Genomic DNA, 72,089 nt, shown 5'->3' on the forward strand with positions numbered 1-72,089 from the left:
ACTGTATATAAGATTGTAGGCACAAGGATTTTGTCAACAGACCGAGGACACCGAAAGTCTTGTGATGATAGTAACAGCGACAACAGCAGAAAAAACATGCAATAACTGCAACTTGTGAAAAGCAAAATACAAAGCGGTAGCCCTTAAATGCGGCGGAAATGGTATATACCACTATGCCAATACCGCTCCACCGGATCACGACTGTAAATCTTGCCAGCGATATTACAGCCAGCGCCAAAACAGCTGGCTGTTATAGCGCCCGGCTGTAATAGTGCCACCAACCAAACCCGCAATTAGAGAGCTAACACAAGTACAGGTTGGCGTATGTAGCGCCGAAAACCAGTGCTAATACCACTGAAAATACCCCTTGCCAAATGCTGGAGGTAAAAGAACACATGAGACAGCAATAAGAGCCCATGTGGAAACAATGCACAGAAGAGGCCTACAAAAGACCCACCCATGGCCCACACACCCTCCCCAACACCATGTAGCCATTAGGAGCATGGAGGAGACAGCAATAAGGGCACAGGTGGAAACAATACACACAAGAGGCCTACAAAAGACCCACCCATCGTACACACACCCTCCCCAACAGCATGTTATCATTTGGACCCGGGAGACTTGATGTGGACATGTACATGCCTACTCCCTCATAGCCGTGGCAAATGCGCACAGGGATGGGGTGAGGGAGGGGAGGTTGGCCAGACAGGCGTTGACAATTTCTCCTGATCTGGTGGATGGATACATCACTTGTCGAATAAAGAGCACTTGAACACAATCATGGATGTCCAAGCTTTCTACGCAGTATGAATGGGATTGATTTTGCGTGGAAAAGAAACCCCCATCCCCCCGCCAACACCCCAAAACATATTCCCCCCCCTCCAACACACATTTCCCCCACGCCCCTCCAACACCCAAACACATATTCCCCCCTCCCCCTCCAACACCTCAACACACATCCCCTCTCCCCCGTCCAGCACACCAAAACATTGCATGTTGCATGTGAGTTCATGTGCCCGGGCCTCAGCCCAACTATGCAGTGTCCATCTATGAAGGATGTTGATGCTTCTCACATCTGGGTCCCTCTGGTGAGTGGTGTTGGGGATGGCACAAGGAACTTCGACTGAGCGAACCCTGCAGGGATCCTCTGTGGGTGTCGTGGAGGTTGATGGTATTGATCCTGCCAAATGCAGCTGCTGGCGGGGGAGATTGTAGGCCTCCCACATCTGCTCAGCATGATCAGATTACACCTCACAGAGCTCACAGACTCTGACCAAATCCAGTGAGAGATGCAGTACACCCCTCAACCCTCTATGGGTGCGGGCATTGTCCCGCGCCATGGTATTGGCTGTCCCCCCGAATAGCACGGCTAATCACCTTTATGTGGCAGCGGCGGGTCACTTACGCCCGAACATATTGGGTTCCTTTATTGCTCTTAGATATCACTTAAGCCATGACTCCTCAATTCAAGATATTAACATGTCATTTCAGATTTTTGGAATTTGGTGGATTGTTCCTGAGCCACATTTTGTGGTCCTTGCTCCCTTGGAGCATATGACATTGGGAGCCAGGTCAGTCTGGTCCCTAGACTTCTGTATTGGGTCTTTGGTGTTTTTGATTCCTCACATGGTGGTGGTGTAATTCCATCTGAGACACAGTGGTCTGAATTGGTTTAAGGCTTCACATACCTTCGTTTCAGACACTTTGGAACAACAGGGACACTTTGGGAGTTGCCACTACATGGTGTTTCTTGTGTATTTTAAACTTTAACTGATGATATAAACAATTGCATGTTGGTAGCTTAAGCCATCCAGTATAGGTAGTAGATTCCTTTATATAATTGGTTTGTCTTGGTTTTTTACAGTGGTAATATTATCAATTATTTCTCCTGATGAAGACGTTATTTCAATCACTTCATAAAACGTCAAAACCGGTAGAGAAGAACATCCGGGGATGGAATTTAATCATTTATTGTTGAACATACCCACTCGTGGAATAGAGCACATTCTCTGGTTAATGATTGTGCTGCTACACATTACATGTGGATAAAATGAAATATTAAAGACTCTGTGGGGCTAATTTATGAAATGCTACCACTTATGAATTGTACTAAATGTTTTCGTTCAAAAGTTTTTACTTTGAGTGAATGAGGCTGATTGATTTGTGTTGCAAATGATGGTGTGATTGTTGATGAATGATGGTGATGTTAGGATTTTATTATCTGGTGTCTTATGCTCTCCTGCAGTGGTAATGTAATTTCATATGTGTGCATTAATTAATGATTAATTCTTTTTTGTAAATGATGTATCTTAATAAATACATTTTTGATACCTTTAAAACTAAGAAACAACCTCTGGATAAATTTGTTCATTATACTGTGTTACATTAATACCCTGGTCCAGGGTGTGGGGTTTTCCTGCGGTTTTCAGAGTGCTTTCGCTGCTGTCGCCCATACAGCTCATCTTGATGGGCCATTACCTCCTCCACGAGTATAGTTAGTTCTTGGTCAGAGAACCTGGGTTTTCTGACCCTGTCCAAGGCAGACTTGCCCCTGGTGTGCTCCTGGGACATTTTGCAGGATTTGAAGTAGTGGATGACTTCCAGGGGCTGTGATTTTCGGCAGATTGTGATTTCCAAAACAGCTGCTGCTTTATTTCCCGTTTTGGTTGTGACACATTTCCTGTGACGCTAATAGTGTGCCCAAATAGCACTGTAACCCGATGGTAGCGCAATGCGCGCTGGATTTTCGGGTTCACGGCCACTGGCCACGGTCGTGTGCACGTGCACGCCAACTCTTGATCTGCCGTTGTTTACGCCACACATTGCAGCATTAATGCAAATAGCGCTCAGCGGATGTTACGCCGAGATACCGCCCAACTCGTAATGAGTCTCAAAGTTCGAAATGGATACTTATTCTATTCTAAATGCTTTTTGGAAGTTTTTGTCTGCATTGTGAATTAGAAGTGTTTAAGAAAAGAGAAGGGCCTCATTACGAGTTGAGCGCTAGCCCTTAAATCTGGTGGTAACGCTATTACCGCCGCATTTAAGGGCTGGTCTGATCACAAGCTGTGCACAAAATGGGCTGCTTTACCTCCAGCTTTTATCTGGAGGTGAAAATCCCATTCAGCACCCTGTTTTCAGCATACTTATAGCGGCTGTATTAGCGTGCAGTATTTGCGGTGAAAATTGGGGATTTACCGTTAGTGCCCAATCCGTAATCCGGCAGTAATACCGCCGGACTGGTTGGCACTAACGCTATTACAGTTGAGCCGTATTACACAGGATACTGCCCAACTCGTGATGAGGCCCTAAATCAGTGACTCACCCCCTGAATTGTGCCTGAAATAAAGCTTTAACGAGTCTAGCAATTATCATTTAGAATTCCAGAAAGACAAATTATTTATTATTCTTATTCTTTGTTATTTAGGGTCACTGCTCAAAGTGTTACACTTGTGGAACCCCGTTTAAGAGGCCTGAACCAAAAAGCCAGCCACTACAGAAACGAAGAGCCACATGGCACTGGCCACAGCCCAGGAGCTACCATTAAAAAATATATATTTTTTTTAGGGGTAGCAAGGGATACCTCAGGGGTCGCAGGTGTGACCCTCACTTGATGTCCCTGAAATATGAACACTGGCACTGGTCATCGGGCATAGCAGAGCACCCTGAGGGCTTGTATGAAGGTCACTATCCACCACCCTTACCTCCAATGCAGAGCTGAGATAGCTCAACACTCGTACCAAATGTCTACTGTGTTCCTAGTCCCATTACAATAACTGGGGACATTCATCCCTCCAACACACCAAACACTATGGGCCTCATTACACGGTAGGCGGTAGGGGATTACCGGTACCGGTAAGGGCACCAGTGCCGGTAATCCCCTACCGCCCTACTATGAGGACCCTCAGCGGGTCCTGTCCTTAACGTGTGGTGAGACCACACGTTAAAGAAGGGACCCGCTGAGGGACCTCAGAGCTAATAACGGTACCGCAAATTGCGGTACCGTTATTAGCTCCTTACCCATTCCCATTGAGCCCTATGGGGGCTCAAATGGGAATGGGTCCCGGAATGGGGACTTACCGGCCCCGCAAAGGTCGGAATAGACCAGTAAGTCCCTATTCCGGGAACCCGGACTCCAACGGCGGTAGGGGGTAGCCATGGCGCTAATAGCGCCATGGCTACCGCCTACTGTGTAATGAGGCCCTATGTGTTTTGGATTCAAACTCCGCATAATATATAACCAAATTAAAAAATGCTCTGCGTTTTACACGGTTTAGAGATAAAAACTTTGTAGACTTTGTTGAGACTAGAACCTACAGCTATGCATTCACATCTGCTACTGTAAACAGTTGCCAAGAAATGGCTGCAGCAGGGCACTTTTAAAGCCCTGGCTGATATAACTATTAAGAAAGCCGCTTTGGCGGCATAGGTAAGCAGCTTGTTATTCTGTGCCGTGACTCTGAGAGGAGAGGGTTGGCTGGAACCATTCATTTAACCAAGAGGGGCTGTTTCGAGCTAGTTAGTAGGCTGCATTTTGCACGTGAATTTGGAGCACTGGAAGCACAGGTCATATTTTCTCTGCAGGCTAGTCAGGCTGCCTGCTGTGCTCTTTCCAAGAGAACAGGCAATCCGCTCTTAATGTGCTCCTTATGCTCGCGAGCGGGACATCTCCCCCATTTACTCAGCCAAGGTGCACTTCATCAGTCCCTTGTAGGTGTGAGATGCATTGCATTGCCCTTTCACTAACTGAATGTGTGAGATAGAAAACACCGCCCTGGGATACCGAGGGGGGGGGAGATACGGGAAGAGCGCCGGCTACCTGCTGTTTAATGGCAGTTCAGCCTCTGATTGGTGCTTTTCTTGCATATTTTATCCCTCTGCTAAAGGAGGAATCAGTATGTGGTGTAAGCACTTAAGCCTACATTAGTGTACACAGTAAAGCTAAAGAAAACAGAACTGCACACAGAGAGACGTGTACAGCACGTACAAAACACGACCATGTTCTCTTTCTTGAAGGACGCACAGATGGACAGTGGAAGTCATGCACGTGAGCTCTGTCTCGGGACGATAGCATAGCTCTCAACCATTTGTGTTTCAAGGGCGGGTGAAATCACCCGATTTTGTTTTTGGCGGGTGAGACGCCCATTGGACTGAATGGGCGAGCAGGAGGCTTGGCGGGTGAGTCAGCTCTTTACAAGGCGGGTGACCCCCGCCAAAAGCGTGTGAGTTGAGAGCTATGGGATAGCTCAGGGGCGACACGCTTGGAAAGAAGACAACATGGAGCAATACAGGTTTGATACCTGGGTCCGCGCTTAGAAACCTCTGGGTATTAAGCACGTTATAAATAACCTATCATATCTATGTATTCCCAACTACCCCCCCCCCCCAATCCTCCACCATCACAAAAATTTGCGCGTTAATAGGAAGTTTGCCGAGTTAAGCGTTTAATGACAGATTCAAACGAGTTTGGTGATAAGGGAAGAGAGTTCGAGCAGGATAAACCCGGGCTGATCCGTACTTGAAAGAGGTTTTGATTTCATTTTCGAGAGAAGCATAAGGCTGCATTTGCATGTTTAGTTTTGGCTATTAGGTGGTGCTGTAAGTGCTGCATATAAACGAAAGTTATTGGCCTACGAAGTGAAGATAGAGGAAAGATGGTATGTGAGGTTGGAAATATGTCCTGACGGTGTAATTTGGCTTTTTACCCACACACTGACCGCCCAAGGCCATAGTAACCCTTATGGCAATTCTCACCTACTACTTTCTCCTCACTGTCCAAAACACACTCTGCTGGGATCACTTTGAGGTAGCCCTGAACTGTTAATTTATTTTAAAATGTTTTTATTGGCATTTATGCATAGGCAGTTGTACACATATCAGTTGCTTCTTCTTCATCAGTGCAGTGTGCTCGCATACACATTAATTGCATAGCCTTTAACAACAAGTTAACACAACAACAAACATAAACTTTCTTCATGTAGCAGGAAAAGTAATCCTTCTATCAACCCTTCGATCTTTGCAGATGGTGAGGGAGACCATATGAGGCATGTGTTGTCTTTTATCAGGGCAACCCACACTGAGCAATACCAGTGGGATACCATCTTATTTTAGCATCAGATTACAGTCGGCTCACAAGTTGCATATAAACAATCACAGGGGTTTGTCATCCGAGGGGTGGAACATGTCCCCAACCAGCGTTTTCCAAGCTTCATAGGAGACATTAGCATTCGCCTCTGATCTAGTAACCTCCCCACTCCTAACTCTGGTCTTTGCTTCTGCCCAGTGCTCAAATTCCATATGCCAGCGGGCGTATTGTGGGGCCCTCGCTGATTTCCAAACCATTATTCTGCATCTTTTGGCCAATATGCATGGCAAGTACATGACTTTTACAACATGTTTGAATTTGCTATCTCTAGGGTATGCCCCCATCAGGCATTGTTTCGGATTCCAATCATACCTAGTGATCCCCGCTCTTCTGCTGGCATGTTGGTACGATATAGCACACTCAACTGGATTAATCTGAAGCAGGAGTTCCTGGACACTTCCCAGGAGTGTGAGAGTATTCGTTCCCACTCCCTTTCTCCTATGCTTCCCCCCCAGATCTGCCTCCCAGCGTTCGTTCAACATTGTACTCTTAGGGTTGGGTCTATCCATCAGGAGACCATATATTCTAGATACCGGTTTCCAGCCAACCTCCTCCCTCTAGCCACTCTCCTAACTTTCTGGTACCACAGAAACTGCCCTTTGGGCAGACCTTCCTGCTCAAATAAGGATCAAACTCCCTGAACACAACGTCCACATACATATCCCCCCAGGTATAGATACACCATCTTTCCCATTCTCTTACCACCACCAAGTCTAGTCGGTCTCTGCAAACGTCCGCAGCCTTTGGACTCTCAGGTGAATAAGGGCGTTCAAGCTTCAAAAGTGTCAGGGTCCTACGCCAAACCTGCCGCCCCAGTGACACAATCATGAGCGTGTCATCCAGGCAGCTCAGCTGCAACCATAGTATTTCCTTCCAGGTGAGCCGGAGCTATCAATCGCTGCAGCCGCACTGATTCCGAGATAGCCTCATCTGAGAGGCACCTAGCTATATAGCTAAGCTACACAGCCAAGTAGTATCTTTCCAAGTCTGGCAGCTGTGTCCACCCTCCCTCCCTGTAAGGTAGACAAAGTGTGACAACTGCTAGTTTATATCCGGCCATACCCCATAGGAATTCCCGTAACAGTACTTCTAACAGGCGAAAAAGGGGGCCTTCATATAGTAATGGACATTGTTGAAGAAGTACAAAAATCACGGCAAGATTATCATTTTGGTTATAGGAATCCTGCCCATCAGAGATAACGGTGGCTTGGACTAGAATGTCATGGACTTTCTCAAACCCTTCACCACATTTGCTGTGTTACACTCATGCATTCCCTCACGTGTGTGCCTTACATTCACCCTCAGATATCAAAAGAATTCCGGCTGCCATGGGAGCCCCACTTCTGGTAGATCGCGCCCACTTTTCCCTCTCAGACCTGCTAGCGGGACTATACAGGACTTCTCCCTACAAAAGCAAATTCCAGATACCTTTGCATAATTGTCAAGCACCTCTAATATTAATGGTGTGTTGTGCTGTGGATCTCTTAGGTATAGTAATACATTGTCTGCGTAAAACAAAACCAGATGTCCAACTCCTCCTACCCATATACCCGCCTCCAGGAATTCCTTCCGGAGATAGATCGCTATTGGCTCTAGTGCTAGCACATCAAGCATGGTGCCAGCACCACCCCTGCCCTGAAATATTAAGGATATGCCATTGCTTTTGTAAGCCGTCATATGAATGGTAATGGGTTAATTGCAGTTGCAAATCAGATCCTGGTGCAATAAAACTATCTTCGCCAAATGTGTGTACACTTGACTTATAAATAATATGTGTGACATTGCACTGAATTGCTCTTAATAACAAGCATTGGCCCAGCCAAATCCTTTGGCTCTTTTATAGGCTTTGCCAGGTTAACTCACTTTGCCAGCTGTCGCCATCTTATGGGTAGATATTACCACAATAGCAGGGCAAAAAAATTCCAATCCAATGCCTGCACAGAAGCCAAAACAGTTGACTTTGACAATGCTTGTTTTGTTTAGGTGATCTTACCTTGTATTTATTTTTTCGTTAGGGATATATTAATCTGTTTGTAAAGCTAGGGAAAGCATACTTTTGGTCTCTACTTGAAAGGCCACACTGGTGGCAAGAGATTCTAGTTCATCTCCCCATGTAAACAAGAAGAATCTCTGCATTCATGTGACCTGCTCCAGACCCACACCCTTCATGCAAGCAAACATTCATCTGTATTTTATTTGTATTTTTTATTTTATATTTTTTTTATTTTAGATTTTATTTGTCATTCCTATGGCGCTTTACATCAGAACACTTATACTTACAGTATAACAAAAGTAAATTAACAAACTATACAAAATATCATTTTAAGATTGGAGAAGGTTTTTAAGAGAAGTGTGAAATGAGGAATACGAAATAATGGAGCGAAGAGATATTGATATTTGATTTTTATCATGCTCGTACACAAGTGTTTCAGAGCGCGACGAGGCAGGGGAGGGGAACAAGGGAGAACAAAACAACGATCTTACTAGTAGGCCCAGTGATATTGAGAATGTGCAAGTGCATGGGAGAGCGGACGAGAGGGCCAGTTCAAAACCACGACTGAGCACAAGGGGGTCAAGGAGCTGATAAGAATTGAGTCTGAGAACATAAAACACAAGAAGGAACATGAGAGGATACAAGCGATGAAAGATGTAGAGGCGCAAGCCCATAAAGAGCTTTAAATACAAAACAAAGTAAATTTAAGGTGTGAGTGAAAAGATTGCCATCCAGGAGATGATAGTGACAGTGAAATAGAATCATGAGGAGGTAGTAAATATAACAAACACACAGAAGCATTAAAGACAGACTTTAATGGAGCCAAACGAGAAATAGGGAGACCAAAGGGTAAGGTAGAGCAGTAGAATAAACGTGAGAAAATTAAGGAAGAAATCAGAAGGTTAGTGGCGTTAAATGTAAGAAAAGAACTAGATATCCGAATATTGAAAGGGTGATAACGACAGGAGCGAGATAGATATAGTCAAAATATGATTAGAAAAACTTAAATCAGTATCAATGTAGAGACCAAGATTACGAGCTGTGTCAGAAATAGAAAGAAAAGAAGGCAGGAAAGAAACAGAAGGAGGGGAGAAGGAGGAGGAAGAGTCTAAGCAGGGAAAAAGAGAACTTCAATTTTGGTAGTATTCACAATGAGAAAGTGATCAGACATCCATGTTTTTATGGCTGAAAGGCAAGAGGCAAGATTATCATGAATAGAAGACGTGAAAGAGGAGAAAGACAGAAAGAGTTGGGTATCATCTGTGTAAAAAAATTATTAGAGATACTGAAAGATGAAATAATATCTGCTAAAGGGGAAGTATAAAGCGCAAAGAGGAAAGGTCCAAGAACAGAGCCCTGGGGAACCCCATGAAGAAGATGTGAAATATTAGAAGAGGACCTCGCCCAAGTAATTGAGTATGTGTGATTAGATAGATAAGAAGGAAACCAAGATAAGACAGAACCAGAAAAGCCAAAGGAAGAGAGAGAAGTTAAAAGCAATAGGTGATGTTCACACGGACATATGTGCATAGCAGAGATCATCAATGATAGCTGTAATTGCAGAAATCTCAGGGATAGTGCAAAATATATAGGACAGATTTGTAAAATGTTCCTAATTGCATTGAATGCATTGGGCATGCCTGTTGCATGGGGTGCTTGACTGGCAGCACAAACATCATGGATGTGAACAAGGAGTTTCTGAACCTAATGGAGACGTCTGCACCAGCCTGCATATTGCTCTTAGTGTTAGCCATTAGAATCTATTCATGATATCTTTGTTCAGGAAATGCAGCTTACTCCAGGAAAAGTCCTCATTTGCTGCAATCAGAATGAGGGTGTCTGCTGTGTATTTTTGCTAAGAAAAGCTATTTTTTTTTTAATTTAGCAAGTAGAATATCCCATTTCATGTAATAAGACACACACAACAAAGCATCACTTAGAAGCTACCTCCAGATCAGAGTCACACAGCCTCACATCACGGGTACGCAAAATTGCATAAAAGTTTGTTTTTTATTCATTGCATAAAATTATCATTGTCTTATAGGGCAGTATTGTTGTATAAATACCTTTATCAACCCACGACTGGCAGCTCTTATGAAAGACAAAAACATCTGTCCTGGATCTCTGTATGGTCACATGAGAAATATCTGTTAATTTAATTTGTATAATCAACCTATGAATGAGTTAAGATGTTCTTTCCTCTTTTGGGTTGTTGGAAAGACCAACAGGCTGCTAACCTTTGCTCAGCCATTCTTCATTCATGAATTTGGCTTACACGTACGTCAGCCTCACTTTTCTCTTAGGCTTGCCTCTGCCTCTTATACCCTACTAGTAGGTGTATGATTCCCTATTCTCAGCATCTGTGACAAGTATACTAGGTATGAGACTCCAACAGACTCCAACAGACTCAAGGAGTACTTCAGCTTTGATCGAGTTATTGAGTTAGGAGTAAGTCTCCAGAAGTGCCAATAGCTCCATCAGATCTCTGCGGGGGGTGGGTGACACTTGAGACAACTCAATGGTTTCTTGAGATGTCTCAAGAAGTTGGAGTAGGTGTGAAATTTTGGCACTTTCAATAGTATCTTGATCTCCTTTTTAGGGGTGAGACTCAGCAGTGTCCAAGGGTCCTGTGAGCTTCTTCTCAAGCTTGTTTGCAGAGTGAGACTCAGCAGTTTCCTTAAAGCTCTGCATCTTCTCTGCAGGTTCCCTGACAGGTTTAGTAGTTCCAGCGTTCTCTCCAGTTGATTCTCAACCTCGAACCCATGAACAAACCTGCTGACTGCTTCTCTGTATTTTTATAGGCACGCATTTTCCCCTTCCCCTTTTTTCATGTTCTCTCATTGGTCTATTCCTAGCCTGTTTGTTCTGGTGCTCCCTTATAGGCTCTGTTACCCTCAAACTCTCCCTGCTAATTTCTAGGACTTCTGGATATGGCATCAATAAGGGAGTTGGGAAACCCTTTTTCACAATTATTGCTCTCACTTTCCCAATCAGCAACAGCAATCAGGCTTGTGGCTTCTCTCTTGCAGCAGAGTGTAGGGTGACTGCTTGCAAGATACCTCACCTCTCTCTGTCTCTCCGGGCTGGTGGTGAACACCATATTCTGGGTGAGTTATTAGAAAATGAGTATTTTATATTGCTCACCACAGCCTTACAATTTAAACAATGGTTTTTCTGCAGCCTCGCAGTGTATAGATATATTGCATAGCATGCATGGGTGCATATGATAAATCATTTAGGAGTGTTTCAGTTGTTGAGAGGAAGATGAATACATCATTCATAGCTTCTGCCTTTCCCCCAGTTCAATATTGCACAAGACTCACTAAGACAGTCATGCCGCCCTTATCCCAGGCAGCTAAAGCTGAATATGGCACAAGTAAACCAAACCAAGATTACAACAATACATGTCCATGCACTAGACGCAAAGCAAACATGCATTCATAATGAAGAACATGGCCATTAGGTAACACATGTATTTATACATGATAAATATTCACATAGCAACCATAAGACATGTAGAATACTAACATAAGCAACATATAAGCTGAATTCAACATGAACCACAAACAAATATAGTTCACTAACATAGAACAGCATTAGTAACAGGCAGCCATCTTTTCCTAAACGGAAGACACAACATGCTTCTAAAGTAAAGGAAAGGCCTCCAGGCTTCACAAGAGCTCAAAATACTAAAATAACAAAATACAGATTTGTGCAGAGCACAGATGGTAGCTAGCAAACCAAGCCACAGTTAGCATAAATAAGGAAGGATAGGAACGGAAAAGAAAAACGCACGAGATAACGATTCCTAAGACGCAAGCCTTATGTTCTCAGAATAATTAATAGTAAAACTAGCCTTTGTAAGCCAGGTGCAGGACAATAGAAGGCAAAACACTCTATGAAGAGTAACTCAAGAGTGTCCCTAGTGGTAAAAGAAACCATAACATTTGCAAAATATTAGCTAAAATCTTAACAAATGGGTGAAATCATTCCAAACACGGTCTTATCACATATGACCCATAATTGAACAACACTGTCTATTCATTAGCAACAAACACAGATCAGATAGATACCTGCCTTACTTCTTACACATATCCCCAGACATGAGGCAACACGCAAGGCCAAATACAAAGAGATCACCCTGACTCATGGCTTAGAAATGAGGGATGATATCTTCTTTAATTGAAAGAAAAGCAGTCCATAGACCACTCTCCCCCTACAACGGTCTGGCTCATTTCTTGATGACCTGTCAGTTGTCCAAGGTTGGTTAGTAAGAAGCCAACCAGTCAGAATCCTTATTGGAAGGCCGCCCATTATGTATCATACCAACCAATAGCTTATTGTAGACATTATGTCTTTTTTACCTTCATCAATTGGTCCCAGGTGGAGCCATCATATTGTTGTTACCTAATTAGAAATGTAACCTCTATATAATGTATGTAGTCACCACTATCATCTAATCCCTGTTCCCCATAGGGTTTGGTAACTGAAATTACAGTATGTTGTCAGTTATGACAAATTCTGAGTATATAACCTGTTGTTTTGATAAGCACTTCGAGCGTAATGACATTTTAATGCTCGTATTACGTGTGAAATTTTGGCACTTTCAATACTATCTTGATCTCCTTTTTAGGGGTGAGACTCAGCAGTGTCCAAGGGTCCTGTGAGCTTCTTCTCAAGCCTGTTTGCAGAGTGAGAGTCAGCAGTTTCCTTAAAGCTCTGCATCTTCTCTTCAGGTTCCCTGACAGGTTTAGTAGTTCCAGCGTTCTCTCCAGTTGATTCTCAACCTCGAACCCATGAACAAACCTGCTGACTGCTTCTCTGTATTTTTATAGGCACGCATTTTCCCTTTCCCCTTTTCTCATGTTCTCTCATTGGTCTATTCCTAGCCTGTTTGTTCTGGTGCTCCCTTATAGGCTCTGTTACCCTCAAACTCTCCCTGCTAATTTCTAGGACTTCTGGATATGGCATCAATAAGGGAGTTGGGAAACCCTTTTTCACAATTATTGCTCTCACTTTCCCAATCAGCAACAGCAATCAGGCTTGTGGCTTCTCTCTTGCAGCAGAGTGTAGGGTGACTGCTTGCAAGATACCTCACCTCTCTCTGTCTCTCTGGGCTGGTGGTGAACACCATATTCTGGGTGAGTTATTAGAAAATGAGTATTTTATATTGCTCACCACAGCCTTACAATTTAAACAATGGTTTTTCTGCAGCCTCACAGTGTATAGATATATTGCATAGCATGCATGGGTGCATATGATAAATCATTTAGGAGTGTTTCAGTTGTTGAGAGGAAGATGAATACATCATTCATAGCTTCTGCCTTTCCCCCAGTTCAATATTGCACAAGACTCACTAAGACAGTCGTGCCGCCCTTATCCCAGGCAGCTAAAGCTGAATATGGCACAAGTAAACCAAACCAAGATTACAACAATACATGTCCATGCACTAGACGCAAAGCAAACATGCATTCATAATGAAGAACATGGTCATTAGGTAGCACATGTATTTATACATGATAAATATTCACATAGCATCCATAAGACATGTAGAATACTAACATAAGCAATATATAAGCTGAATTCAACATGATCCACACACAAATATAGTTCACTAACATAGAAAAGCAATAGTAACGGGCAGCCATCTTTTCCTAAATGGAAGACACAACATGCTTCTAAAGTAAAGTAAAGGCCTCCAGGCTTCACAAGAGCTCAAAATACTAAAATAACAAAATACAGATTTGTGCAGAGCACAGATGGTAGCTAGCAAACCAAGCCACAGTAAGCATGAATAAGGAAGGATAGGAACGGAAAAGAAAAACGCACGAGATAATGATTCCTAAAACGCAAGCCTTATATTCTCAGAATAATTAATAGTAAAACTAGCCTTTGTAAGCCAGGTGCAGGACAATAGAAGGCAAAACACTCTATGAAGAGTAACCAAGAGTGTCTCCAGTGGTAAAAGAAACCATAACACTTGCAAAATATTAGCTAGAATCTTAACAAATGGGTGAAATCATTCCAAACACGGTCTTATCACATGTGACCCATAATTGAACAACACTGTCTATTCATTAGCAACAAACACAGATCAGATAGATACCTGCCTTACTTCTTTCACATATCCCCAGACATGAGGCAACACGCAAGGCCAAATACAAAGAGATCACCCTGGCTTAGAAATGAGGGATGATATCTTCTTTAATTGAAAGAAAAGCAGTCCATAGACCACACTCCACCTACAACGGTCTGGCTCATTTCTTGACGACCTGTCAGTTGTCCAAGGTTGGTTAGTAAGAAGCCAACCAGTCAGAATCCTTAATGGAAGGCCGCCCATTATGTACCATGCCAACCAATAGCTTATTGTAGAGATTATGTCTTTTTTACCTTCATCAATTGGTCCCAGGTGGAGCCATCATATTGTTGTTACCTAATTAGAAATGTAACCTCTATATAATGTATGTAGTCACCACTATCATCTAATCCCTGTTCCCCATAGGGTTTGGTAACTGAAATTCCAGTATGTTGTCAGTTATGACAAATTCTGAGTATATAACCTATTGTTTTGATAAGCACGTCGAGCGTAATGACATTTTAATGATCTTATGCTGTTTCTGCTTTATTTGAATGATAATAAAGCTGGATTTGCCTTGCACTTTGTCCATTTCCGTTATTGGGTCTGGTTTGATCTGGACCCAGAAGCTCTGTGTAATTTGGGGACTTCCCAGGCCCTCTTAACATAGGGTAGCAGAGGTGATGGTTTGCTAGAGTCGTCGGATTGTCAAGGGGTTCCTGCCGTGGCCTGAAGACTACAGAGGTAGCCTGTGGAGAGCTGGTTAACACGTAACAGAGGTTGACAGGAGCCCCCTTGGAGAAAGTCCTGTCCGGTCACTGCAGGATTCCCTGTAGGGCGAAGAGCAGCTGACTGTTAGAGGAGACTCGACACCAAAGACCCTCAGTGGATCCACAGATGTAAGTATGACATTGGCCTGGAAAAACGTTTGTATATTGGGATTGGGATGAAATAAAGAGATACATGATAAAAGAGATGTCTTCTGACAAGGGTTATAAAAGATCACATGGTACATCTCATGACAGGGTAATAATAAGAGAAGACTACCTCACCAGGAGTTGGGAAGATGGCTGTGGTGTGCTTATTTGTATGGTAATTGCTGGCACCATCCTCATGTTGTAAAACAGCTTATGATTTGTGAAAAGTGTACATTTTGTGTATAATGGTATATATTGTGGAGGACCTGGATTTTTGGTGTGGACCGAGGAGTGTGGTTCAGTGTGGGAACATTGAGGTGGGGATGATCAGAGTGTCAGCGACAGGTGTGGTGCTGCTCTGAAACATTTGGTGACACAGAATGCAGGGTCTCACAGAGAGATGCTGAAGTATTAAGTGCAAGAGAATTATTGTTGGGGAAGGGTGTGAAAGGGAGGTAAAAGGGGGTGAGTGAGAATTGAAATAAAACTTGGTAACTATTGGTAAGTTAAACTGTGAGATAGTACCATGGGGGACACTACCATTATTCACCTGTTCAAAGTGTTACCCCCGCTATAAGGGCAACATCCTTAAATATCACATGCAGTGGGTGTGGGACACTGCAGACAAAATGGTTATGCCTTGGCCACTGGAAGGCACTCATTTGAAGGCAGTACTGCAACACATGTAACCCTATTTACATGCTGCGCGCAAGGGGAAACAGTTACCAAATCGTCTAGCCATTCTGGAACTGTGGAAAATGTATAGGAAAGAAATAGAGGAGACACCCGCAAAAGAATGGATTCTTAATCAGCATGACAAAGGGGGCATAGCACCCATGGCTCCTCCTCCTCTCCAGAGCAGTGATCCATCTTTAGAAGCACAGGGATTATATCCATTATGAGCATTAAAAGCAGCATCGGGGTACACTAATCCCACATATGCGCCACCCATGTAAAGTAGTGAAGATATTACGAGTGGAGAAAAAATAAGTAAGCAAAGGTCGGTGTCCACACACGTGGAATATGAAAACTGCTGCGATCTACAGGCTGATAGAAGCCGAGGAGGAGGTCCAAACAGGGAAACAAGGATGAGACTGCTATTGTACCAAATGAATGGGTAGGAGGACAGATAATGCTCAAATTAGATGGAAAGGGCTTGGATGACTTTAAAGAAAGGGAAAGTGAAGTTAGAAGTACACAGGAGAAAGAGGAAGAGGAAAAGGAACAGGAGAAGAGAGAAATATAACGGAAAAGAGAGGAGACAGAGAAAGAAAGAAGGAATGAAGTAGGAGAAAGAGAAAATAAGTGAGAGACAGACAGAGAAAGGGAGAAGAAGTAAGGAAAGGGGAAACACAAAGAGATGCAGAAATGAAAGAGAAAGGCAAAAGGAAGAAGAGAGGGACAGAGAGAGACAGCAAGATATGGAAAGATGCAGGGAATGACGATGAAAAGAAGTTGATAATTTTATTAGGGGACGTATGCTTCCAGACAGAGAGAGAGACCGCAAACAAGTTTAGAGACAAAGAGAGAGGAGATTAGAGAGACGCTGCAAGGAAGTGGATGAGATTCTTAAAAAGCATACTATTCCAGATGAAGGAGAGGAAGGGGTCATATGAAAGAGGGTTGGCAATCTGCATATGAGCAAGAGGGACGGCACCAGCAGCATAAAGGGGAGTAGAGGAGGGTCTCCGTAAGGTGGAGGAAGAAATATATGGGAGGAGGTGATGAGTGGAACGTATGTTACGAGTCCCTTGGGGAGACTATATTTTGAAGACAGAGAAGACGAAGGTGATGACACTGTGTTAGAAGATGAAGTGAGAGAGGAAAGAGGTGAGAAGAAGGCTGCACAAGCCGCTTCTATGAACATGGGGTTAGGGAAAGAGATAGTGTGGTTAGATTTGGCAGAACCCGTGAGGAGGCCAGAGCCTATTGAATATCCCAGATTCTCAAAGATGCAATCAAACAGTTTAGGAGAGAGAGCACTGCACGTGAATAGGTTGAGGAATTTATCAGGATGAAGAAAATTAGTATTACAGACGTGGTGACAAAAACAGAGGGTGTGGCTGCACTCAGACAGGGTGCTGGGTTCACACAATCCCCCTTATTAGAGAAAGGGGGAGGACTGCTGCAATGTATCCCATGGCCTCAAATGGACAAACATCATTTAATTTGCAAATTACCATTGCTTACATCAGGGGTCGGTAAATAGATCTATGAATCAGAGACAATGACATCTGGGATAACTGCACAAAATACTAACCATGATGGAGCACCTTTTAATAACTGTTGAGCTAAAGTATGGTGAGCACTTAGGGTTCAATAGCCCGATTCGTCAGACATGAGCGCAAGTATGACTCAAAAAAATGACAGCAGACGAAGATCCGACGGCTTATATTCAGGATATCCAAGTAAAATTGCAGGATGAAACCAGAGAACCATGGGACAAAAACATCTCATTTTATGTCAGGGACTTCCCGAGGAAGTGCAAGGACAATTAAGGAAGATAGTGTGAATGGAAGCAAAGCGATGTGCGGACATACAACTGACGATTGTTCACCATTGTCGGTTAAGAAAACAGAAAGACAGAAATAAAGTTGAGAATAGGAAGATTGATGAAGCAAAACTGGCAAAGCTATCAGTGGAAGGAGCAGTATTGAGAAGTGGAGGAGAAATTACAGCAGGAACAGCCAGCAACTAACAGACATTTTGCAGGAAGGGGAGAGCATAACTATTTTCCACAATAGTTAGGGTTTCCACCCAGAGGCAGAGGGTTTGGATTTCAAGCTCCACAAGGAGAAGGGTTTAATGGGGGCAACCTAGATTTGGGGACAGCAACAGCAATGTTTGACATGCGGGAGGATGGGATGCTTTTCACGTGTATGCAGACACAGGGGAGGGATGCAACATAACTGGCAAGCAGCAGATCCAAGAGAGAGGACAGCATATCCCCAACCATGTAGTGCAGAGCCAGCTGAATATTATGCCCAGGATCACAAGCAGTATTAGGCACAAGCGCCAGCAATACAAGAGATGCAGAAAACAAGGGATGCCATCCCAAACACAGCAAGCACCAATGCAAATACAGCAAGCAACAATGCAGAGACAAACACTAGCACAACAGAATGTAGTGACACCCTGGAATGTAAACATATTGGCACCTAAAATAGGGTGTGTGACAGTAGTTGGAGGGAACCCATTAACTGGCACAGGCCTGGACATATATCCACAATAGGACAGCCTACAGAAAGTCTTGATGTGTTCCATCCTATCGATTACACCAGACCCATAAGAGGAACCGAAGGTCGGGGTGACAGTAGGCGAAAAAACACTCTCCTTCTTAGTCGATATGGGCGTGGCTCAATCCTGTGTTAAAGAAGGGAAGTTCCCAATGTCAGGCATTGCCATGAATGCACAAGGATTTTCTGGGGTAACATCTACCGTTCCTTTTACAGATGCTTTACCCATTACCATTGGGGAACACTACATATCTATGCCTTTCCCACAAAGACACCAGTTAACATATTGGGGAGAGATTTGATGAGCAAATTAAACATGACAATATCATTCACTGGAGAGGGGATACTATGTTCCACCTCATGGATTCATTATGTGAATGCACAAAAATTCAAAACAGCATTTTATGGTCAGGAAGCCATAACGTGACAGAGAGGAGTGCCAGTGAACCTGTAAGTGTTCATTTATGCAGCACACATATTGTTAGCATGGCTTCAAAGAATACCTGGACGCCTTACACACTTTTTTTAGAGAGCCACAGCTCCACCCTGCTGATGAGGTCCAACCAGACCGAAACACGTGTCTGGGGTTGCTGTTGGTACTCTTGTTCAGAGGAGAATTGCCTAGCATTACGGTGCTGGACTGCCCAGAGCAGGACAAAGACTGATATGTTTTGGATATTTCTCCTCTGTGAAAGATAGTGAGCTAAAGACTAATGTCTGGCAGAGGTACTCCCAGGACCCCCCTTTTTATTTCCAAGAATACAAGACAGACTATTGCGGTTACCCACATAGTTTTTGTTTCAGCCGGATGTACCCATGTATGTGCAGCAATTGGTAGGGAAGAGTAATTTCACATGGCATTGATGAGGAATGGTCAAAATGCACAAAAGTGATATCTCTTTAATATAAGTCTTACATATCAGTTGAGAATTGAGCTACAATACAGCCACAATATTATGTAACATCCCATCCAAAGCTAGATACTTTACAGTGATTGATTTAAAGAATGCTTTATTTTCATCCCCTTGCATGAAGAGTCCTAGTATTTGACTTTGTTCACTAACTGCAGGATTAAACAAAAACATACTTGGTTCCCCAGGGGTATTGTGAATCCCGCTTGGTTTTCAACCGAGTGCTGTAGATGGACTTAGGAAATGTACAAGTTGACAGTACAGTAATACAATATGTAGATGACATTTTAGTGAGCAGCAACATGGAGGAAGAGTGCAGGAGAAACTCAATAAAATTAATGGCAGTACTGGCAGAGAAAGGGTACATGGTCGACAAAGAGAAAATGCAATTTAGCCAGGAAGAAGTCCTATATATAGGCCAGCTAGCATCAAAAGAAGGAAGGAAAGTGACAACTGAAAGAGCAGAAGCAATCATGAAGACACCCAAGCCATAGACTGTGAAAGGGTTCCAGTCATTTCTAGACCTTTGCAAATATTGCAGGGAGTGGGCTTTTGACTACAGCACATATAAGAGGCCACTTCTAAAAGGACCCATGACGGCACAGAGAGATAACAGTGATATAGCCTAGACAGGCGAGATGATAGATGCCTTTGATGGATTGAAGGTAACAATTAGCACAGCTCCTCTGTTAGGGATCACTGATTAGAATGAAGAATTTTCTTTATTCTCCGACTCAAATGGACTAGTGATGACGGCCGTCCTCACACATAAAACTTCCATGGGATGCAAACCATTAGCTTTCTGCAGTGGGATTAGAGGTCATCATCCTTGCAAGCACGCATTGGCGGCAGCAGCCTTTGTGATTGGAAAATCTGCCAGCATAACTATGGTATGCACAGTTACATTATATGTTGAGCATGGCATATTTGCTACACTTGAAAAGCCCAAAAGCAAATTGAGCACACAGAGAACCTTCCGATCTAAAGTAATTATGTCAAACCCATTGATTAAAGTTGTCAGGTGCAGAGTGGTAAATCCAGACAGATTCATAGCAGAACAATTAAAGGAAGGAGATACCGTGCATGATTGCACTAAGTACACTGAATACTATGATGAAATACCACATTCCAAGGACAATGCCCTAGGAGAAGAGATCATTCTCTCCATTGACGGGTAATCCTCAATAGACCAGACCACTGGCGAAAGGTACAGTGGCACAACAGTAGTGATGGCAAAAGAGAATGACAGCTTTGAGACAGTGACAAGTGTGAGATTGCCATTGTATTTCTCAGCACAACCAACAGAATTGGCAGCGCTGATTTTAGCACTAGAAACACATGAAGAAGAGGCGGTTATGGTGTACTCTGACTCTATGTGACGTCAACAGTACAGGCAAGGCTGTCAAATTGGAAGAGGTGTGGTTTCTTTCATGCAGACGGCACACTGTGCAGCATGCGCAGCTATTGGCCAGACTCAGATGCACTCCAACTTCCTTCAGCCATCGCCATGGTGAAGTGTGCAGCGCAAAGCAGAGGTGCAGATTTGATCTCTTGCAGCAACGTGGTTGTCAGACTTGAAGCAAAAAGAGCATACTTTTCCTAAATATCTGACATTGTGACTGCACCGAACAAATACACACGTGCACGCAACATGGTGATGAAGGAGTGCTTTAATACACTACCCATAGCACAAACCATTGAACCACCAGACAAGCAAGAGTTATGGAAAAGAATGAGGTGCTCATTGTCCCCCACAGACACAATGTGGTGAAAGTACAGCACCAGGAAACGAGTCATGCTTCTAGGCCTGCTTACAGTAACACTACACCAATTACACCACCCAGCACACACAACAAGAGACTTGAAGCAAAAAGAGCATACTTTTCCTAAATATCTGACATTGTGACTGCACCGAACAAATACACACGTGCACGCAACATGGTGATGAAGGAGTGCTTTAATACACTACCCATAGCACAAACCATTGAACCACCAGACGAGCAAGAGTTATGGAAAAGAAGGAGGTGCTCATTGTCCCCCACAGACACAATGTGGTGAAAGTACAGCACCAGGAAACGAGTCATGCTTCTAGGCCTGCTTACAGTAACACTACACCAATTACACCACCCAGCACAACAAGAGAGTGTTTTACAGTACTGCTTTCGGATGATTGGTTTGTGCCGAATTTGGTAGAACGTGTTGCTAATTTTGTTGTAAATTGTTTAATGTGACATAAGTTTACTGATGGAGATACTTTGCGAACAGCGAGAGGAGCAATACCCCATCCTACTGGACCATTTCAACATTTGCCCATCGGCTACGTAGATATGCTCAAAATTTGTAACGGCTACAGGTAAATGCGAAGTATCCGTCAGTGGCGGCTTGTGAATTTCTTAACTGGAGGGTCGTAAATATTTGTCCCAGATATGCCAGAGCAACCGAGCGCAGCCAGGGAGCTCGCACCACTGAAGGGAGGTTTCGGGGTGGTTCTCCCCCTGAGAAATGTTTTTTAAATGCAAGTCACAAACACTGCACAAGAGCATTTCTCCAACACATTTTCATGATGCCTTTTCCTAGAATATGTGCCAGTATAAAACATGTTCACACTGGCTGTGCTCATTCATTTCCATGCTGACTGCACCATTAAACCCTATTATGCTCACATAAGAACATACTCATGTTTGCTTTGTGCATAATGCCAGTAATTATACTATAAGAAGACATGTCCATGTTTGTTCTGCCAATATATGTCAGTATCCCTACTTAAGAACATATTCCAGTTGGCTTTAGCATTAAAAAAATGCATGCGTATGAAAACATGTCCAAACTGGCTGCATTAAAATGCCAGCCGAACTTCATAATAACACTTACCATGCTCGCAAAGATGCCCAATACAAAATATTGTGCCTCAGTAAGAAATGGCCAGACTAGCTGCATTTGGAATTGCAGTCTAGCTACATAATAACACGTATGCTTGTTTTTTTTATCAAACATTCCCAATACAAAATGTCATGCCTCAGTAAGAAATGGCTCGACTGGTTGCATAAAAAATGCCAGTCTTGCTTCATAATAACACTTATCATGCTTGCTTTACCAAAGATGTCCAATACAAAATGTCATGCCACAATGAGAAATGGCTAGACTAGCTGCATTGAAATGCCAGTCTAGCTGCATATTAACACGTATAATGCTTGTTTTATGAAAGATGCCCAATACAATATGTTATGCCAGAGAAAGAATAATACCACTGATAATGCTTGCATTATCAAAGCTGACCAATATAAAATGTCATACTACAAAAAGAAATGGCTAGACTGGCTGCATTCAAATGCAAGTCTGGCTACATAATAACATTTATCATCCTTGCTTTATCAACCATGTGAAGTAAACAATGCCATGCCTGCTCCAGGGTGTGCCAGAGTTTTGCAGTCAGACATAATCACCTTAATGATCAATGTGATTATGTGTGATTGCGAAGCGCTGGGAGGGACAGGGGGCAGTTGCGTGTCAGGAGCTGGGGTCCCGTACAGTCATGGCATTTTTTATTGGGCATAGATGCCAATGAAAACCTCCCATGACCTTCCCCCTGAGGGCCCGAGCACCTCACAGGCACACATTAATTGTGTGCATGCGAGGTGCTGGGGGGCCCAGTCATGGCAGTTTTTCACTTAGCATCTATCAGATGCCCATTAATAAATGTCATTCCATCCATCATTGCCCTACAGCACCTCACATGCACACATAATCAATTGTGTGTGCATGCGAGGGGCTTAGTGGTCAGGGCTGACATTGCATGTGAGGCGCTAGGAATCACAGCAGACGGGGCTAGCATTCTTTACTGGGCATACCCAGCTAAAAATGCCATGCCTGCCCCCTGGGCCCCAGTGCCTCACACACATGCGATCATGTGTATGTGAGGCGCTGGTGTGAACTGGGGTAAGGCATGCTTTTTTTTTTACTGCCCATCTATCATAGATGCCCAGGAAATAAAATGACACCGCTGACCCCTGGGTTTCGAGCTCCTAAAACATGCACACAATCAATGTGGTTATGAGTGTATGCCATGCACTGGGAGTCCAGGGGGCAGGGATGGTCTTTTTTACTGGACATCTACAATAGATATCCAGTAACAAAACACCATGCATTTCCGCTGTGCCCCACAGCACCTCAGACGGAGAACTGATTTTGGCCATTGGGGAGGGGGGTTGTGCAACAAAGGCATTTTTAAAATGTATTTGTTGTCCAAACCTCCTACCCCCACTTGTCAAAATCATCTCGGACCAGCACAAACATTTATACAGCATACACACAGCAAGCACTTGCTGTCTCAACAGTCACGAGCACCCATCATGCACTCACTCATACCACAAGAATACATGCATCCATACACATATTTAAATAATAAATAAATGAACATACAGACACACACATTTACACAACATACACACAGCAATCACTCACTGTCTCATTCACAGTCACAAGCACCCGTCATGCACTCACTCATAACACAAGCCTACATGCATCCATACAAATATTTAAATAATAAACAAATGAATATACAAACACACACATTTACACAACATGCACACAGCAATCACGCTCTAATGCACACCAGCATCCATCATCATACATTAATTTACCCAACAACACAAGCATACACGCATCCATACACATAATTTAAATTTAAAAAACAGAACATAAACAAACTTACCTTCTGCTGCAGGTCTTTCCTCACCAGCGTTCAGGTACCTGCTAGCATCAACAGGAATCAGGAAACTTCCTGGTGTCTGCTCATGCGTAGAGGTGCCTGAGAATGGGTGATGAGATGCCCCACTCCAGCCTGCTCTGTCTGTATGTTCGAGGATGTGCAGGGGTGCCCCCCTGCACATACAGACATTCAGCTCCCCACCAGCATTTCCAATGAGCCAATCAAGGCTGGGGAAGCAAATACCCCCAGCATTGCATGGCTCATTGAACGTGCACAACTAGGGAACATTAACTGTTAAAGTGAAATGGTGTTTCCCTTTGACAGTTAAGAGCACTCCCTCAGCTGAAAGAAACAGCTGAGGGAGTGCTCATATTTCACTGGGCTGGCTCCTCAATAATGCGTGAGAGGGGGCTAAGACCTGGCTGGTCAACGCCCCCTCACCCATTATGGATGAGCCGCCCCTGATAGTTGTATGTCCCTTTTCTTGATGGATCGAAGCAGGTCCATGCACACATCCAGATGCCAAATGTGCTGCGTACTTCCTCATATGTGAGTTATTTCCAAAGTGGGTAGTGTGCGAAGTGTTCTGGTCTGACAATGGATCCCATTCTGTAACTTAGGTATTTGAGAACATCACTATCCTGTTGGGCATTAAGCATAAATTCTCAACCGCTGACCACCCACAAGCTAACAGAATTTGCAAGTGCCTCAATGGCCTCCTGAAGGAGCAAATTGCCAAACTAAAAAAGACACTGAAAAAGTTTGTCTTCATTGCCTTCCTTCAGCCCAGCTCTGACCATCACCTGTCTCTACATGAGCTGATGATGGGGCACTGAATGCACACAATAATTGCTCCTCCCACTCAAGCTCAAACTGATGCAGAAAGTGCTGCTTCTGTGTTAGCGAGAGAAATGCATGATTATTTGACAGCTATGATGGAATCTCTTAAATATATGTCTCAACAGGTATGAATGCGGCAGAGGGGTTTGAAGAAAACTGATGTAGCCAATGAACAAGTTGATACAGAAATACTACTGAGACCACTAGTACTGTTTCCAGGGGACAACGCCTTGTGTAGAAATTGTATGTGACAGTGGCACAAGCCTTATTTCGAGGGTCCATCTATAATGGAGGTGTTACACAGACTGCAGTGAAAGTCTAAGGGGCTTGGTTGCCCCTTGGTGATGTCAAACTCTACAAAGAAATGACCCTCCTGCCTATCAGCATTGAGCATGAAGAGGAGGTGAGAAAAGTTCAAAATAGGTCTATGACGAGGATCAATCAGCAGTAAGAATACAAACATTGTTTTTTTCTATAAATACACAGACACGTCAGCCCAACATCCTTTCAACAATGCTTACTTAAAATAAAGAATGACACTTCTACAGTAAAAGAACACTGATCCTTTTCTAGGAGCCTGCAACGTCTGTTTGGCCATAGTATTATTTAACTTAAAAGTTTATATTGTTCTAGAAAGAAATGTTCTCTATATCGTAACAAGATTTTTCTTGTGAACACTAGCTTCTAAGGATCCTAAAGAAACACTTCTCCTGATATATGAATGTATATGAATGTATATGTTGAATAATATAATACAAGATATTCTCTCTTAGAACCTAGAATATTTTATCACAGAAATTTGCAGTAAGTAGATACCCTGGCAACTATGATAATAGCAATGTTTCTTACATTTTGTAGTCTTTATATAATATTTTTTATTGCAGCAAGAGACATGATCATTTATAATACTGCTAGACCAGTAAACATAAGTATACGCACTTTAACAATAATGAACATAATAACATCAGAAGAATTCCCTGCATTATACACACAGATGATAAGACTAAAAAGAAGTGTACTAGACGACTCAATGCACATAACCAAGTATATTGAAGTATATTGGCCCATGTTACCAATAATATGTGGTATAATCATGAGCAAAGTGAGGAGAGAGATGTGTGATGAGAGTTGTTTTGTGTGTTTCCTCATCCCCTACTCCATGACTGCCTCTAGAATGTTCATAGCCACAGAGGTACCCGTGAATACAGCACATTGCATCACAAACCTTGCAATATGTACGAGCCAAGGACAATTTCAAGGTCCGACAGCCCACATAGAGTGGGTGACAAAAGCAAATGCTCCACGGGAGGATAGTTTTATAAAAACAAAAGAACACCATGATAAAAGCTGATACACAACACAAAGTAGTAAAATACCTACCAGTGGCCATGAATGTGAGAGGGATTAAAATAGCATCAAATGCTGCAGTGTAATGATGCATATGGAAAATAAATACCTAGTTGTTGGAACAGAGGACATGTACAAATTAAAGGACACATACTTACAGTAGAAGGTTGGGGGACGAATAGGTTGCAAAGCATTAGCACTCCTAGAACAGCCTGAAGAAGTTGTGCAAAATGCTAATAAAATATGCCTCTAGGAATGGTCCATTAATATACCAAATTGCTTACCCGGGTTGAAGATGAAAGAGGACCAGTACTTTAATCCCGTGAAAGATGCCACACTTTGCTTCAGAAATAATGGCACAGTGTGTGTTGGAATGAACCCAATGTGTAAGCATATTTTAGATGTACCAGGCATGAAAGTAGGAACATCCAGGATAATGGACCACTATTGGGCTTGTGGCCCCAAATTGGGGAGCCTGTGCTCCCTGGTAATTATAAGTGTGCCTGCCTTGTTGGTCCCCAGAGTGAGGTGTAGATTGGTGATTTTTCCAAAATGAACACACCCATAAGACATAAGAGGTCCCGCATGCATGAAAAGGAGCAACTATTACTCAATGAAGATGGAAGAAATATATGACGCCATGCCAGATGAGCATAAATTGTTCGGCAGACTGAGATGTTTTCTACATCTCTCTTTACTGCTGGGTTGCAGGCTAACACAAATGCAAAATGGCTGAAGATAACCTGATGGGAGCTGATGCAGACAATAAACACAATGGTAAAATGTTTCAATGCCATAAGAGAAGGGCTGAGGGCAATAAGACTCATGACCCTCCAGAGCAGATACATTCTCGATTTGATAACAGCCATAGAGGGGCCTTGTATGCACAGAAATTGGGCCTTTTTGCTGCACATACAAACCCATCCACAATGAGGAGAATGCAACCCTCACAGAGGCCAAAGCCACCTTAACAGAAATACACACAAGAATGGTGGAGGAGGTAGACGATATTGCTGACAATGACTGGTTTAATTATCTGTTTGCATGGATCCCCTCCTAGTTGGCTAATGCATTCAAAATACTGGTGGCCATTTTAGTACTAGTATTATTTGGATTCTGTGTTCTAAGAATTGCAATAAGTCAATGCAAAAAGGCAGTCGGAATGAAAATAGTAATACACTTGGATACTCACATACACGAGTATACCCAAACAGATTACCTCCCCCATGCCCAAGCAATGGAAAGCCCGATTGCCCTTCCAGGATCAAAATGTATTTGTCCTCAGGACCTCACAATTACACTGAGCACAGGGTATATTGTGATTCCAATTGGGAATGCTGCTATATCACCTGGAGTGTGGACAAACATGTTAGACATACATGCTGATTGAGGGGGGTGAGGACTCGACCTGAGAGGGAAATGTTAAGAGGCAGATGAATATGTCATTCATAGCTTCTGCCCTTCCCCAGTTCAAGATTTAACAAGTGATAAACGTTACTCACTAAGAGAACCCTATCCCTCTTATCCCAGTCAGGTACTGCAGGAGATGGACACAATGGACAAACCAATGTTACAACAATACATGTGCATGCACTAGACATGAAGCAAATATGCATCCAACATGAAGAACCTGAATATTAGGTAACATATGCATTTATACATAAAACATATTAACATTGCATCCATAAGACATGAATAATACTAACATGAGCAGTATATATGCTGAATGCAACATGAACGACACACAAAAATATAGTTCACTAACACAGAAACACAATAGTAACGGGCAGCCATCTTTTCAAAATGGAAGCCACAACACACTTTTAAAGTAAACAAAAGGCCTAAAGGCTTCACGAGAACTCAAAATGCTGAATTAACAAAATACAGATGTGTGCAGACTCAGATCATAGCCAGCAAACCAAGCCAAGGTTACCATGAATAAGGGAGGGTAGGAACTGCAAAGAGAAAGCAGGAGATAACGATTCCCAAGACGCAAGCCATATATTCTCAGATTAATTAAGAGTACAACTAGCCTTTGTAAGCCAGATGCAGGACAATAGAAGCTAAAGGACTCTCTGAAGAGTAGCTCAATAGTGTCCCCAGTGGTAAGAGGAACCATAACACTCACACCAATATTAGCTAAAATACTAATAAATACAGGGTGAAATAATTCTGAACATGGTCTCATCGGACGTGACCAATTGAAGAACACTTTCTGTTCATTAGCAACAAACAGAGATAATATGCCTGCCTTTCTCGTTACACTTATCCCCAAATACGAGATGCCACACAAGGCCAAATACAAAGAGATCACGCTGGCTCATGGCCTAGAAATGAGGGACACTATCTTCTTTAGTTGAAAGGAAAGCAGTCCATGGACCTCTCTCCCCCTACTCCAGTCTGGCTCATGTCGTGATGACCTGTCAGTTGTCCAAGTTGGTTAATAAGAAGCCAACCAATCTGAATCCTTAATGTTAGGCCGACCATTATGTATTATGCCAGCCAATAGCTTATTGTCTTTTTTACCTATATCATTTTAGAGGTGGTCCCAGGTGGATCCATCAGCTTATTGTTACCCAATTAGAAATGTAACCTCTATAAAATGTATATGTAGTCACCACTAGTATCCAATCACCATTCCCCATAGTTTGTGGTAAGTTATTGTGAATATCGGGTATATAACCTGTTGCTTTGATAAGCACGTCGAAAACGAATTCCTATCCTGATCCCACTCAAGCAGATGGACCTGCAAATGGTTGGGCCATAGCACATCCGGCTCCACAGAAGAGCTGCATCCGGATTGGCGCTTGCACACGAAGGTCGGACACACATGCTAACCAGTGATAGACTTGGGAGGAGTTTGGAGAGAGTATACCCTGTGATGGAAGGATGAAAGGCAAAGAGCTGGGAATAGTGAACATGGTTACTCAGGAGGGTGTTAAGAAATTGGTTACATGTGGCAATATATCTGAAATGGTGGCCAACAGATATCTGATACTTCTCAACACATCCACCTCCCTATCCTGTCACCCTGAGCATAGTCATTTATATCTTTTTCACTTTCAAAACAAATCTACATCTCATTTGTGCTCCTCTTTGTTCTCTCTGAAAACATCCTTTACATTTTCAAGGGACATGTGAATATTTGCTGGTCATCAGAATTCCCGAATGTCACCACGAACGCAGGGTGGGATTCAGGATACAGAAACTTAGCTGGGAAGTAATGGACTGCTGTACATAGTGGGCACAACCAGGGGCTTCCAGGTAAGCTGTGGGGGCAGTAGAGGTCGATGGAATGGACAGCGTGAGAAAGGGAAGGACGGGCACTTCTGGAGGGGGAGACGTATGGTTTTGGGAAGAGCGATCCTCAATTTGCTAGTTGTTCTTTGAAATGTAGGCTCTCTGAGTCCTTCCTTAAGTTTACGATAGATAGAGAGGGCCAGTCCTATCTGCAATGGTAACTTATTCTAGAAACATGGTGTATAGCAAGGCACGTTTGCTATTTCTGTCCCTGTTGCATTTCTTTTTTTCAAGTTTTGCAAAGTCACGGCTTTGTGTGCTATGTTGGCCACCGCAGATGGTGAGTTTCGCGGCCAGGTAGCATAGGTCAAGACCACTAGCAATAGCATTGTTTCTATTTCAATTGTGGGGGCCCCCACACTCTAGATAACATATATATGATTTCTCGCCCTTGGGGGTGCATGCTAAAAATAGTATTTATTATATTTCTGGCAGAAGACCTGGCTGTCTTTGAAATGTAAAAAACTAAATATTTCTAGCTAGGGTGGGCATCACTATTGAAATAGAAAAAAATATATGTTATCTTTAGATCAAAGTTCTCCTCAGCTTGTTCATTCAAGAAAGTAATGTTTCTAGAGTGGGTTTTTACTGATGTGAAGACCCCCCTCCTCCCTGGAGATGGCCTGGCCATGTCCAGACAGGTGATTGGGGGATTGTTTTGAAGTAGTACCCAGAGGGCTCCCATGCTTATGAGGCTGAATCACTGATATCTTCCAGGATTTGAAAACTCTGAATCACCCACATTTTAGATGATTTAGAGTTTCACCAAATACATCTGAGTGGGACTACTCATTGACATATGATAGAAAGTTCAGCCCATGATCCAAATCATATTAATTAATGGAGTCATAGAGACATTAACACTGCAAGGGGCAGTGAGGATCCCTGCTGGACAATATATTCTGACACCCATGTGTTTGACTGGTGGATCTACATACCAACCTGAATTAGCTCTCTTAATTTCCCATAATGCTTTATGATAGGCTGCCATGGCTGTATTTATATTGTTTGCAAATTAATTCGAATTTGTTTATGTTTTAGTATATCTCACAGTATGTCTGTCTTTGATAATTGTCATGCACCAGCCGTTTTTTTGCATTCAATAGTTTTCTGTAATCTCACTTTGAATCCACTGCCACCATAAGTGAACATTCTTTTAACCAGATACACAAATGGAGCCTGGATCCAGAATTAGCTCCATGCAATGCTGCCATCAAGCCTTTTCATGTAGTCTTTCAATTTGCTAATTAAGATCTTCCAGTGACTTGTTTATTGTAAATCTACTTATCTTTCTCAACATCAAATGTAGTCCATTTGGCCTTCTCAACACCCAGGCTATCACATTGCCCCTCGTGCCACCTGACTGGCTAGGCATGTCCCGCCCCTCTCCTCCCTGCACCCGGTACAGCTGTACCCCTCCTCTGTGTCCTCTGCATCCTACCCCCGCTGTATATCTGTTCTGTCGTATACCTCTGTAAAGCGCTTGGTTATGTATCTGTATTGTTGTATACCTCTGTAAAGCGCTCTGTTGTGCTCAATAAATACAACAATAATAATAATAATAATAATAATAATAATAATAATAATGTGAGAAGAAGAAGAAGAAGAAGAAGAAGAAGAAGAAGATGAAGAAGAAGAAGAAGAAGAAGAAGAAGAAGAAGAAGGAGGAGGAGGAGGAGGAGAAGAAGAAGAAGAAGTAGAAGAAGAAGAAGAAGAAGAAGAAGAAGAAGATGAAGAAGAAGAAGAAGAAGTAGAAGAAGAAGAAGAAGAAGAAGAAGAAGAAGAAGATGAAGAAGAAGAAGAAGAAGAAGAAGAAGAAGAAGAAGAAGAAGTAGAAGAAGAAGAAGAAGAGGAAGAAGAGGAGGAAGAAGAAGAGGAGGAAGAAGAAGAATGCCTGGTGGTGCTTTCAGCCAATAATGTTCCAAGGAGCAGGGTGGGTTTGCTCCCGAACCATCTTATGTGGTGCTTTTTGAGTGACCACGTCCACATTTGTGGAAGGAAAGAGTCCTGGTTTTCACTAGGCCATGAGCTAACCGTTGGTTCCTCACAAAGGTGCCTTACCACTTGCATAGGAAGTTGGGCTTGCAGATATCTCTTTTTTCATGCAATACTGGGATGGTTGATAACTGGTGTTTATTTTTTAGGGAGTAGTAAAGAGTGCAAATTTGCCACATGGTACAGCAGCAAAGCAAGAGGCATTCGGTAGATACTATAGATACAGCCACTATTTTGGCATATCACATGTATGTATTCTTGTGTGTGTGGGAGTGAACAATTTTTGACAGATCCAAGTTTTAACTCCATGCAGGAGTAGCACAGCTGAACCATCATTCAGTGTGCTACCCCACACATTCAAATCCCAAACGAAAAGGCACGTTCTAGATTTGTGTGTGTGACAGGACCTAAATAATGCCTTTGCCTGTAAAGTCATCCTTGCAAGGTTGCCAATATCCTACAGTAGTGCAGGTTGTGGTGCTGTTGTTTAGCAGCACTGCAAAAATGAAAGGTGACATTTAGTGATAGCTTGGTGAGAGGTAATCAGGCACCTGCGCAGGTGGTCGCTGTAAAGGCTCCGCAAATAACTTAGAATGTGCCTAAGAACAAGTCAAAGATCTACAAACCAATGAGTGTTGACAGTGACAGCCATGTGGCCATGGTGCACGCATTATCATTAAGTCAAGCCTTAAATGTCCAGTCCGTGGGTACAACACAAGCTTCTAAGCCTGAGTTTCATTGGGGCTAACTTCCTTCCAATCATTTTTATTCTCGTTTCAGAAACACTATAAAAGGAGAAGGCAACTTTTTGCAGGTTTAGCAGATCTGTTTGTGGTATGATCGTGGTGGCATAATTGTGAGGGGAAATAGTTGTGGTTTCTTCTAATATTGCACCGTGATTGCCATGCCTGCTGCAATCTGCGTGCGGTAAACACTTAAACAACAGGCAAAAAGGTCCTTGAAAAAATGAGCCTGGAGCCTGTTGTCTGACTTCACCGAATAATGGCACTCAGACCATACACGGTGCAGAAGCACGTGGTAAAATTCACACACAACCTATTGTTTGTGATGGGGACGGCCTCGATGCAGCATCAGTGGTGGAGTCAAAAACCTCTCCTGTGTTTTCTCATGAGTTGCAGAGGAGCGTACTCCCTGTCATATACATCATCAAAAAGGGGAAGGATAGCTTAGGGGCAATGCTCTGGTCTTGTAAACAAGACTACTTTGATCAGCACAGGTTCGGTACCCAATCCCGTGGTTGGCGCACAGAGCCGCGGTTACTTCAAAAGGTACACGATTGCTCAGTTTGAGGAGTTCTGGGGAATATCGAAAGAAACAAGCATTCTGGGCGCAAGCTCAGAATCCTGACTGGGTGGACACCTGAACAGCCATAGCAGAGAGACTGTATGAGCTGACACAGAGATTGTCCTGCATGTTAGAGTGGAGAACAGAAGAAACCAAATGCCCTCCTAACACTGAGGCCTTACTAATGTCTGAGCCAAGTGAGCTGCGTGATGAGTCGCCCTGAGAAAGAGTAGTTTGTCATTGCTGCTGCTTTGGAAGGCCAGGAAAGAGGCTCCACAGAAGGAGAACCATAAGTGAGAGTCGGTGGAAGCAAGGAGGAGTGCCGTGTGGGCAAGCAATTGACAGTCTGACAAGCAGAAGAGCATGCGAGAGAGAGAATGAAATAGAAGAGCAGAGTCCAGCAAAGGCAATCCCAATAGTGCCTGTGACACTGAAGACATGCCAAACAGCGAGATCGACGAGAGTGATAGGGGAGTAGGTGAAAGGAAGAGGACAGAGGTGAGGAAGAACGAAAAAATCCATTGGGGGAACTTGGTGCTGCAAAGCAAGCGAGAGGTGTTCAGCCCAAAAGGTGTGATAGAGAAACAGAGATTCAACAATGAAGGGAAGGTGGTATTATTTTAGATGCATGCTGGTAGCTATGGTACTAATTACATGCAAAGGAGAAAAGGAATTCAAATACGAACAAAAAGGTTCAAAGCCTATTGTTGAGATGCTTTTTGATATACATTTAGATGACTTGAGCTGTACATCGTATCTGTGTACGACGCGTTTCGGGGCTAGGGTGCCCTTCATCAGGTATGGACTATTCAAGAGTTCAAAAAATTCCTACAAATTAAATACAGAATGTATAATGTCAGTCTGACTTTTAATTTTTCAGTTTACATTTGATCTGCAATTTTTATTCAGATTTTATTTTGGAACTAACTGACCTTATCGTGCTGGAGCTCTGGCCTGACTATTGACGTAAAGATTCACGTTGACTGCTATTTCAATCTCCTCTCTCATTGAGCGTTAGATCTGTGGAAAGATAAAGGGTATCCTCCATGAGGGTGATCATGCAGGAAGGGCTAGAACTGGGACAAGTCGCTGTATCATAGCGCTGTGTCCCAATTGTAGGCCCTATATTTAAATATTGCACCGTCGTTTTTTTTTACTTTGAAGTAACAGAGCTCCCCTCGTTGTGAATACACCTGGTGTGTCAGAGAAGTAATCTAGAGCAAGCTCAGGTTTTGTGCTGCTCACTGTAGTACGTCAAAGTTTTGGTTATCCTGAACAAGTGTGGTTGGACTTGATTGTATGGATCTACCTACGGTGGAATGATAACTCTGTTTTAGTTTGAATTTAACCTAACTGTGATGTTATAAACATTCGAGTTTAGGACAAAAGTAAAAATAGTACCTTTGTCTTCACATACAATGAAGCTTCTAATTTGTATGCGTTTTTTTTTGAGAATGCAACCTCGTGTTGTTTCCGTTCTGGTGCCTTAGGCAATCACTGAATCGCTTTACGTGGTATCTGTAATAAAAGGATCCCTTACTGTATCTCTTTATCTATCTCCAACCTATTTCTCAGGTGGAAACTGAATGGGACTTGTGGCAGATTAATGGCTTACCTCTCAGAAGTTTGCGGCGGTCTCGCACAGGTTAGTGTTCTGCTGATTCACAATACTCTCTGTTGTTTCTGGTTGCTACGGTAACTTGCTTGCTGACGCGCTGCCGGCGAAGCAATAGGAATTCGAAAAGGGACTAAGTGATGAGCGCTTGTGGGGGGCCATCTTTAAATGGTATTATGAGCACCGATGTTAGCTTGCGGTGACACGAAAGTGTCTTGATGTGTTGAATGCGGCAAGCAATTATGATCCATTATGGGTACTGTCGGATATAATGGTGGCTCCTTGCTAGACAGGATCAGAATGGTTTTGGATTCTTTGCCTAATAGATGATGATAGATTGCTCGAAGCAATCTGTTTCATCTATGGTTTGAGCATGTTGTGTATGCCGGTTTCAAAACCTATCACCTGATTTTGTTTGTGTTTATTAACACTGAAGGGGTTCACACCAGTGATTGTTTCACATTCCTTTGTAAACACTGGTTTGGATTCCTGGTATGCCTTATAGGTAACAACATAGATCCCACTCCATGTTCATCCAATTAGGGGAAATCGAGTTGAGGCGGTCAATCCAAAAACTTTCACGTTGGAGTAGTAGTCTGTTAAGAGTGCCCCCCCTTACTGGGTAAGCAATCTTGTTCTAAGATGATAAATTTGATTTGGGCAATGGTGTGCCTCTGTTCCAAAAAGTGCTGTGCTAAATATGATTTATGTGATGATGTTCGGATATTGGATTTATGTTCTGACCACCTGGTTTTTGCTTTCCTTGTGGTCAGGCCTGCATACTATAAATCACAAGGACATATTGTCCCATAGATAACATTCTTGGAGTCGCATGTGGAAGAATGATGCAAATTGATCTTGTATCCCTTGTGAGGATAGGTTATAAAATTCCCTTTGATCAGATTGTTGCAGTTGTTACATTTGTGACAAGGTGTGGTGCCATTATACTTCTGAGTGGTGTCCCTTTTGTATGATATGTCGGCTTTGAGTAGATCATCTCTTACTGATTTGCTTTTGTTATATGCAAATAACAGTGTTTCTGGGAATACTCTCCCCATCATGGGGTCTAATGTCAGTGTTTCCCAGTTCTTCTTGATTATTTATTTTATTTCCCTGCCCTGCTGGGAATATGTTGTCACATATACTAGCTTTTCATCTGATTCATGGATTTTGGGTTCTAATGCTTTGGGCCTACTGATATTACTTGCCTTCACTGTACCAGTGTTGATGACTTCCTGGTTGTATCCTCTTTTTCTCAAATTTCTACTTGAGTTCATCCGTTTTTGTAGTGTATTCATGCTGCTCCGAGATGATTTGCCTATACCTCAGAAATTGACGGAAAGGTATGCTCTCTATTGTTTTCCTGAGATGAATACTTTTGGCATGTAGAAAGCTGTTTTTACCAGTGGTTTTTGTGAATACCGTAGTTTCCAATCTTCCTGATTTGGTGTAAACTTCTACATCCAAGAATTCAATTGATGTTTTTCTGGTCTTTGAAGTGAATTTAATTGTGGTCATGTGATCAAAGAATTTTGATAGTTCCTCTTGGGAACCGTTCCAAATGCCGAATAGATCATAAATGAATCTTACAAAGAATTTGAGTTGATTTGTCCATTTGTTGTCTTTGAAGACATGGAGACATGAAGAAAAGCATGCACCAGGTATTCTGTAACTCCGCCACTATGCCTCCGGGCCGCTGGGCGCTTGATAAATCCAAATAAGTAAATAAATAAATGGTTTTCCTCCAGATACGCCAGGTAGGTATTTGCATAACTGGGAGCCATGGCAGCTCCCAGGGAGGTTCCAGATGTTTGTATAAAGTATTGTTCTTCAAACATGAAAAAATTGTTCTGTAGGACTATTTTGAGTAGTTTGAGTATGAATAGTTCATCTGCCTTGCATGTTTCATTGGAAGATAACAGTAGCCATTCTATAGCTTCTGAACCACCTTGATGGGTGATTTTCGTATATAAACTTGTCACATCCATGGTGAATAGAATTTCGTTGTCTTCATCTAAGTATATGTTCTGCAATTTGTTCAAAAAATAATTGGTGTGCTTGATGTATGTTTTAAAGTTATGGGTCAGCGGTTGTAATGCCCTATCTATATATTGTGGTAGAGGTTCTAGCAGGCTGTTGTTGGCTGAAATTATTGGTCTTCCCGGTGGATTCATGAGATTTTTGTGTACCTTTGATAGGGTATATATTATTAGCATAGCCGGATATAGGTTTGTGAGGAAACTTTTAGTGCAATGGCTTATGAGTTCATCTGCTTCCGCTTCGTATAGTACAGTTTTGATGATTTGTCGTACTTCATCTGTGGGATGTGTAAAAATGTCCAGGTACGTGTTTTGGTCTGCTAATTGATTTTCAATTTCCATTTTGTATTGTGTGGTGTTCATCAGCACAAGTGCGCCAACCTTGTCTGCAGGTTTTATAACCAGATTAGGATTCTTCCATAATCTGTCTAATGCTTGGTGTTCTCTAGATGTGAAGTTTGTTTTGGTTCTTTTTTTTAAATTACATTTTTCAGTCTTTTAACACCTGTTTTTGAAATACTTCCAAAAGGGGATTTTGAATGGGTGGCATGAATGTACTTTTGGGATCCATTTGCAGAAATTTATTTTCTCTTCTGGAGTTTCCCCATTCACATGTATCAAAAAATATTTTCAAACTCATTTTGCGTGTTAATTTGAAAAGAAAATAGCTTTTAACTATTTGCTACAGTGGTATGGAACAAATGATATCCCTTTTTGCAATGTGTTTTCTTCGAATTAAGTCAATTTGTAGCTAGAAATGTTCATCACTAAGTTTTCATTTGCAGGAAGTTCACCTTTCTTGATGTTTGCTTTCTCAGTGCTTCTTCTCGTTTTGGGCGCTCTAAAAAGGAAGTGATATTTTCAGTGGGCAGTTTGGTTGTTCTGGAAGATGATGCTAATTACCAGCAAACCTTCAAGGAGGACTGAAAAAGAGAAACGTGCCCCATACTGCAGGGTTACATAGGATGTCATAGTTACCAACCCAAAAACAAAGAGGTGATGGCTGGAAGGTTTACAATTAATCTTAAACCTCTGCCAATTGCTCTGGCAACCCTCCAGACCACTGCTCTCCGCATGCCAAGACATTACAGAAAGAGGAAAGACCATATGCAAATCAGGTTTGGTCCCACACCCACTGGGGCAGTTCCGCCCCAAACTACTAGGTCACATCCCTTCTGCATGAGTCCACAAGCATGTGTTTTGGTCTCATTGGGCATCATCAATGAGGAGTAACTTGGGTCTCTAGGCCCAGCAGGCACAGGACCCATGTCTGGGCATACTCGAACACTCAGAGTGATAAAGCAAAAACAAAGAGGTGATTGCTGGAAGATTTAGACTTAATCTTAAACCTCTGGCAATTGCTCTGGGCAACCCTCCAGACCACTGCTCTTCGCATGCCAAGACATTACAGAAAGAGGAAAGACCATGGGCCTCATTACACGGACGGCGGTAAGGGTTAACGGTCACTGTTAATGGCAACGGTGACCGTTAACCCTTACCGCCGTACTACGAGGTCCCTTTGCGGGTTGGAGGATCTAACGCCTGCTTTTTGCAGGTGTTAAAATCCAACCCGCTAAGGGACCTCGGAGCTAATTACGGCACTGCAAAATTGCGGTGGCGTAATTAGCGCCTTCCCCATTTCCATAGAGCCCTATGGGGAAGAAATGGGAATGGGGAAGGGCAATGGCGGAAAGGGGATTTACCGCCCCTCCAACCTTAAAATGGGGCGGTAAATTCCCTTTCCGCCAAGGCGGTGCCGGTATTTTACCGGCATGAGCCATGGCGCTAATAGCGCCATGGCCCACCGCCTACCGTGTAATGAGGCCCCATATGCAAATCAGGTTTGGTCCCACCCCCACAGGGGCAGTTCAGCCCCAAACTACTAGGTCATATCCCTTCCGCATGAGACCACAAGCATCTCCAGACATGTTTCGGCCTCATTGGGCATCATCAACGAGGAGTAACTTGGGTCTCTAGGCCCAGCAGACACAGGACCCACGTTTGGGCATACCCTCACACTTGCGGTGACAAAGCAAAAACAAAGAGGTGATGGCTGGAAGAATTAATCTTAAACCTCTGGTAATTGCTCTGTGCAACCCTTCAGACCATTGTTCTTCACATGTCAAGCTATTACAGAAAGGGGAAAGACCATATGCAAATCAGGCTTGGTCCCAACTCCCAAAGGGGCAGTCCGGCCTGAACTTCTAGGTCACATCCCTTCTGCATGAGACCACAATCATCCCCAGACATGTTTCGACCTCATAAACATAAACAGAATTAAAATAAAGAAACATAAACCATATTGCATGCTGGTAGATGTGGTCCTACTTAGTTATCTATTTTAATCCATTGGAGGACCAGCAGAGTACATGTAAGGGCTATGGCATTCCTTGAATATTTCTTCAAATCTTCATTGGTGCAAGTTGCTGAACTGTGGTATTACGGCCGGTCCTTTACAATTCATTTTTGGTTTACACAATTTAATATTCAGGTCAGACAAGACCATCAAGACTTCCTTTCAAGAAAGACCCTCATGCACACAGCTGTTAGACAGGGGTGCATGGTGGCCCCCTACCATTTTAATTTATATATCTGTGATGGGGTGAGAATCTGGAAAACGTGACCTTGCTTTCCTATGTCGATGATTTTCTTAATATTTGATTTGTCATCTATGGGCCTACAGAGATGTTCTGCTGGTGTTAAGAGGGAAGAATTCCAGGGGTGGAACGGTAATGAAAAACTGGAAAAGGTTGACGATTTCTTTTACCTGGGGTTTGCTGTATATGATAGGCCATGTGTAACCTGGACCAAAGACTGGTTACATTTAAAACCTGTTGGATTGGTTAACCAACGTTGAAAAATAAATGGCCAATTTGGAAGTTTTTCCATTTGCCCTGCCTTGAACTATAATGAAGGAAAGATAGTTTGAAAACTAGCCTATGACTCTGAATGATTAGGGTATTTTAACCAGTGTCTTGTATGGAAGCCGTAATTTAGAGAAGGATTTTAAAACTGTCTATTTCATTTCCACTGCCTGATATTATGTATGAACTAGGCATTTGCTCATTAAAATGTCATGCTTTGTGGAATTGTCTAAATATATTTAGTAAAATGTTAAATCTATAGCTAGTTCATTATATAAGATCTGTCAAGTATATTGAATGATAGAGTCGACAACCGTGTTTAAGATTTTGGTTCTCAGCGCAATTCTCCTTTGCCCAACAGAGGTTCTACTAGAGAAGATCTAATGGCAAAGGCCAGCTTATGTCAAAGGTTCACTATATAAGTTGGATTGGCGGATGACATTGGAAGATCTGCACAGTTACCGTTCCCTTAATCACTTACAACTTGATTTAATAAAATGGGGGTACTTGCACCATTTTTAGCTTGACACCGAATCAGTTTGTGAGGCACATGTTTTCGAGATTCAGGTGGCATCTACTACCCACAAGGCAAATCATGGTCAGATATGAGCAGTTTGAACTGGAACACGTTCAATGTAGGTTTTATGGGTGCTTGAGCGAAATTGAAACCATGAAACATCTTTTCATAATTCATCATGCTAATCGGATTACGTATTTTAGCCATTATGTTCATTCATTTGTTTATATTGATGTATCTGCCCTCTGGAAGAGATGCCTGACGTGTAAATTGACTTGTGATGTGATTGTGGTTGTGGGCTTTGTTAACATTTTTAATCTTGAAGAAAGTTACTCCTCTTAATTCTTTTTGAGCTATGTGTGACAATGGTGGTTTTTAAGAATTACATTTTATGTATAGGAGAGTTTTCTTTCCTTTTATCAATTTTTATTCAATGTTCTCGACTGTATGATATGAATTGTCCTTATGTTTAATTGCTGCTTTGATTTAACACTTGTATTTACTGCATATTTTAAAACAATTATTTTGCACGCATTTCTGAGCTGCATCTGTTCCAAAGCCTGGTTCACAGGGATGTTTTGGTGGGAACGCTCCCAATGACACATTTGGGCTTCTTGATGCTGCACTTACAGGATTCCTGCAAAACGGCCTCCCTCTATCTCTCATCCCTGCCATGCTTTCCTCTGGGCTACCTTTCCAGAGGTCTGATAATAATAGGGTGTCCGTCCATTCACCCATATTACTTTTTAAAGACCACCCTTCTCTTCCGCCCTCGTTGGGCACCTGATTTCCACCTTCTGTTCCCCTCACTTGCTTTCAGGATTCCTTCTGCTCTCCCCCACTCATTTCCTCCTTCTCTCCTCCCTTCCATTTGGCTAATGATCCCAGACTCCCTGGCGTCTACACCCATTCACACATCTCTAACTGCGAGGGACAATTTCTACTGCTTTACCCTTGAGGTGGTAGCAAGAAAACCCACATAAGAAGCACCACATTAAAATGTGGTCTTATTTCATTGCGTTGCATATAACATAGTGTTTGCATGTATGGGTTACGACAGTTATCTGGTCTATTCTGTTTAAAATAATGTATGTGTCTTGCTTCCTTTCTGATTTACAGATGCACTTTACGTTTAATAGAACAACACAGGCCCAATTTAACTAATGTCAATAGCACTAACTTTATGTTTCCGGATTGTCGCTATTCTGATTGAAGATGGAATGTAAACCAGCGTGTAAACGTAAAACAGCTGATTTTTCATAGGAGGTCCTCCTGCCGAGATAACTTCCGCAAAGCAGTTAAGTGTCTTCAATTAAAGCAAAGGTTTTAATGAAACATTATATTTGGGGCAATTCATCATAGTATGTTTTCCCTTCTTCAGGGTAACAGAAATGAACTACCACATGTGAAACTGTTTCATGTCCCATGAGTTTATACAATGATTTTCATACTATGTTGGAATTGTGCATCAGAATCACAAGTGGACACATATTGAATGTGTCTTTGACATGTCTGGCAAATGTGAAATGTATTTGCATGTTTTTTCCCGTTATGTATTGTGTGTGTATTTTGCATGTTAAGTATAGCAGAGCCCTCAACTGTAGACAGATGGCCTTGGTGTTTACAGGCTGATTTTAATAAGCTCCCCTCCACCTTCAATGCTATTCTCCACAGACTATGGCTGAGTCTCTTGGAAAATGGGGTCCCGCTATTGTATGGTCATGACAGAGCAATACACGTTTCGCCTGTACACCCTAGATACTATGACTATTATAATGCCAATGCACTAATCATTGCAGCTAATAGTTAAACAATTGATTAAAATTATAAATGGTTCTTTGCATGCTTTTTTCATGTATATTCAGGCTACAGTCTGTGGATGGACCAATAACCCCACAGCATTTCGCAGCTTTAGCAATGGAGGTACGGCAATATACAAATAGCAAGTAACATAACATATTCAACAAAATACTCAACCGTAGGAAATTGATTAGTGTTGAAAGTATACAGATGGGGAGCAGGTGCAAGTGGATCTAGGTCACCTGCCTAAACCCCGCCCACATGGTGCCTTCCAGTTTGCCGCTATTTTTCTCCACTTAGCAAACCCTGCCCACCTGGTGCCTTCCAGGTTGCTGCTCTTTTTCCCTACTTAAGGAGCCCTCCAGCCTCTTTTCCTTTGCAGATGGGGAGCAGGTACAAGTGGCTCTCGGTCACCTGGCCTAAGAACCACCCATCTTCTTGGACTGCCTCTTCCTTCCTGCTCTTAACTCTTAGATCAAGGGCGTCTCTTGCCTGGGCGTCCAAAGTGAAGAGCAGTTGAAGAAAAGGTCAATTCCTGTAGGACCCATGGCCCGAACCCCTGCTCAGACAACAAGTAAGCATGCACTAACATGTGTTTACTCCCTCTGCCCCCACAGGCCATCCCCGCCTCCTCTGGTCCCCCGTGATGTTCCCTTGTACCACCCACATTTCTTGCACACAGGTGTTGCCTGTTTTGTTTGATTCTTCTACCCTGCCCCCCCCCCCCAGCCTACTTCTGCAGGAGTCTGTCCTGATACATTCTGGTTTCACCATCACAGTCTTGTGGCCAATGCTGGATTTCATTGATTCACGGTGCGTCACCCTTTCTCAACTCTCAAACTGGACTTCCTTTGCATCTTGTACACATCGTGGCCCTGAATAATGCTGTTCCCATCTTCATCTTGTATCCTGGCTTGCAACATTATGTGTTACTACTGACTTCTGCAATTGTATTCTCTCTCCCCTCTTGCTTCTCCACTCTTTTTGACTGCTTAGTCTCTGTTCTCTCCTCCTCTCCCCCCTCCTCACCTTTCTTCTATGCACTTACTCTATCAGAATTGTCCCTGGACCTAGTATGATAGCAACCTCGTCTGTCTCCTCCCCTCCCCTTACTTGTCCTCTTCCCGACCCCCACTCCAGCACTATCTGAAATGTTGTCAGGCCTAGTACGAAAGTCACTTGTTTTGTTCCTCTCCCCCCTTTCTGCACCCCTCTTCCTCACCTTTTGTTTTTCTCCGGCTCTATCAGAAATGTTGTCAGGCCTAGCACAGTAGTCGCCTGCCTGTTTCCATTCATTCCCACTCTCCCCCTCCCTTCCTTATCTATGTCTTAGCTCTTGCACTATCTGAAATGTCGTCAGGCAGAGTACGATAGTTAATTTCACATCCTTACTGTTCATGGCCTGTAAGAATGTCATTGGGCCTCATTACAACTCTGGCTGTACCGCCGGAGTTGCATTTTTTCTGGCACCCGCGAATGGGCAAGAAACGGGTCATGCCGAGCTCGGCGGACCCGGTAATTACCCATCTGCGGGTGCCGGAATCAAGGGCCTCCCGATCCCCATTATGCCCCATACGGCTGAATGGTGATGGGGAGATCGGATGCACTGGCACATGCAGAGTTGTGCCGGTGCATCCGACATGCTCTGCTCGTGGGTGCTGTTACACCCGCCAGGAAAAACCTGGCAGGTGAAACGGCACCCGCAACCAGAGCATGTAGTATGGCGGTGTGGGAACTACGGTACCGGCATGCTTACCTAGTACCGTAGTTCCCGGACCGCCATGCTTGTAATGAGGTCCATTGTATTTTCCCTTGTTCCCTCCCTTGCCTTGAAGAGCTTTGAAACAATTGTGTATAGACCCTATACAAATAAACTATCATATCATACAGTTAGAATTGGGTATCACTATTGTCACCTGCAAAATTGAAACAGACATCTAATTTCTTTGGGTGAGTTTGTGAAATGCAAAGCCAGGAACCATGAAGGGATTTCTCTATGAGGATTTTAATATTAATGGAAGAAGAAAATGCTGAAAATAATTAAGAGTTTACAGTCCGTATATAATAATCCTGTCGGAATTGCCTCTGAAGTGTGTTGGAAGTTTGAATTGAAAGCTACCTTACCCAGGATTAGTAATGAGAAACATTTAAGTATTTATAAAGCCAAAAAATCATTGAATCACTTGGCTCATGATGAAGGCGGTCGTGGGGGGGGGGGCAGTAGGGGGTGTCACTTCCAAAGCTATGTTTGTGAATTGCTGAACGCAAGCATGAGATCTCCTTTTTACATTTGGTATTACTATATTACCATTATTATATTAAATAATGGAGGAACATTGCAAAGTATAAGAAAGCAACGACCGTTCTGTAAAAAGTTTAGAGACTCTGCTTAATATATTTATTTTGTGCCCGGAACGAAGTGAGGAATGAACATATTGGCTGGGCGTTATATTGGAATCTATTTTTAATAGCTCCCGTTAACAGAAAATGCTGTTTTTATGTAAAGGTAAAACTCATTTTATGTGTATAAACCTATGTAGTTGTGCTTAAGGTTGTTTTAGAAAAACTATCCAGTACATACGTCTGATATTATGTTTAAAAAAACGGAGATAACTTTAAGACAAAAACGTCATGTATTTCGGGTGGCCAAGCGGCCTTCTCCATGCCCAATGACACTTTCCTCCTTCCCACAAGGGTCCTGTACGCGATCAGGAGGGCTCAATGGGCCCTCTGGTAGTGCCCTGCCCTCTGGTAGTGCCCTACTGGAGCAGGAAGCACTGGTTCCTACTCCTTCACTTGGTTGATGATTCACCCAGTGCCCTTTCCCTTCAAGAGCCTGCCCAGTGTGCATCTACCAACCTGAGCATGTTTTCATATAGCAAGCGGAATGTCTAGACGCTGAACATCTTTGCTAGGCTGCGGGTTGGCAGTCTCATTCCAACAGTCTAGACGGCCGTCCTTGCTAAGATCCTTTGATGGATGGTGATTGGGCTTTGTTCAGGCAATGTTATGGGGGCAGAGGCCTGCAGTCTGTGTCTTGCTCTCCAATTTAGGTCTTCCATTTTTTGAAGCAGGATTTCAAAGAGTTTTGGAGGTCTGAATCCACAGAGTCCAGTGACTTCTGTCCATGCATTTCATGCTCCACAGGGAGGTGTGGGCCAGGCCTATTTGGATGGTCGACTTCCCTGCTCTTTTTCTTTCTCTCAATTGGTACCTTTCATTATCCCCTCTCTCTGGGCCTCTCCCTCATGTTAAGGAAGTTGTGGCCTCCCCCGTTTCAGGATCTGGAGTCGATGACTTCAGTGGCGTAACACAAAATGTGGGGGCCCCCCTGCAAGCCATGCTGAGGGCCCCCGCAACTCAGCAACAAATCACGTGTCGCGTCACACTCTGGGCCGGCCCAGATTGTAAAGCTTGTGCAATACACACAAACGTGCTCCTGAAGGGGTATGCCTGACACTGCACTAGGAGGAAGATATAAATATGCATTTTAATGCAATATAGAGCACACTTTCTGAGAAGAAGTGTCTATAAAGCCACAGTGTTTGCAATTGTTTTGTAGGGTAACACCAATCCAATACATGCAAGTCACCAAAAGTGCACAGGAACACGAGTGCTTTGCTATTAAAAAGGCCATGCCACAATGAAAACATGTCCAACTGGATGCACAATGTAGACCAATGTAGACACATAATAACATTACAGTAAAGCATGCCAGACCACATTTCGACATACCTAGACTAGTTGCACCAAAATGCCAATCATAGCAATAACACTCATCAAGAAGAGAGCACATTAAAGCCTGCGTCTCTGCGGCCTCTACTAACATGGGCTAACAATTTAAAATCTGCAAGGAACTGGTCAATCCTGTTGTGGTCTCTACCTCTCCTGTTCCCTCCTAGGCCCTGTGTACGGCTCTGGCCTCTCACTTCTCTGCTAAATCTCAGGACATCCTGTCCTCTATCTCCTCTTCTTCTCCCTCTTCCTCTCTCTGCCCCCTTTGGTCATCTCCACCTCTCCCCTTCCTTTTTCCTCTTTCTCTCTGACAACACATGACAAGGTTTCTAGACAAGTCCGATCTATGAAAGCGTCCTCCAAACAAGCGCTCCCATGCTCCTCCAGAGCCATCAAGGACCATATTGACACCTTCGCTCCAGCCTTGCCCGATTTCTGTAATCACTCTTCAGCCACTGGAAAGTTCCCTTCTTCCCCTTAAGCACTCCCTTGTGCACCCACTCCTCAAGAAGCTGTCTGCTGACCCTACATGCCTGGCAAACTATTGCCCAAACTCCATCACCCCGTTCTTGGGCAAACTCTTGAAAAAGCTTGCCATCTCCCAGCTAACCCACCCGCACTGAATCTGTTGGTTGTATCCGTGGCCATCAGTCTGGCTTCAGAGCTGCCAGATGCAGGGAAACTGCTCTCCTGAACACACGTGAAGATCTGCTCTCTAACTTTGATTCCAGCATTCCTTCTGCCCTCACCCTCCTTCTTTCCTATGCTTTCGACACGGTCAACCACGCCACCCTGATCAATGAACTCCGTGAGAACCTGGGCATCACGGATCAGGCCCTGGAGTGACTGACCTCCTTCCTCTTGGACCGCCCCCCCTCCCAGGTCTAACCTGGGCCCATTTTCTATGCCACTTCTCTCTACCACTGGCGTTCCCCAGAGCTCTATACTCTCACCCTGGTTTTTCAACCCCTAGTGGGCCCCTTCGGCCTACCTGATCTCTACCTTCTCCTCTAACTTTCAGTGTTATGCATGTGACTCAGCTTTCCTTCAAGCTCCCCTCAGCCTCATCTCCTCTCTCGCTCATTCCTGACTGTCTATCCGCGATTCAGGATTGGTGCGCCTCGAAGAATCTGTGCCTTAATGCCAGGAAGACAGACATCGTTCTCATTGGGACCCTGGCACCAGCTTTCCCTCTCTACCTCTGGCCGACCGCCTTGGGTCCTCTTCCTTCACCTTCCTGCGAGGCAGAAAACCATGGTGTCATCTCCTATGCCAATCTCTCTTCCTCTCCTCGCATCTCGGATGTCACCACGAAGTTCCACTACCAGCTGCTCCTCCTCAAAGGGACTCTTCCCTTTCTCACTTTCCACCTGAAGCACACTTTCTCCAGAGCCCTGGTTCTCTCTAGGGTAGAATACTACAATAGCATCTTTCTCATTCTGCCTTCCTCTACTCTCTGTCATCTGCAACTAATCCAGAACAGGACTGCAAGGACTTATCCTTGGCCTCAAGCCCAGGGATCATATCTCTCAAGCCCCGAAATCTCTCCACCAGCTCCCAGTGGCTGCAAGGATCAAGTTCAAGGCCCTTTGCATTGTCCACAAGGCTTTCAGGGGCCGGGGCCCGCACTACATACAACATTCTCTTCCAAAATACCTTCCTTCTCGAGCCCTTCGCTCAGCTACCTCCAACTCTCTAAGGGTTAGATGCTTCACCAGGCAGAGAGTGGGGGGGTAGATCTCTCTCCTCTGCTGGTGCCTCCCACTGGAATGGCCTCCCTGCCCCTTCAAACTTGAGCTGGACCATCTGAATTTTCAGAAGCAGATACAAACTTTCCTTTTCTCCTCTGCTTTCTCTCTCTCCCTCCCCTACTGACCTACCTGTCTGCTGTACTGACTGGTTGCTTGCATACCCACAGAGTCTCTCTGAGTCCAGGTTCTTTCTTGATCTGTCACCCTTGCACTGTCTCTGTGTCTACCATGCACTTAGGGGCTATAACTGTAACGCTGCAGCCCCTTGTTCTCCTTACACTACCGATAGCCGTGCTGCCCTTGCTGCATTAACTCAGAGCATTGCAGACCTGTTTTCCCCTCCCCTCTCCCTTTCCCCTTGCACTTCTCATTCTCGCAATGACACAAGGCCTAGTGAGATTGTTTGTCTTGTTCTCCCCCTATCTTCCCTCCCTTGTCTTGTCGCACATAGAAACACTGGTGTGCAGGTGCGTTGTGAATGACTTTTATCATATAATTTTATCACAGATAACCAGAAAAATATACAATGCCGCAGTAAGAAATGGCTAGACTGGCAGCACCCAAATGCCAATCTAGCCAGGTAATTACACTTAGCAGGACTGCTTTATCAGAAATTCCCAGTTAAAAGAAAGTCATCCCAAACTGAAGAATGACTAGACTGGATGCACCAAAATTCCTCTCTAGCCACTAATACCACATATCATGCCTGCTTAGCCTGGACATGGACATCCATTATCATTTATTGCACAATCCCACCCCCCCACACGTCCCTTCTCCCTCCCACCCCCTACCCAAACCTCCTAAATCAGCTCCTTGGCCAAGAATTACCTCCACGTCCCTCTTCCTTGTCCCAGAGCTTACGTATGAGGCTCCTTGCCTCATAGGTAATTACTGGGATGAGGAAGAGTGGGACTAGAAGTAATGAAGATTACAGGTAGCTAAGTCAGGCATTAACTCCATGTACTACTACCTCATCCCAGTACTTGTGTATGAGGCAGAGTACACAAGTACTGCCTGATACATAAGCACTGGGACAAGGAAGAATAGGGCTAGGAGTAATCAAGGCATTAAACACAAGCAGTGGTGCAATACAATTGAGTTGACTGGTTTTCAGCACTCCCCCCCCTGAAATTTTGGGCTATGTTGGCTCGACCTGGCTGACTTTTAGAGCAGTTGCCGGACAGAACAGGACACAGATGTTACATTTCAACTGGGCTTTGCTGTTAATAAGGGCCCAGCAATTACCAACGTAAAGCATTTCACTGTTAGTACCTGCATACAAATGCCACATTTTTTAGGCAATTGAAATCGTGATGTGTGTCTATTGCTTGCATGCCAGGGGAGTTATTGGAAGGGTAGAGAGGGAATAGGAGACTTAAATGAGAGAGTTAACTGCTTGTAACATTGAATATGTACTAGAATAGTCTCATTAAAATGCGTAAAGAAGTTAGATGCCCCCACACAAATAAGTTTGCCCCTCCCCACCACCTGTGAAGCTAGCGCTTCTCCCAACATTTGACGGGTTATCCCCCCGAAATGTAGGTTTTGTTGTGCCTCTGTACACAAGCATACACACCATTCACCATATGCAACACAGCCATCCATACATTTAAGTGTACAATCTTTCAAAATACAGGCACACCCAGGCAGCGACCCATACATTTGTGTGCACTCTTTCACCATACGCTCACACAGGCAGCCACCTATACATTTAAGTGTGCTCTTTTTCACCATACACTCACACACGCACACGTCATGGGGTTGAGGGGAGACCTATTACTTCAAAAAGAAATTGGGGCTCATTACGGATTCAGCAGTAACTGTGCATAGGACTCCATGGGATTGGGGACACAGACGCACCGGCACCGTTTTTAACAGTGCCTGTGCTTCCCTGACGGGTCTGCCTACCATGGCCGCTGTGCTCGGCAGGGTCAGACATGTCTGGCACAGCGGCCCAAGCAGGTAGACCTTTAATATGCTAGTCCAGAAACAACAGTGCCGGTAAGCTTACCAGCACTGTTGTTTCCGGACCAGCATGGTCAGAATGAGCCCCATTGTTTCTTTTTGAAGCCACTCTAACTTCATTAAGAAATTATTAAGTTAAGGACCGAACCATAATGAAAATAATTTCTTTATGAAGGCAGAGTGACTTCAAAAATAAACTATTTATTTATTAAGTCGTAGGGCTCCCCCCCCCGCCCCATGACATGGATGCCTCTTGCCTAGGGTCTTCCATGTCATGGGGTTGGGGGAGCCCTCAGACTTCAAAAACAAAGTTTCTTTTTGTAGTCACTCTGCCTTCATAAAGAAATGATTTCTGTTACAGAAATAATGTCTTTATTAATGCAGAGTGAATTCAAAAAGAACCTTTTTTTGAGAAAGAAAATGTGTTTTCTTTTTTCTTTCAAGTGGGGCCCCCTCCCAGGACATGTGCTGGTTATGCCCCCCGCACCGTGGGGGCTGTGGGTGCCCCTGTTATGCCAGTGGATGACTTAATATTTTCAGATAAAATACTTTCCTTGTAGCCATCACTTTGGCTCGATTGCTGGGGGAAATTGTTCAGCCACACATTTCTTATGTAGGGAGCAGGGTCTCCTCTGGCACTTGAACCCATTCTTCTTAGCAAAGGGTTTGCTGAGATGTTATACTCACTGAAAGTCTCTCTCCCACATTTCTTCTCTGTCCATTCAGGAAGACTCTACTTGCTGTAGAGCAGGCACACTTTACTTCAAAAATCTTCAGATGTTCACAGATCATGCTGCTTTGTTGTAAATGTTGGCTCCAGTCAGATGTCTGGATGTTTCCCCACCTCCTTGGGTAAATGGATTAAATAGCCTATTTCAGAACCGTATGCTCAAGTTGGGGTCGTGCTCCCCCTGAACATAGGGGGCGTTTTATCTCTTGGACATTGGTAAAGCCGCTTCCTGATCCTCTCTGTTTACTTTTATAAGCCATTATAATCTTCATTTGAGATATAATATGGAAGATCCCTCAGGAGTAGGTGTTGGTTGGATCTCTTTCCATTGACATTTTCTGAAAATGTCTATTCAAGTGTTTCATGTTCATAGCTTTTAGGCCTCTGTCTTCATTATTGCACATGATGACTCAGCTGCAAGGCCCTCGTTTGACTGATTGTAAATCCTCACAAAGCAAATACTAAGGTGAGGAACAGGGATAGGTTTGTAATGGTTGGCTTGATTACCACTAATAGTCAATGTGCCAAGTCCTCCTCTTCCTCCCTCCAGTACTTCCTTCCCTCCCGCCCTCTCGGTGTTACTACTTCCACCTATTTACAACCTTTAATGTTAAATGCCACATTTCCTAGGGGTGCGTTAAATACATTTCATCGAGGTGTGTCATTTTATGGGACACCAGGTAGGGCCATTCCTGTATCTTTTTGTGCATTAAATACTGCATTTCCCAGAGGTGCATTACATACTGCATTTCCCAGAGGTGCATTACATACTGCATTTCCCAGAGGTGTGTTAAATACTACATTTCATGGAGGTGCGTCATGTTATGAGACACAGGATAGGGTCCTTCCTATATTTTCTTTCCATGTTAAGGTGTCCGAGAGATGTGCCGGTCTATGATTGTTGACTCACCTCACAATACAAGGACTCAGAAGGGGACGATAAGCAGTGGGTGTAATTCAAATTAGCAGTAGTTCAGCTGTATTGTATTGTGATGGCAAATCTATCGATTTTTTTACAAAGATCCTTATAGGATAGGTTGTATATGTCGCAGATGTAGGTCTGCAGAGACGTATATTTAAGAGTTATTTAGTAAAGACGTTCCCACAGTTTTGCAAACCTGCACATTAACAAGAGCACAGCTAAGAAAGGCTGAGGACCAATTGCATTATTTATTACAGGAGAAGTGAGGACATTCTACAGAAAAGGTCTTAAAGTGGTCCCAATATTTACTTAATATAAATGCATTCTCGCCATGTAATCCACGGAGTTATGTCATGACTATATAGACCTATTTTGCTCATATTTCCAGTCAAAAGGTTTCAGCCCACTTCTCTAATGAATGCAAAAGTAAAAAATGACTAAGTAAATGCAAAACTTTCTTTAAAAACGTATTAATGTAAGAAGCACTTCAATATTTAAAATGTAAAGGATTCTGCTTGACAGCATGAAAATAGGTTTCAAGCATTGAAAATACGTAGAACTGTGCTGTACAGATAAAAAGGGTGCTGTGAGTTAATGTTGATGGACGAGTGCTGAAAATCAAAAGGCCAACATCACTCAGCATCATACCTGAGTAAATGACATACATATGGGCAGATTCGCAAAAATGGCCCAAAACGAAAAAAACGCGCAGAGGATGCAATTTATTCATTTGCCCTCACTGTAGAAATGCATAGGTCCCCTTATTCTCAGTGGTGACTTGCGCATTTCAGGGGACGGGGAGGGTGGACAGTAGTACACAGATGAGTTGGTAAACCCCTCTCAACAGACGATGGGGACTGTGCCTCATTTCTGTACATGTAAAAGCACATCTCGTTTGTGAATTCAGGATGCGCATTTAAGTGCGCAGAAATGCCCCGTTGTTTTTGCAAACACAGAAATGGGTGAAAAAGGGCATCTGAACGTGTGCAATTAAAATGCTCAGATTCAGATGCCCTTTGTGAATGGGGATGCTCCATTTAATGGAGTAACATCACTTGTTGCACTAAAATTAGTTTTCTGCATCTGGCCAAAATATAGCCTGTGTCAGAACCTTCGAACCCACCACCTCCATGAGTAATGGTGGGGGTGATTGAATGCTGGGTCGAGGGGAGCTGGGAGTTGTAGCAGGTAAGTGATGGATTTGCAATGGAAGAGAGAGGGCAGATGCAGGGAAAAAACAGAAGCAGACATTCTAGACGTTATTATGACTTTGGCAATGTGGTAAAAATGGGTCCTGGTATTGTAATTATCACCACGTCACAGTAGTGCCAAATTGCAATGTTGAAGGTAAAGTGGAGTAAAAGTTACCAGCCTTGTGCGGTAGGTTTCTCCTCCACATTACCCCCAAACACAGAGGATTTCTCTTGGGCAGGATTACTGTCAGCAGTAAATTCTCCAGATCTCCGTGGAGTCATAAGAACTTCATGAAAGGGGATCCACATTGTCAGTCAATCACTCAGGTCTATTTACTGCAGCTACTAGTAGGGAAACGGTATTAGAGTTTGACAGTGTTTCTGTGGGAAATACGGCTAAAATCATATTGATATAACCGGTATTACCCAAATTGACCTTTTACAATTGACCTTTTGTCCTAATTGACCTAATAATAGTGGTCCTAATTGACCTTTTGCGCAATTGACCTTTACCTTTATTTTTATTTCTTATATGTATGTGTGGGGTGGGTTTGGGGTAATAAATAATATAATGGTATTGGGTAGGGGTTTTGGATTGAGTGGGTGGTTGCGGGGTGTTTCCCCCCACATATATGTCCTAATTGACCTCCATTTCACGATCAATTGCGAAAAGGTCAATTCTCCCGCGATCAATTGTGAAAAGGTCAATTAGTATACATCCTGATAACCCTGTGTCTATTTTCTCATTCGTTCTTTTATTTAATTGATTTCTGCATGGCGTGGGAATCCAGTGAGGACATACAGTTTTCCCTCAGGATTTACAGCACTGAAAATGAAATGTGACAGACTATCTCAAATTAAATTAAGTGAGCCCGCCCACAACAAATATAGGCGGGGTAGTGGGCCTTGTTAAAGGGAATAGCTTGAGGTGGCTGTCTGCCCTCCCTTGCACGACTCTCACAAAATGGGTGAATCTCAACATTTTCAAGGCGGATACCTGAACAAATTCTAAAGGTCTAGGGACTTCGGACCACCTAAAATCTGGGTGCTTCACTGTTCCCTCACTGCAGTTGACCCGTTACATTAGCAATCATGATAGTAGGCTCCTCTCATGACAGAGGATGCTTGCTGGCTGCATCAACACTGCTCTCCAGCTACCCTGTCACATAGAAGTCAGAATGCTCTCAATAATGTGACAGTGATGATAGGGGCTGCTCCTCCGCAAAGGGTGTGACACCTTTGATAGAGTACTGCCAAGATAGCAATGCCACCCCGGCATGTTAGGAAGGTGGCAGTCGCGATACAGTGCTTCACAAGTAACCTTTACTAATTATAAGTGCTCGAGACCTTGAACGTCGCTGCCACAGGGACAACACGGTGTTTTCATCCAAGAATGAGATTGTTACAATCTAGGTCTCTCTAGGAATCAGAGAAATGCCATAATTCCTGATCGCCTGAACTGATTACTTTCCGTTTAAGGCCCTTATATGAGTACCCTCGTAACCAGAAAACACATGGTATTTTAGAATATCACTTGCTTTTAAAATGCCACGCGATTAAGAGCTAGGGTTAAATGAGATGTGTGTGGCATGGGGCACTTAAAAAGTACTGCATGGGGTACATTTGGGATATTTACGCTATGCAGTAGCTTATTTATATCGTATGCCTTACATATCCTAATGCAATGCCAACTCATAATGAGGTGTCATTTAAAAATAGGACACATTTATAAAAACGTATGTATACTGTTACCAACATGTTACAAATTAAACACTAATTTGAGAATAGTGAAACATGTTCATATATCAGCACACGTGTCCACTGCATGTTTAAATCGGTTGCCTCAGTACAATTATGCACAAAGGTAGTTTCAGATTCAAATACATTTTCAGACATGTGGACATTACATGTCTGTATTGAGATGCATTGATAAAACTGTGATCATTGCAGATTCACGTTAGGGGGCATTGGTAGGGCCATTCGCACTTATGTTCACATTAAGGTATATTTATATACCCATGGAAACTGCAAATTCACCAAAAGGTTCTTTGGTAAAGTAGACCCACAGACAATTCATGTTCAAATTAAGGTGTATGTAAAGTCATTTTGAAAGTTCAGTAAAACCGTCTCGTACTACATATTTTCAGTCAGGTGCATTTGCAGACCTGTAGACACTATAGGTTTGACCTGTAGGCTCAAGAGATTATATTGCATCAGTAGATCTGTGGACTCTGAATATTCACATAAAGTGTAGTAGTAGACCTGTTTGCAGGTTCGCATCAAGGTGCACTGAATGGAGCACAGAGATTCACTTTACGGTGCATTAGTGCAGCAGATTAAGAGTAGCTACAAAACTAAATGCAGATTGGCCCAACTAATGTAGGCCCGCCTAGCCACATAATAACACATATCATTTTTGCTATACCATTGAAGTAAAGTAAAAAATGCCATGCCACACTAATAAAGTATATGCAGACTGGCACCAAAAATGTCAGCCAGTCAAGCCACGCAACAACAATTATCATGTTTGATTTACCATTGATGCACAATAACGTATCTTAACTGTGCATCAAGGGTAAAGCAAAAAGAATGCCAAGCCACTAGTAGCCCCCACCCATAAATTTAGTGGCCCCACTCGACCCTCAAACATGCAGCTGCGCAAGCTCTCATACAACACTCCACACATTCCTACATCATTCAAATAACTCCTTGCATGCACGCATACACAAAAACAAGTACACCAACATACAAACACAGATACATAAATACACATTTAATAAATAAAAATCACTTCCCTTATCTGCTGCACTCCCAGTGTGTGCCATGCCACCATGGAGAAAAGGATGGTCCACCCATCCTCTTTGCAATGTGAACGCGCTGACTGACAGGAGAGGGCTCATCTCCTGTCGGTCGGCATGATTACACTATTAGTGGAATAATGAAAGGTGGTGGGTGCCAAACCTCTGATGCCCCGCCTCTCTCATTATCATGGGCTACATTTGTTGCAGGGCCCCAAGAGCTCCACATAAAATTTAAAAAAGTATAGCGGGTGGACGCATTCCTGCTCAGAGGAAGTCAGCACAGTCCCCCAAGCAAATAAAGCACACGGGTGGACTGTGCTGCCGGCCGCTCAGGTGATGGGATGATGCCCTTACCAGTTGCTTTCAAAGGTCAACTCCAGCAATCCAGCAGACTGTCTGGAAGAATCATGTTCCCCCCATCATTTTCAAAATTAGAACTAAGCAACATGGACTAGCACTTGCCTTCCTACCCCTTCTCAATGACCCCATCAGACATCCCTCAGGCTTTCAAAACAGCCTTCATTAAACCTCGCCTCAAAAAGATTATGGCCGATACAAATGACCCAGCTAATTACTGTCCTATCTTCAACACACTTTTCATCAACAGATTCCTTAAAAACGTCCTATACCAACAGATGTGGCAATATGTCGAAACCAACAAACTCCTGCACAAATCTCAACCTGGATTCAAGCTAATGAAGGGAATCGAATCCACACTTAAGTCGGGTCATGCTAAAGAATAACGCAGCAAACATTTAACCAATGCACTCATCCATCTAGACACTTTTCTGCATCCTACACGTCAATCGTGAGATCCTGCAAAAAGGACTAGAGGACATTGAAGTTAAAGGAATCACTGTATGCAGGATCACATCTTTCCTGATCAAGAGAACAGAAACAACATGCATGGCCCCTTTTAGGTTACCTAGCAACCTGACATGCAGAGTACCCTACGGTTCCAGGCTCTCCTCTTTTCTCCAACATATGCATGACTGCCTGACTGTATGGTATCAGCAGCGGGGGCCTTGCATGCTTCAACTACACACATGATGCGCAAATTGTTTACAAGCTAACCCACAACGCAACAATGGATACGTCTGACCTCAGCATGTGCCTTGCACATGGACTCTGGGATGATCTCCAACAGGCTCAAGCTCAGCTCATCCAAAACTGAACTCATGACATGCAGTGCAATACCACCTAACCCCACAGCAATAGCCTAGCTAAATGTAATGGGCATTTGCCCAACACCTACTACCCAATCGAGTGTGACCGTACACTAGAACCACAGGTTAAAGCTATTGTAATGAGCTGTGTGTTCCAATTCAGCACCTTATGATGCACCATGCCCTACCTAACCTTCATGCACATGACCATGGTAGTTACCTCACTGGGACTACATCTTTGGTTTGGACGTCTGTGACATCTACACAGCAGACTACAAAATGGTCAAACATGACACGGCCAGATTACTCCTAAAACTGAAGAGACAAATGCAACGGGCCAGCACTCTGCACACATCACTGACCACTGACTCCCCCCAAAAAAGAGGGTCCACTTTAAAACGCTATGCATCGATCACAACATTTACTATGGGGGTCCGGGGGGGGTCTTAGTTCATCATGATGGTTTCCCACACTAGCGCATAATCAAGAACACAACAATCTGGCAAGGGCGCACTAGTAAGGGTACCAAATGTTAACCAGAAATGGTAAGTAGGGTCCTCATTCTCCCTCCTTGCAACCACCCCATGGAACTGGGCTAGGAGGATTGCTCAGGAGCAAGGTGATTGTCTTGAGAACAAGACAATGCTGGGCACATGGGTTTGATATTGGTCCTATGTTGAGAGGTTGAAGTCCGGTATGTAGCGTGATATAAATAATCAACTAATTTTAACTCACTACCCAAGGATGTCCATGCAAAAGCAGACCAGCCAACCTTAAACTTGACTTCTCAACTAACTTAATCACGAGCCTAGAACCCACCAAAAGAAGCACATACTTTTCTTAACCTTGCTTCTGGGATGGTGCCCTTTAAACAAAAGAATTACCAGACGCCCATGTATCCTGCCCACAAATCTTCCGCAAGCAGGCTCACTTGGCTTGGGCTCTGCGCAACAGAAACAAAAATGATCGATTACCACTGCGAACATCTGACAAATCGCCTATTTACTTCATAAGCAGGTGCATGCTACCACCCTCCCAGAAGGTGCCCTTTGTTTAGCTCTCTCCCACACTCCTCATACCCGTTTCTCTGCTCCCCTGAGCGAAACAACCCCACTACTAAAACTTCCTAAAACCTCACACTACACACACACAGCCCCCACACACAGGCCTAGTTAATACCACACAAACAGTATTGAGCTATGACTAAACTCCCCTGTTTAGCCCTATTGGATTTCATCACATCAGTGGGGAACCTTACATTACCAAATGTACATGTAGACACTCAGATCCTGGACCATCTGCCCCGGATAACATTACCTAAGGGTCATGCCAAACCCATCGAAACATACCGACACACTGGACCCGGGGGCTATTGAACTACAGCAGTCAACACCATGGGTTTTGCATTTAAATCTCCTGCTATCCCAATAACAACCCCTCCCTCTTTTCTTTGTGACACAACAGCCAGTGAGGCCAATAATATCTGGCAGATGGGCACTATACAAGATCGCTATGCTTGCTACTTATTCTCACGTACACACGGCATGCCCTGTTCCAGAGGATGTTCCAAGGTCCGTGAGCTCCATGGAGAAGGCCGCTGGGTGGTCAGGCTGTGCTGGTAGCTGCCATTGGGGTTGCAGAGACAGTCTAAGACACTTTTAGCCATCTAATTCATATTGCATTCCATTTATGTCTGCTGGAATCATAGCCACCTCACCTTCTGCTGTTGCTCCTCCATAGAGGTGTTTCCTCTCGCCCTGTTGGCTCTTTACTCTGTACATGTTGGTTTATTTCAATGTGTTCTCAGTGCCCATTGTTCCTGGCTCAGATCTGCCCTTCCTTGCCATCTGAAGGGTCTCGCTCTGTTTCTTCTCTATACCTTCTTTTGCTGTGTTCACTCATATATACCTTTTATGTCTCTCCAACAATATCTCTTTGGTGTTTGATGTTCAGTGTTGGTGTTTGTTGTTGTGGCACTCTCACTGTTAGATGGCCGCGTGTGTCTTCCTTGTTCTTTCTGCCATTTGGTGCTTTCCAAGATGGCCTTGTTGAACTGGTAGTCCATTGTGCCATTTGTTTTCCACGATAGAGCTCACGCTTGGATCTGCCCTTCTTCTCAATCTGTGGTTCCATCTGTGAAGAGGGGGGATTGGAGAAGTGCGAGGTGATCGTGATGTTGGGCACTGTGCTGGCGCGATAGCCTGGCATTGACGGGGCTGCAGCTGTGAGAGATGTCTCTGCCTTTCCCTGGTCTTCGGCCTCCCTGGTCTTCCTCGTGCTTTGGGGGGGCCCATGTAAAGACGGAGCTATGAAAGAGAGGATGCCTTGCTTTTGTCACCTCCAGAGTCATTGCTAGGGGGTGGCTAAGGAGGCCAAAGCCCCGGATCTTTTGGTTGGAGCCCGAATAGATACCCATTAGCCACAGTCAAGATGATAGCTAGCCCCCAATCCCAACAGCCCCAATATTAGCCGAGCCCCATATCTTTTCCAGACCTTGCAACACCCCTGGTCACCTCTCATGCACCCTACGTCAGTCTCTGGGGCAGTATATCTGGAATTGCTATGGGAGCACTCTTGGACGTGGTAACGGCTCAGTCCCTGAGTTTCTCGCACATTTGGTTCGGGAGTTCAAGTGCAGATTGGGTGCCATGTGTGGTTGCTGATATGTAAGGTCTGTTCTGAAACTCTGTGGGCCTTGGTGGGCAGGAGGATTGCAGTTGACAGGGACTGCTGAGCGGCAGTCTTTCAGAGTAGGGTGAGGGGGCGGCACAGTGGCCAGAGTTTGTAATTTTCCAGGATACCTTCCTTTAGGTAAGGTATCTATCGAATTATTTTGGCAATGCAGTTTCACACTGAGATACGATTCTTATCTTCTCGGTTCCTGCATTGTTTCAGGGCCTTGAGTTTTGGTGGGGGCGACTGTCAGGATGCGCTTATGTATTACAAAAGTCCAAGGTATGGTTTGCATGCTATGGACTCAGCTGCGGGTAGTGGCCTGGGCTGTGTTTCCTGTGGGGATGGCTGTGTGTTACTGACATCACTGGCGGTGCTTCTTGCTACATTTCAACACTGCAATCACTGGTGTCATGTCTATTTTTAGCATTTGTTCTGTGATGACCCTATGGTCCAGATGGGAGGTCATGCGTTGAGTGTATCTTTAGCGTATCATACAGTTATTGCATGTTGATTGCATGTGACTGCATGTTGTATGTTTTACGTTTGTTCTGCACCTAATGGTTGAGTGCAGCACTGACAGAGGGATATTCTGAAGGGGTAGGCTGCATGCATAACAACATTTAATCTGCAGGAGAGCCACCATCACAGTGGGGACACCTTGTCCGTTTGGAGGAAGGCGAGTGAGCATGTATAGATTGCGTGGGCTGCTGGGGCTCCACCATACCTGTGGACGAATCAGAGGACTGGGGTACAATGTCTGCAATGTGTTCGTCACCTACGGTATTCTGCTAATTGTCGTGGTGTGTCATATTATAAGATTGAGCGCTATTGCCAGCCAATCAGTGTCCAGAATACAAAGTTGGACTTTGCTTTCATGCTCATAGAAAAACAGATCTTGTGTTTTGATCAAAGCACAGCCCTTTCGAAGTTGGAAGGACATTTTCAGTGACAAACTGATGTGCGTCATTGGCAAAAGAGGCTATTGGGAGAAATTAGTTTGGTTGCTCTTATATTGTGAACTGGCTTTGTTTGACATTTTGCAGAGTTGGTTTCCAATGATCACTTGCAGTATGTCCTGTAGTACTCACTTGACTCAGAATATTCACAAAGTTTAATAGTAACATTTTAGGATGTCTCGCTTTGGCTCACACCAGTTTCTCGCTCCCATTACACTAAAGAATTAATCTGCCTCTTGCATTTTAGTTTTCTATAATATAGTTGTTTAAGGATCTCCTTATTAAATTTGTCTGCTACACTTCTGCTTCACTCCTCTCATTTATGTTTACCCTTTAATCATCCAGTGTAAGGGATAGGCACCCTCTACCCCTCATTAAATAAATGTAAATGCGTCTACTCCTTCTACATTTGCTCTCGATAGCTAAAGTAACTGACTACCATCATTGCACGCAACCTTCCACACCTATGTAATGCCTCTAGGACAACTGGCACTTGGACCCTTGGTCTCTCTAGGATTATTAACAGAACAATGGACACTGGGCTCATTCTAAGTTTGCTGCTGTCCAGGTAGAAAATCTGCCAGGATACCGGCAAACAGAAATACTATTACCGGCACTTGGTCTGGTTGAATTACTGCTGGATTACAAGTGGCGATAAATGTGGTACATCCCCATTCCATGAAGTCCCATTGAACTCCATGGGGGATTTTCCATTTACCTGTATTACCGTCAGCCGGTAATACAGGCTATTATTTCCTGTAAGGTACCTGAGTTACCTCCAGTGCTTGGCTGGAGGTAAATCAGGTGCCCCATCGACCAACTCATAGATGGCCGGTGCAGTAACACGCCGGTATGCATTAATACAGGCACGTTATTACTGCAACAGATAATTTAGAATGAGCCCCACTGCCCTTTAAGAATGGATATTTGTTTTTCTTTCTCAGACCTTAGGCCTTTCATTTTGACTTAGTGTGGGAATGCCTTTTTGTCTCCATTCACCACTGTGTCACCCACATAACAGCAATGCATAGCCAACTCTTGGCTCGAACACACTTCTATCTGTTAGACTGACAATTTATAGCCTGCAGGAACTCTTATCAGGGGAGGGTTTTTACATTACCATTTGGTATAAATAGCCACCCAAACTATCTGGAACTCTTGAGCACATCTCAAGTCCATCAAGCATCTATATCCAGTCTTAATACATCTAATCTACGCCTTTTAATATTTCATGAACCACTTAAAGAGGAAGATTTCCTTCAGGGTTGTTCTCTCTCCTTCTCCCAATGTACCCTGCTGTTCCAAAGAAACAGCTACATATTTTACATCCATCCCTCTATTTTGTTCACCTATTCCCCCAATGTACCCTGTCTTTCTTTCCGTTTCCCTTTCTCCTCTCCTCCAACAGACTACGGTGTGGTTGAACACCCTAGTGTGGTCAGGCGTTTGCTCACCCACAGACTAGGTCTCAGCGCTTTAAGACCACTAAGGTGGTGACTCACCCAGCATAAAAGCCACATAACTTAATATGTCATATATAAACCTTTGGGGCACAGTGTGGTGATGATGAGTGGAGAGAAAGATAACTAGGGGAATATCGCTGGATCTATTTATTGTTTTTTATTGGCAGTCATTGGCCTTATTTTCCTGATGCTCTTATACCGTTGAAGCAGCTATGTTTTTGTCACACATGCTTTGGCATGGTGGGGTGAATCTTGGGTGGGAGGGTACCTGCTGTGATATGATATTTTATCTGTATCACGCTCATACACAAGTGTTTCAGACACAGGTTCTCCAACTGTGCTGAAGCTTTCGTGTATTTTATCAGTGCAGTGAGTGTGCAACTCCAGCCTTTAGGGACTGAATTCACGCGCGGTGATCAGGGCATCCCCACAACATATATATGCACGAAGTGATTGAAAAATAAAACAATTTGATTCGTTAATGTTCATCCAGGAACCCTGTTGTTATTGCGGCACTTGAGGAGCAGAGTTAATTTGATCGAATCGTAAGATTTCTGCAGTGTATATGCCTTTGTCTGAGTCCATACAAGTTACGCTGCTCAGGAAATCAGATTCTGGTTATACTCTTAAGAATTTTGGGATTTTTTGACCAGCAAGAATGTCTTTTCTCTGGGGTTTGGTGGTTCGAGTGTGTTATGTGTGTTCCTTGACATGGTTGAGTGGGTGTTGACCAGATCGCAGTGGGAGAGCAAAGGGAAATAATGATGCATTTCTTGAGTGATGATGTTCGGTTTTCTGCGGTCGGTGGAGATAGGAGCAGTTTCATGAGGCTGGGATTAGAGTTTCGTTATCTTGGTTTTAATGGTTATAACTACTACTCTGATACTGGTAGAGGGAAGGTAATGTCCTAGAGGCTTGGCTGGGTGGGTATAGTTACCAGGTGTGTGTGAAATGGAAATCTGTACATACCGTAAGAAAGGACCAGAACTGAGAGTTTAGTTTGCGGTGGAATGTCCACGGGTGTTGTGTCAATGGACTGATGACACGTGTTGCCCGATTTATGCGTGATAGAATTGCAGTTGGCTTGAACGTGGGATGGAAGCACGTTTGCTGGGTGAATTGTTCTTGAGGTGTAGGTCAAGAACCATTACAGAACATGTGAGTGCTAAAGATCAGTCTTGCAATGTATTTGAGAGCAATGTGCAGAATCATACTTGAGATGATCTGGTAGGCTAGCAGCATACATTGGGAGAGAAGTGTCTCTCATGTTTGTGTATTCTGTACCGAGGCGCTTGCGAGCAGCTCTGTTATGATGTGTGCTGTTAGTTCCTTGAGAGTTGAGAGTTAACAATGAATCCAAGAAGAGAGCATTAGGGTTGATTTTGGGGTGATGGAACACCGGGAGTGCGCTGTGTGTTATTGCTTATTGATTTTGTGGTCATTGGGCTCTTCGTTCCTGTCATAGGCACCAAGCCAGGTGGTGGGAATCCTGGATTTGATGGTAGCACCTGGCCATGCATTGATCCTTTCTGCTCCACTGCTGGAGTGCTGGAGAGGGCTATGCACAGTCTGCTTGCTAGATGAATGGCAGGCAGTGGTTTCTGATTAGAGCCCCAGTTGTTGATAAGTGTGCATTAAATTAACTTGATTAGCCTATGTAGTTGGTGTCATGAAAGATTTGACAAACGTTATTTGCTCACTTGTGTACTGTAGAAAAGCAGGTGTTGCTCTCGGGGTCAGCTTCGACTCCACACTCGACCCACCAATTTGTAAAATCCTGACAGGTTTTCAGGCTATCCACAATACCTACCTATGAGAAACATTTAGATGTGATGACATTCTTTGATGGGATTCTTCGGTGACCTGTGGTCATGCTGAAGAATTAGCCGGGATGTCATTTTCAGTGGGACAGCAGGCCCAGTCCTCATCAGAATTAAGGTCCATTGGCAGACCACTATGCAGAAGAGCATCAAGGGTCACATTACACAAAGTGCAAAGTCTGGCCCCTGTTCGAATTCCACGTCCTGTAGGTGGAACAATTTAGAATTTGAGAATGATAAATAAGACCCCTCGCCTAATACAGAAAGTCCGTCCTCTTTCCTTGCACGCATGGATTGCAAAGAGGGTGTTACATCGTTTGTATAGGGCATGCCGGGTGCAGTTAGGGAAACCCGATTGCAAATGTGCCTGCAGAAATAGCTCAATCCGAGTATGCCATTCTACATAGGGCAAGGGCGGGGGTGTCCAGGTGCCGGTAACAGACCTCTTTTTGGGCCTAATGCCCTCCAAACAGAGTGGCAGGAGAAATGCGTCAGTATTATCCCAAGAGCACCATGGCATTCTGTGACAGAGCAGGGAGTTCACTCACCACTCTGCCAATGTTTGCTGCACTGTACACACACACACATGAGGTGCCACAGACAGCAACCAGTTTTTTTGTTTTGTTGTTAATGGGGAGCAAAGGGCCTGTGCATGCCTACCATAGCTTGCGTGCAAAGCGGCAAGTGCACGCCGGGGCCTTGATTGTTCTGGCTCTAGATAGGGTTGTGGGTACAGTCTTAGAGGTTTTATACATCTCATCTGTGTATTAGTGCAGTAAATGTTTTTGTGGGTGTGTATTTTGGTTTGATTACCGAGCTGTGTAAAGCAGCGCTGTAGTTGGTCGTTTTTCGAGTGCATTACCAGTGTTGTGTGTGTAGTGGTTCAGGACTGAAGTCTATTAACGCAGTGTATGGTATGTCAAGTTTGAATATGTTCTGGAGTGCACTCACACAACATTTCGGTAATGTGTGCACACCTACACCCTCGATTCTCAGAAGACACATTTTCCTATGCTCACAGTACGACAAATGCATAGACCTGTGTATTCTGGGTGGACAAAGCCTAACGGCACAGTCCCCCTGTCAAATTTAGTTGGGATATGATAGCAGGAGTACACAATGCATCTCCAGAAGGGGGAGGACCAAACCTTTCCACTGCCATGGCCAGCCTGATTAACTAACTAAGGCTCCATGGATCCGCGCTGCTCTTTTTTTGGCCCTGCAGCTGGTGGCAGCGATTAGAATACTAACTAAAGAGTACGTCAAACAGGTCCACATGGGGTCTGACTGTGGAGGATAACAAAGGACAGGAAATCACAAACAATCTTTCATATCCAACTGTATCAACCTGAAATCTGCTCTGCAGAGCCCTCACACAACATTTCGGTAATGTGTGCACACCTACACCCTCGATTTTCAGAAGCCATAGATGCAGAGCATTTAAAGCTCTTCCCAGATCCCAGTGGCACGTCCCCATCTATGGTATCAATATAGAAACCGCTAGCTTTCATCAGCCCACAATTCTCTGGCAGTCAGGGGCCACGGGTAATTTGCATTGGGTAATCTGCATGGGGCGGCCAGTGGAGCTGGAAGGAGCCACGGGTTCATGGGATTCGCGTTCGTGTTGTTTCTATTCCTTGTGACCTGCTGCCCGGCTCCTCACGCAAGTTCTCCTAGGAAGCAGGGCAGTGTTGAGCTCTGGTAGCCGGGACTGTGAGGAGAATTGCTTACTGACTGGGGAAGCCACAAACATGCCAGAAGGAGTGATTCTGCCCAAACACTTCCTGCACCAGCCTGCCAGACAATCCCCCACTATATTGGGCGCTTCAAGTGTGACTGACTCGACCCAGACTCATCTGCCATTTAGAAGCACTGCCCTGACAGGAAATCTCTCTGTTTCCCTTGGACCAGTCCACCCATGGTTTGTAATTACTATTGTTGGATTTTGTGATGGGCAGATGCTACGTTAATGGTTGTTTAAATGTAAGTAAATGAGAAGCTCTCGAGCTGATGAATGTCACAGGACCTTGCCATCGCACCTTTTGCTATCAAGCCCTGGGCCTCACAGAAGAGTGCTGCCTTCTCTCAAAGTGGAAGGGCTTAAGCCCTCCCAAGCCAGGGTCTGGAGCCCCCCGTGCTGATGGGCCCCATGCCCCTAGCACAGGCAGGTTCCAGGGCTTGCAGAGGTCAGGTTACTCATACACATTTAGTAAATGTGCCCAATTGACAGGAGAGAAGGGAAGCAACATGTTAATTTGACAAAGGTGGTGCCTTAGTTCACCCTAGCTCCTGGCCGACGTCTTCACATGGTACTGTCATTCTGGGGTTCATGCTGTGGTTTCACCTGGGTTCCCCCTGACTCGAGAGCACTGAAGGGAGTCTGGGATCATTAGAGCACTCACCTGCCTTGCTCTATGCACAGCTGCTTAGAAAGAGCTGCCACGGTAAAATGAAACTTGTTAAAATAGATCTCGGGCATACTCTTCGGTGGTCACAGGGATAGCCCCGGCTAACTTGCAGGAACTCGGTCTACGCATTATGCCTTTCTTCTGAGGCAGCACTGATTGCAGACTTGGGTACCTTGTAGGCCGGCTGGGTAATGTGGCAGAGCTTTTGTGTGTGCAGGTCAGGCAGGAGTGTCTAAATGCAAACACTTCCACCTTTCGTTCTACAACAGACCAGCATTGACAGTGCCCATATGTCTGACTTTTAACAGTGAAAAATCTGTTGAGTGTTAGCAGATAAACATGGGGTTCTGAAGCAACTCAAGACTGTCAGAAGACAGTCTTCTGAAACATGTAATCCGCAGCATTGCTGGAAATGGCGAACATTTATTCTGGGAAACTCCCCGCTCCCTCCCTTCTCTCTTTCCATGGCGGCCCTTAAATTAAAAAAAAAATAAAAGTAAACAAACAAAATGGCAGCAATGGATTTGTTGACTAGACACAGTAAATAAAGGCCTCAACATCGCCATTTAATGGAATCTATTTATACACTGAGAATTAATCATGGTGTGTTTCCCCATTTTCTACATTTTTCCATTGTGTCTCTTTTTTTCCTGGCCAGTATTCCTGGCCCTGTGTTCTCTCAGTCACCTTGTATTTTATACCTCTTAATAGATCTTGGTGTTGAATGTCATGTGTGTTCAGTGCGCTGTTTTTGTTGCCCCCTTAGTGGTGGACGATAGCGGGATTTTTTGAAGCTGTGATTGTCACACCGTCTAAAAGTCAGTGACGGCCATGTTTGTTTGGTCAGTTGGACCCCCTCTCAACATGGCGGTAGCATGTTGTTCGACGTATGCACATGCGCTTCTTGACAAAAATTGTGTTAAGCCAAAGGCACGGGCTGACTGTGGAAAAAAACTGTGTTTGGACCTGGATCTGTGAATTCTTAGGTGCGGAAGACGTGGCCAGCGAGAGTTATGATATTTATTCTTTGTCATCCATGTAATACCCCCAATCCGCTTTATCATTATGACTGAACTGGTATGTTGGTTAAAACACCCATACGAGCACAGGCAAAAGTATATTAACTAAGTTAATGGACTCTGGTCACCTTACATATATGACACTGCTGTGGATAAGCACACATGCAGTTGTTCCTGAACACAATAGACATTACATTGTCGTGTCACCTGTCTCTACTTACATAGGTTGACCATCTGACTCTGAACAGATGCACATTGGCACCAGCAATACATTTTGGTTGCACATGAAGTCACCATAATCCCTCGCTCATATCCTGGTTGAAGGATGTTTGACATAGCAAAGTAGGTTAACATGACAAAATAATGTATGTACTATAAAAACGGAACAATTGAATATATATCTTTTGGACATAGAAAGGATACAAATATACTTCTCTGTATATTTCGAAAGAGGAATTGATGTGTCAATTATGAACCATCCTTACACATAGAGAAGAAATGATAGGTGGGTAAACAGGAGTGCAGTCCTAATACCAATCAGACGATTTGGTTGGTTTCAAGGTTGGGTTTTTAAATATTTTTTGAATATCTTTTTCGTATACTTGATTCACAGGACTCGACGGGAGATGAGTTCCCCCCATGAGATATTTGTCTTTCATATATCACTTACACTTATGTGTCCTGAAGACGGGTCAAAGGTTTCAACTACTCAATGAACGGATGCTATGAACACTGTTCACCCTACTCAGCCAGAAAAACATCACGTGTTGACACCAGTAGTGAATTACTATTTGATATATATCATGAATCCTCTTTCACTGTGCTACTGACATCACTATAAATGTGTCTATGCACCACCTGTGATTGCATGAAACATTGGAGCTTTGTTTTTTGTATATTTTTTGCATTCTCTTGCATTTTCCTGCATTTTATATTCAGAGTTACTGTCAGTAACTTCTCTGCAAATCGCATTCTATATGCTAAACAGGCTCTGGTCTAAGGCCCATCTTAAACAGTTGGCTACATGGAAGAACGGTGAGCCTAGCTATTCAGAGTGAGCAGGAATACTCTACTTCCTAATGTCCCCCTATAGTTTTCATTCATGCCATAATTTTCAACCACTTCAAACCCAATAATCTCAACTCAAAGAGCTATAGGGAGCATCATTTCAAAGATTGCCCAAAAAACCTTGAGAAATAGTTTTGATGCGGTCATAACCCCGTGGTAACCATTGATAAAGTCACCTGGAAAAAGGTCACAAGGAGGTAAAGTTTTTCCCAAATTTGCGCTCTCACGAGAATCAAGCACTTGCCCCAAATATTCTGGGACTGGAGTTAGACAAGTAATTAATACCAGTCCTAGAATATGTGGGGGGAGGCTTTTAGGGGTGCAGGGAACTTTTTCCAGGGGAACATGTTCACATAGTAGCAATCCAGTTTGTATACGCTTTTTTTCTAATAGCCTTTCTGTGTAAAATCTGGATTTGTAGCTTTATAAAATGTACTGTGGCCGATTCCAATGTATAGCTATGTAATTTTGGAGACTGGCCCACTTTTGCAGCCAAAATGCCACTCTTAGAAGAATCTAATGTTGGTGGCTTTTATATGCTTTCCAAAGACATTACAAGGATTCTAACACAGAAAGATGGTAACAATGCATTATATTGTACACTGCGAAATATAGATCTATATTCAATTTGAAAAAAAGACAAATATTGCAAAAAACACAAACAATTTGTTACAAAAATGAATTCACATATTATATGTTATGCTATTAGGATGTATACCCCTACCGCTTCCCTTTGCACGGTCTTCAGGCACTTTGACGGATCAGGAAGAGAGTGTTTGGGGTCAGTTAGTTGCTAGAGGGGGAAAGGGAGAGATTGCAGTGCTTTGCATTGATAATGCAGATCTGAAGTACACTGACCTCTGCGCGTGTGACATGTTTCTAGGTTTGATGTGCTAGGAGCATTCAGTGCTTTGTGTCCAGAGGGAGAACCTCATGCTTGCAGTGTGGGCATGTGTTGGCTGGGGGTGCTTTAGTGTTTGAGTTGTATAGTTGTGTTATTTGAAGCCTGGGGACATGCTCTTTTAAAAGCCATGTTTGCATGGCTAGTTTAAGTTTGCTTTTTGGTGAATAAGGCGGAAAGATTGAGGATTAGCTGATAGTGTCAATGGTTGGTCCTGCAGGTTTTCATTGTTGGGTACAAGAGCATGTCACTGTTGGTTGAGTTGTCGTAAGCAGTGTTGAGCGTCTTTGTGATAGTAGAGGGCTGATGTCCTGTGTTGCATTTTGTATATTAAACAAGAAGGGAGAATAATCCTCTTAGTTTTAGTCGTGCCTGAAGGTGAAGATGCATTGTAGTCATAGGCAACTTTCTTTGAATGCCATGAGTTGGTTTTGAAATAATGGATCGTCTGGAGCCTCAATGGCAGAGGTCTTCAAACTGTGGGGTGCGCCCCCGCAAGGGGGCGCGGCAGCATCCCAGGGGAAGCTCGAGAGCCCAGCAGAGTAAATAGGCAGGGGCAGTTCATATGGTCGGACTGGAGCACAATGAAAAAGTGGCCTGCAGTTGCAAATGGATATTCATTCTTTTTAGTCACAGACTGTTTGAATAGTACCCAAGGTTTTTTTTCTGTTAAAATGTAAGCATATTGTGATATTTAAAGAATATGTATTCAGCAACAATGGTATAAACTACTAGCTGCATATTAAATAACTCACCAAACTGGACCACATTGTCCAGAAAAGAGGCCTATTTTAACTGGCTCACACTAGCATTTTGCATTTTTGGTACAGGCATTAGCCTATTGACCCATAGGCCAGTCCGAGCCTGGCGGCTCATCCATAATGGGTGAGGGGGCTTCCACCCAGTGGCCCCCTAACACATTATGGAGGAGCCAGCCCAGTGAAACACTGAGCACTTCCTCAGCTGCTTTTTCCAGCTGAGGGAGTGCTGCTGGGCTGGCTGAACTGTCAAAGGGAAACACTATTTTGACAGTTCAGTTCAGTTCCCCAGCTGCACATGCTCACTGAGCAATGCAAGGGTGGGGGCGTTTTGCTTCGCCAGCCTTGCATGGCTCAATGGAAATGATGGCTGCTGCACTGCATGTCTATATGGGCGAGGGGGAGCTCCTGCGCCTCCTCGCACATATGGACAGAGCAGCCGAGAGCAGTGCGTTTCAGCACCCACGCACAGGCCCCTGCAGAAGGTACATTTATGTTTATTTATTTATTTTTTAAATATGTGTATGGATTCATGTATGATTGTGTTATGAGTGAGTGTATGTTGATGGGTGCTCGTGTGAATGTGTGTGTGTTTGTTTTAGTCCGTTGAGCTGATTTTGACGAGTGGGGGGTAGAGAGGAGAAGGAGGGTTGTACAACAAAGGCATTTAAAAAATGCCTTTGTTGCTCAATCCCCCTACCCGCCTGCCAAAATCTGCTCTCCTCTGAGGCGCTGAGGAGCCCAGGGGATAGGGATGGTCATTTTTACTGGATATCTATCATAGATGTCCAGTCAAAAATAACATGCTTTCCCCTTTGGCCCCCCCAGCGCCTTGCATACACACATAATCAAGTTGATTGTGTTAGGCACTGTGGAGCCCAGGGGACAAGGATGGTATCATTTTACTTGTCAGATAATAGATGTCCAGCAAAATATATCATGCCTGCCCCCTGTGCCAGCCAGTGCCAATTACAAACTTTATGGCTTTTTACCCATTCTTGTTTAAAGGTATGCTCTAAAATGCAATATTTTAACCCATTATTTAAAAATAGTTAATGGGAGAACAACCCCCGAACCCCCATTGATTGGTTTAGGCTCGGTCGCTATGGCATATCTGGTGGAACTATTTATGACCCTCCGCTTAAAAAATTAACCAGCCACCACTGGCCCTGGGACTGTGCTGGGATCAGGGTGGGGAAGCCCAGGGACTGTGGTAGGAGCAGGATTGGCGGGAGCCATGGGATAGTGGTGCGAGCAGGGTTTGGCAAGCTCAGGGTCTGTGGTGGGCTGGGGAAAGCACAGTGACGGGCTACGAGTAGTGTGAGGGAGTCTAGAGACTGTGATGGGAGCAGGTCAGGGAGCCCTGGGACTATACTGGGAGTAGGGTGCTGTGACGGCGTGCAATAGTTCATGGCCATTTGAACTTACTGTCTATTTGGCATTTTTGGGGGGGCTGGCATGCCCACATTTTGCTCTGGGTGGGGGGGCAGGCCTAAAGGGTTTGAAGGCCACTGCTCTATGGGGTTCCTTAAGGTGTGTCTGTGTGTGGGAGTGGTTGATTGAGAACTGCTGTTTCCTTTGTTTGTTGAGTGTTGTCTAACTTTCATTGATTTTGCATTAAAAACCCAGGCATTTGGAATTCCCCTTGCTAACATGTTCCAAGGTTTGGCCACCATATTGGAGAAGGTAGATCCTCTGTCTCTTACTCTGAGGGATCTCCTGTCTATTATTAGCAAATCATATCCAAATCTTCAGTTAGTTGGTCTTGTTAGATTTTGCTTTGGATGAATTCTGCAGCTTAACCTCTGAGGGCTCTGTGGGTGATACAGAGGGCCTTGAATTGGATTATCTTTTGACTGGTAGCCAGTGCAGGGCTCTAAGAGCTGCTGTTGTGTGGTCCCTCCTGTTCAGTGCGAGAGAGCCAGAGGCAGTCAAAACAGTGCCAAAGTTCAAAACTAAGCAGAAAAACAGGCCATGCTTGCTCTAGTTTCTCCTCCTCTCTCTCCTTTGGCAGTTCAATTATTTTTAATGGGGGACATCACACATTGTCTCCTTTCTGCCTAAAGTGAAAAACTATTGAATGCCCCATATCCCCTTTCTTCTACTTTTATCACTTTCCTGACCAAAGTGAACAAATGGCAAGAATCCTTCTTATACCCCTTGAATCCCCAATTCTCCTTACTTCCTTGGTCCCTCAATCACCCACCCACTACTTCCATTATCTTCCAGCACGACCCTCTCTTCTCCCTTTCTCTAACTCCTTATCCCCACCCGGATTTCTCAACCACTAAACAATACAAAGGCACAGGGAAGTGGCAGTCTTGTAATGTGTTTTTGATTTCATTTAAGCTACTTATGACTTTTTAATGAAATGCAGGTTTTGCTAAGTGGTATTTTTAATATACGTCATCATTTCCATGGCTTCTTGATCCACAGAGGTGAGGGGTTCTGATGCCAGCGGTGGTCTGTTTTCAGGGAAGATTTATTCAGGGAGAAAATAAACTGTGCTTCTTCCGACACCCTAGAGTATGAGGTGTGTAAGTCTTTGGTTCAGTGGTTGTCGGGCTGAGGCTTTCCACGAACCTAGGTGTTGGTATTAGTGAGGTTGTGTTGAAAATATGCACACGCGACATAAGAGTAAATTCCATTCAACTCATTCCCCAAGCCACAAACGTTCTGGTTCCATACGTAGGATGCAACTCTGGGTATGCAACTCTGGGTATGCAACTCTGGGTATGCTTAAATGAGTCTGGGCTTTGACCAGTGGCTTATCTGGGAGCATTGGCCAGAACCGGGCTGCATGGAAGTTCTTGTGGCTTGTTTTAAGCTTCATGAGGATGGTGATAGTGGTGTGGGTGGCTGGATCCGTCGTAGGCTGAGGCTGGTCTCTTCTGGGAGTTATCTGCAAAATGCAGTCTTTTGTGCACATCTCGACCCGGGCTGCAATTACCTTTTCCTGTTAAAACATGCAGTAGAGTTATCTTTGGCTCGACGTCTGTGTAGAGACAGCTTAACAGCTTGCAGGTCTGCTTTTGGCATTAGGGAGGCACCTTTGATGGATGGATTGAGTGTTGCTCATATTTTTATTTTTTTATTTTTTTATTGATTTATTTATTGTTTTGTGCCACAACCCAGCTGATTCAAAGTGC

This window comes from Ambystoma mexicanum, chromosome 2p (assembly GCF_040938575.1).
Source record: "Ambystoma mexicanum isolate Mex_15411 chromosome 2p, UKY_AmexF1_1, whole genome shotgun sequence".
NCBI lineage: Eukaryota > Metazoa > Chordata > Amphibia > Caudata > Ambystomatidae > Ambystoma > Ambystoma mexicanum.